Source organism: Patella vulgata, chromosome 7 (genome assembly GCF_932274485.2).
Source record: "Patella vulgata chromosome 7, xgPatVulg1.2, whole genome shotgun sequence".
Classification (NCBI taxonomy): Eukaryota; Metazoa; Mollusca; class Gastropoda; family Patellidae; genus Patella; species Patella vulgata.
Genome location: NC_065885.2, coordinates 47791422 through 47863510, shown reverse-complemented (window position 1 = coordinate 47863510; position 72089 = coordinate 47791422). Strand labels below are relative to the sequence as shown.

At 36.8% G+C, this 72089-nt stretch overlaps 2 protein-coding genes across 6 annotated transcripts; one reads left to right on the top strand and one right to left on the bottom strand.

The window, feature by feature from the left end:
* Positions 1 to 11135: 11135 nt before the first annotated feature.
* LOC126828347 (adaptin ear-binding coat-associated protein 1) lies at positions 11136 to 30122 on the bottom strand. 2 transcript variants are annotated; one of them, XM_050558056.1, is made up of 6 exons: positions 30014 to 30122; positions 28544 to 28644; positions 27418 to 27604; positions 23655 to 23766; positions 21910 to 22244; positions 11136 to 18150 (listed from the first exon to the last, which is right to left on the bottom strand). In XM_050558056.1, the coding sequence occupies exons 1-6, from the start codon at positions 30103 to 30105 to the stop codon at positions 18111 to 18113; spliced, it is 867 nt and encodes a 288-aa protein (XP_050414013.1). In that variant the 5' UTR covers positions 30106 to 30122; the 3' UTR covers positions 11136 to 18110. The 2 variants fall into 2 exon arrangements, with proteins under 2 accessions (XP_050414013.1, XP_050414014.1); XM_050558057.1 differs by having other exon boundaries at positions 22128 to 22244.
* Positions 30123 to 40741: 10619 nt separating this feature from the next.
* On the top strand, positions 40742 to 69634 carry LOC126828344 (alkaline phosphatase, tissue-nonspecific isozyme). 4 transcript variants are annotated; one of them, XM_050558049.2, is made up of 11 exons: positions 40742 to 40827; positions 45126 to 45207; positions 47267 to 47487; positions 51499 to 51673; positions 52004 to 52173; positions 52536 to 52616; positions 53899 to 54001; positions 54483 to 54629; positions 54981 to 55172; positions 61325 to 61477; positions 69250 to 69616. In XM_050558049.2, the coding sequence occupies exons 2-11, from the start codon at positions 45135 to 45137 to the stop codon at positions 69534 to 69536; spliced, it is 1602 nt and encodes a 533-aa protein (XP_050414006.1). In that variant the 5' UTR covers positions 40742 to 40827; positions 45126 to 45134; the 3' UTR covers positions 69537 to 69616. The 4 variants fall into 4 exon arrangements, with proteins under 4 accessions (XP_050414006.1, XP_050414004.1, XP_050414008.1 ...); XM_050558047.2 differs by lacking the exon at positions 40742 to 40827 and adding an exon at positions 44937 to 45028; XM_050558051.2 differs by lacking the exons at positions 40742 to 40827; positions 45126 to 45207 and adding an exon at positions 44950 to 45028 and having other exon boundaries at positions 69250 to 69634.
* The last annotated feature ends 2455 nt before the right edge of the window (positions 69635 to 72089 follow it).

The window sequence follows — 72089 nt, the reverse complement described above, 5'->3', positions numbered from 1 at the left end:
CAGAAGGAAATATAGTTGATTAATGACAACTGTTCTAAGGTAGAACATTCTGTCTACATGTTCATATATTTATCATGAGACAGTGTGTCCTCCCTCAGGCTCATAACTTGTCAAACACGTCATATTCCAGTTCTATGTCTATTATACCTGTCATGGTAAGTATGGTTTATATAACTATGTATCATATGTGTTCCCAGATCCGTAATCGAGATCAATGTTAATTCTTATAGTTAAATCAAAGGTCTGTCCGGAATTCTGTCCCCAGATTCTTGGGTAAAGGATGCTGGATATAATCTACGACAACCATATATTCTCTAGAGTGACCACAAGCTAAAAACGTGATTTCTCGTACAATCAGGGGCTATATTCCATGAAGTTATGGTCCAATATATGCCAATATATCGACAGGAACTGGGATCTTTGGGAGATAGACCTATATTTTAAGTTTCGTCAAAATCGAATAAAAATTGTGACCTGTAGCGTGTCCACAAACAGATTGTGGACGGACGGACATACGGACGGACGGACGGACGCCCGGACGGGCAGGGGTAACGGCAATATACGTCCACATGAAAAATACATCCAGCCGTTTTGGGTAACAATGGCCCGTGCCGCTTTTCTGGGTTTTATAAACGTGCAATGTCGTACTTGTACCATCTTCATGAAGCAACGAATGCGAGTTTCATAACATCTGGCCGTTGCTTGTTTACTTCACAATTCCAGAACTTATAGCTATTTTATCTACAGACACGTGAGCAGTAGCGTCCAATCAGAGATTGTGACATCGCGACCTCCACGGAAACCTTGACATTGAATGAACCTTGAACTTTGCAACTCGATTATCACAGGTAGACATTTTAGCTTGAAAGCGCGAGACTTGGTATTCGCGACGATCGAGGAATCTGATAGGCTCACAAGTTGGGCTTGTACCCAATCGAAATTAGTGCCGCAATATGCAGGGTATTACGTGAAGGCCTTGATAAGATGTACGTAGTTAAAGCGAGATCAAGCCTTCTATTGAAGATGTACTTGTACAGCCTCCGAATTTCCTTCTCGCAGGTGGTAGAATCAGGTAAAATGGACAACGGGGCTAATCTAGTAGGCTTTACCACAGAATAACTTATTACGACAGAAACCTCCACAAAACGGGTGGACCAGAAATCCACCAGTGCAAGAAAATTCAAGGATAAACCTTCTTTTCCCCAAGACTGGCACACTAATTTGAGGTAAGCATGCGAGAACACTATACGAAGTAGGGGTAGCTAGGTATTAATTAGGTATATTGGAGTTGAGCCAATTAAGATGGACACCATTGAAATAAGCTACTTTATCTTCTGTGTGTACTCTCGTACCTCCTATTGAACGTGACCATCATAAGAATGGTACCCTTGTCAGTTGGAATATGGGCAAATTATCGCTCACAACCAACTACATGGGCGTGTAGCCTTTTTCATTAGCCCGATTGGTGGAAAAAGGCGGATTTGTTACACCCCATTTCTTTCATTTCATTTACAAGACTAATGGGGACATGGGTGCTGAAGTTGAAGAGAATTCGCTATGGGTAAGTATGGTTTGTATTGGGTCAGAAGCAGAATACCCCGACCTGAAAAAAGAAACTGGATGCTCGTGTAGGAGGCTTAATTCGGTTTGTGGATATTCTTTGACCGTGGTGGGTGCATGCTGATATTAACATTGCCCAAGATATACTTCTTTCAGGATCTAGCCATTTATAACAGTGACTGACTGTAGCATGGAAGTTCCACTGGAACGTCACGTCTCCCCTCTTGTGCGAATTAGGAATTACTTCGGTTCTTTATGGACCAGGAACGCATATAAGCGTGCGATCTTCTGCACATATAGCTATTACTTTTGCACGATATTAATTACAAGACAGTTATCAATATTTTCGCACGCCTGAAAACTGGAAATAAACTTATTATGTAATATTACTCGTCCAAGTCCATCGTACCATATTTTGCGTGACATTTTTCTTTTGTCCATTTTGTTTCCAAGGAAATAGGTGGATTAATCTATCACAGAACACCTGTTTAATAAAAAACCCAAAAAACTAAACTTGTACATATTTCACATTTTGCATAAATGGACACCAAAATTGAACTCATCCAAGAAATTTTGATACTTAACACATATTTTAACTTTCACCCAAATCGCCTCCAGAGGGTCCACAACCTAGGTATTATATACTTTTACGCTATTTACGTAAGGGGAGCGGCCATTTTGACGGTACTTTTCGGTCCGATTTTCACAAAATTGGTAATTATGATGTACCGGTGGTACATTTGAACGGTTTTTAAATCAAATACAAATTGTGCCATCAAAAAATGCGATTTTTCGTACAATCAGGGGCCTTAATTCAGGAAGTTACTCTCCGATATGCGCCAATATCGAAAAGAACCGAGAAATTTGGGATGTAAACATACAGTTTAGGTTTTCGTACAATCGGGGGTCATAATCAAGGAAGTTATGGTCTTATACGCGCCAATATCGAAAGAAACTGACAGTTTTGGAATATAATCATACATTTTAAGTTTCATCAGGATGCAGGATCACATACAAATTGTTACCTCTAAAGGGTCCACAATCTACAAGCTAAAAACGCGCTTTTACGTACAATCAGGTGCAATAATCCAAGGAATTATTTTGCGTTCCGTGGCAAAATAATAATAATAATAACGGTTCTTAAAAAGCGCTAGACTCCAGACAGTATTGTTTGCTCAAAGCGCTGACAAAATTTACAGGAAAAAGTTATAAATATGAACACTGAAACCACTCATCCGCGAACTTGTGAATATACATATATATTTTAAGTTTTGTAAAAATCGGATAAAAATTGTGAACTCCACAAGCTAAAAACGCTTGGGGAATAATCCATGACGTTCGGGTTCGATACGTGCCAAAATCGAACTCTTCCGATATTTCGGATAAGATAGCCGCAGAAAGTGTGGAAATACGCCCGCACAGCAGCTCATCCGAAAGGACAGTCTCTTTTGAGTTCATAAGCTTTTCCGCGCGCATATATCTCTCGAAAAGAAAGCCCTAGACTGGTGAAAATCAACAGGGTTCATCTTTTCTGATTCCAATGCTTCACATCACATTTTAAAAGTAATGGGTTTAATCTTCTTACAGCCCTAATGGTTCGCACCTAATTTGAACAAATCTGTTAATTATAGTCTCTATCGCGTTAAAAAGGTTTATGGAATATCAATAGGGTTTTATCGTCGCATGGCCCGAGATCTTCAAACCACATTTTAAATAAATCTGTAAAATCTGTAGCCCCTTTCGCGTAAGCAAGGTTTTGGAGAAGGGGAGGGGGTAACTCTGGAACAGAAGGTCGCGGAAAACTGAATATTGATAAGATTCATTCTCTTATGACCCCTATGATTCATAGCAAGTCTGAAATAAATCATTTAAAATCTCTAGCCTCAGAATGACAGACGGAATATGCCTGGAACAAAATGTCCTAGAAGGGATCATCCTCTCAAGATTTTGTAATCATCCCACAAAATTTGAAAAAAAAATCACCAAAAACTCTCCTCTCTATCAGCAACCCAGAGTACTTTGGTCAAACGAACAAGGTACCAATATCCGAGTATCGGAACGTTTACCGATGTCTGCCAGGATCTAGTTGTTGCATGTGGCCCCTGAAGCCCCAGAGAGGATGTCCAAAAATGGGTTTGATCAAACATTGGGGATACCACATGGAACCAAATTAAAATAAATATGTACATCTGTACAAAACAGGCCCTGTCAGACACACACCCATCCAGACGCCCCACAACGGTCTAAAATTTTGGGCTAGATTAAACATTAAAGGTGCCACATGAGACAAAGTTAAAATGAACAATTAAAAACTCTACTGGGTATAAAATACCCAATTCCAGAGAAACTGTCTGCTTTAAAAGCCTTGCCAGATACCCCAAATGTTGGGCTCCTTGGACATTGTGTTGGAAATGAACTTGATCAAGCATTGAGGATACCACATGAATCCAACTTAAAATGAACAGGTAAATCTCATTGAGTACAAAACAGACTCTGCCAGACATTTTCCTCCGCATAAGGCCCCCAGACGCCCCACAAGAGTCCCAAATTTTGGGCTAGATTAACATTGGAGCTACCACATGAAACAAATTTAAAAGTGAACAATTAAACTGTACTAATATATATAATACCTCAAACCAGACAAATTATCTGCTGTAACCAAATTAAAATAAACAGGTACATTTTATTGAGAGCAAAACAGGCTCTGCCAGACAAATTTTCCTCTGCATAAGACCCCCTCCCCAAAAAGAGTCCCATATTTTGGGCTAGATTAAACATATGAAGTACCACATGAAACAAAGTTAAAATGAACAGTTAGACTCTACTAAGTATAAAATACCGAATACCAGACAAATTACTTGCTGTATAAGCCCCGCTAGACACCCCAAAAGTTGGAAACTACATGTATGTTGGAAACACAGTCATTTCCAGCCATTTGACACAGTTTTGCATGTCTGGATTGACATCTTTCGTGTCGCCCTTTAGACCATACAATGAACAGACAAACTCTTCTGTTTTATTCTGGCCTGCATGGTCTTCAAGGGTAAGTTCTGGAATCAAGCAAAGGGGACTCTTCGCCACTCCCCTATACAGGAAGTGCAAAATTAAGCCATTAGAAGATCCCAAAACGCAAATGGAACACTCATTCATTTCTTGACATCATGTTGGGATGCTGGAAGAGTGAGATCCTTGTCCTATGGAAACGAACCGAAAACACTTGTGGTTCTGGTGGCATGATCTATGTTAACATTGGACAGGTATGCGAATACCCACACACCTGGTAACCTAATGATGTGGTGATACTTATCACACTATCACATAAAATTGACAGTCCCAGCTGGAATAGTGCATCCACAAGACCACGCTTGCGGGATTGCACTTGAACCGTGAACCCTATGTATATCGGTAAACATCCTCGGTATCCTTAGTAGTCTCATTCCGTTCTACTCCACTAACCCCTGGGTTAATCTATGGGGGAACACGTTTTCAAGTTATCCGCACTTGATGATTGTGCTATTTTTATCGACCATTCCCATAAATCGTTAATAGCAAAGGAATTTGGCAAAAGGAAGTAACTCTCCTCGGAAGAGAGAGAGAGAAATGGGGTTTAACGTCCACTCGACACAAACTAGGTCATTTAGCAGTGGGAGGAAACCGGAGGACCCGGAGAAAACCCACGAGGTTGGACAGGCGACCCTACTCCTTGTCACGTACAACCGGGGATTCGAAACAACGCCAGTTGACTCAATGACAGGCCTTATGGTACAGCGCGCACGTGCTAACCATTCGGCCACCCAACCCTCCCCCCACCCCTTTCATCGGGTAAAGTAAGCATAACGCAAAGGCTCCCCTTAAAGAGGCAAGGTTAGGAATTAGCCAGAAGGTAGCCTAAATGAGAGAAGTGCAAATTATACTAAATTCATATTTATTGACAACAAATTACAATTATTTATAATATATTAATGACAACCGGACAGGTGTTTATATACATGTAGGTTAAGGAGTTTTAATGAGCATTCATTCGTTCGTTCGTTCGTTCCTAGACTTTTACGTCCACTTCCACCAAGGGTGATATCATAGACAAAAATTTATGAGAATTGCCAAGTTCAAAAATAATAAACATAACATGATTAAATATTTTAGACAAAGACCGAATAGCAATAATAATAACTAGATCTGCGAAGCAGATATGAAAGCTTTCATATTCACAGTCACTTCCTGTCACGCTATGGGTTATATAAAGAATCTCAGCAAGAAAAAATAATCATTAAAATCGATCAAAATCTCGCGAAGTTAATGCGATTTTTCACTCGTAAACAACTTTGTCGGCACGAAAAACGTCAAAGGCAAAATTCGAAATTGTTACATTTTCAAATACAAACTCGACCCTGATCCCGTCTATCCAGGAATGTATTCATTTTGGAAATATGGGACGTATTCTCCAAACTACAGCCTATTGTTTTCATTTTCATGTCCGTTATCGTGGATTTTTCACCTTTTCTCATATTCAGTTCAAAATGGTGACCATCAGTTGACCGATATCAAATTCTGATCCGATAGATTTTTAGGCATTCCTTCAAGGATTCAGAAAATGTAACCCCCATATCTGTAAGTAAAATATTGCAAAAGCCTTATGTATTTTTCACGTTTCAAGATGGTGGCACTTCCGGTTCAATCGGCAGACTTCGTATTTTGTGTACACATCAGTACTTTCTTAGCTAGTACAGAAAAAAAATCAAGGCAATCTGACCTATATTTCGTCGATTCTTTTGAAAATTTAGATCCTTAATTTCTCCAAGGGGAGATAATTTATAAAAATTCGAATGACATCTTTCAAGTCGCATTAGTAAGATCTACTTATATTCCAAAATCGTGCAAAGAAGTTGTAAAGTTGGTTTCAACTTCCGGGACGAAATCACGGCGACGAATTTTCGAAATTCGAAAATCTGAAATTGCAGTTGAAAATGATTTTCGTCAAAGTACTCAAAGAAAAAAGAATTAATAAAATAGGTAAAAAAAATCACAAAGTTACGATTATGCATTGTCATTTTTTTCGTTCGAAAAATTCGGTGATTTCGGATTCGTAAAACGTTTTGAAAATATATTTAAACAAAAGCTGCCACCCATTTTTTTTTTGTGGGGGGGGGGGGGGTTAAGTCAAAGTTTCAGAAAGATCCTGTGGTTAGATTCTGAGAAATCCGATTTGCAGAAAGGACACACACACAAAAAAAAAAATAATAGCAATCTTAACAGAAATATGAAAGCTTAGCAAACGTCAAACATATAATAATAATAATAATAATAATAAAATAATAATAATAAGAAGGATTCTTGTATTGCGCTAAAATCCACACCACAAAAGGGGTATGCTCAAAGCGCCGACCACACAACGAACACACACTATCACTCAACAACACAATTTCACTAATTATAACCTTTGAAGAGATAGGTCTCGTGGTTTGATTTAACGAACTTAATGTTTTGGCACTCTTTAGTTTTAATGGCAAATTATTCCAAAGTGTTGCAGAGGCGTAGGAAAATGACCAATCACCAAATGTCTTTAAATTGTAACATGGAGTCTCGAGTAGAAAGTGATCAGAAGAGCGCAAACATCGTGAAGGAACATATATGGGTGTACAAGTTCTTGTAGATAGGTTGGAGCCATTTCGGACACTGATTGGTAGGTTAGGCACACGATTTTGAATTCGATTCTTTCTGAAATCCTAAGCCAGTGGAAGGCATCAGTAACAGGAGATATGTGACATCTTTGTTTAGTTCTCGTTACGATTCTGGTGCATTTATTCTGGATTTGCTGAAGTCGTTGAATTTGTTGCTTGGAGGTTCCTATAAAAAGACTGTTGTCGTAGTCCAGTCTAGAAATCACCATACGCCGAACAAGTGTGGCAGATGCATACCTAGTGATAAGATGTCTAATAGATCCAATATTTCGAAGATGATAATGAGATATTTTACACAAGTAACTGACATGTGTTTCCATTGTTAACGAAGAGTCAATGTGAATTCCGAGATTCTTAACAGATGAAGCAAAAGGAATGATAGATTCATTCATATTTAGGGACTCTACTTTACATTTTTTAAGTCGAGATTGAGGACCAATAAGAATTGCTTCAGTTTTATCAGAATTTAGTTTAAACATGTTATCGTCCATCCATTTCTGGACATCATTTATACAATTTTCCAATTGGTTACACCCATTATACAACTGTCGATAGATTTCTAGCCTTGTCTTTCTCCACTTTCGCGTCTACGCTTTCGAGATTCAAGTATAGGAGTTATCCACGGTGCTTGTTTGTTGATTCGCACAGACTTGGTTTTGAGTGGCGCATGTTTGTCTAGTAGTTCTGAAAGCGTAGTATTATAAAAATCCACAATTTCATCCAAGTCATCAGGAGGATTACAGATGAGATTTGATTGAATAATATTATTTTGAAATTCATCAATGTTAATCTTTTTGATATTGCGGATCCGGATGATCCGTTTACTTGGTAGCGGTTTAGCAAAGTTAAGGTGAAATGATATTATAAAATGATCTGGCAATTGTTTGTCTTCAATTTCAATTTGCTGAATATTTGATTCGTCTCTAGTGACAACCCAGTCAATGATATGGCCTGATTTATGGGTGGGTAGTGACACAAGTTGTTTTAGGTCGTCCATCATAATTTCTTAGTAAAACCGTTGTCAGGAACATCAAAATGTGCATTAAAGTCTTCTAGAATAACTGGTCTGGTCGAGGATAACTGTTCTGCTGATTTGTTTTCTTGGAGGGCGGTGGTTTGTAAATACATAAAAACCTCAAGGACTTGCCACCAACACTTATTACAATTCCAAATAATTCGAATGATAAGAAAGTCTGAGCTGGCTTAAAAGGTTGTAGTGTAAGGCTGTCTTTAAATGTCATTGCTATGCCCCTCCCATTCCACTGGTCCTGGGGATGTGCTTAATGTGATAGCCTAAAGGAATCATACCCTAACTTTTGCATCATCTCCATCTGGTCTTAACCATGTTTCGGTAAGAAAGAGGGCATCATATTCATTTTCAAAAATAAGTTCATTAATATCTGTTGTTTTATTTTTGGCTGATTGCGTATTCTATAATCCGAACTTTAGAAGTGAAATCTGTTTAACAGGACTGTGGTCACAGTGAAGTGAGTTAGTTTTAAACTGATTAACAGACTGTTTGAAATCTGCGAAACATACTACAGATTTTGATAATACAATTAAATATAAATGAATTAGAAATAATTATATACATTATTTACATAAATCATTCAGTAAATGGACATGAATATGGTTATATACCCTTATAAAAACAAACGCGAAACGACCAATTTGTAAACTGCTTTTTGATTGGTTCGTAGACTTTAGCTACAATCAAGGCCAGGGTAGATAATTTGAAATCGTGGAAACCCTATGGATTAGCCCTGGGTATAGTGGAGTAGAACGGAATGAGTACACAGGGGATACCGAAGATGATCGCTAAAGGGGTTTATCTATCCTTGTTATACCGGGTACACGTCCCCGCAGTGCGGCATCGACTGTGGCTGTCATCTGAAATATGTGCCTCCCGACAAAGTTTGTTGCTTTGGTTTGCTACTTCATCATAGTAGTTTGTTTTTTCAATGCGATCTGGTGTCCCTGTAAAACGCTAACACATCTCAGCCCGCTTCTTTATAATCAGTCATACCCGCGAACTGACCTAGGGTGCGATTTTTCAGTTTTGTACTGTGGGTTCGGGAAGTTCGTGCATAGTTGCCCTAGACTAGTGGAGTACATTTCGATCAAATCTCTGGACTTTAAGTTTGCAGTTATGTTTTCATCTGCATGGAGATCTTCTATGGATGACACAAATTCTGCAAACGTTATACCATGGCATATCTTATCACTGCTCTCTGTGCGTTTTTGTCTTGCTACGTAGAATGTTTGTTATAGAAGGAAGCCTGGCAACGCGCATATTTTGCATCCCAGGGCAACCATATTTGAAGAACAGTAATTATTAGCCCTAAAAACATGGGTATAGAGGCCATATTTTTCACTGTGTCGTGTTTGGTTGCTAAAATTTGGTGGAAAATATATTTTTCGATAATGGCGCCACTGTCAACAGGGTTCTTTTACGAAGTGGTTCACACCTGGAAATCTTCATAAGAGCATAATTTACGTTTGTGGAAAATTTCATGCTTTATAATAAAAGGCACAATTCCTTGATACTTCCACGCACATTGCCTGGACGCTGGGCTATGGGGATATGCTAACCCTGCACATCCAGGGCTTGGGGTGGATCATTTGGATTACAGATGGACAGAAAAGAATGGGTATTATAATCCAAAATGGCTTTTGCGGCCTGTCATGCCCGATAATCTTTCCCAGGAAGTGGATCGAGAGGAAGACAGCACAGATGATGGCGAGATTGGCCATCCAGATGTTCGATGACGATTCTTATTCGGAAAATGCTTGGAGTGATGAATCTAAACCTGAAATAGAAATCTACCCCTATTTAGCTGACTGATTAAATGCATTAGTTATTAAATACGGTAGCTTATGCTGAGGAAAATTTGTCTGGCATGGACCATTTAAAAATCTTGTGTCCACAGCGCCCAACTTTCGGAGGTGTTTGGCGGTGCTTACACAGCAGCCAATTTGTCTGGTAGTTTTTATTTTATACTTTGTAGTCTAGTTAGTAGAGCCGATTTCCAACATACATGTAGTGTCCATGGTGCCCCACTTTACTGGTGTCCGGTGGGGCTTATACGGCAGACAATTTGTCTGGCATGGGGTATTTTATACTATGTAGAGTTTAATTGTTCACTTTGTTACATGTCGTAGCTCTAGCCCAAAATTTGGGACCCTTGTTTGACGTCGGGGGTTTGGGGGGCATTATACAGAGGAAAATTTGTCCGACAGAGCCTGTTTTGTACTCAAATGAGATGTACAGGCACATTTCAATTTGGTTTCATGTGGTATCCCCAATGTTTGATCCAGCCCACTTTCGGGCACCCCTTTCGGGGATCCATGGGCCACACACAGCAATTGGGCCGGGCAGACATCCATATATGAATATGTTAGATCAATCTGAATAAAATACAGATCTATATTTCGTTTCGTTTTTTTTATACTTTCGATGGCCTACACTACATAAAGATCTGACCAATTGTTTTGGGAGGTCGCGCCAGAGGTCTTACGAGTAGCTTTTGACCATATGACGTCAGAATTTGATTAACCAATCAGCATTGATCTTTCTAGTGGATTACCCACAGTTCCGTGCACCTCACGCCAAAGGATCGCCGTAACAGACCGTTTCATTGGCTAATCCCTTACACCATCCAGAACACGTCAATCTCTTCCAGATCCTAGTGTAGTAAAGACAAGTAAAACAAAATTTTGAACTATAAAAAACGAAACGAAATAGGATCTGTGTATTAATCAAATTGATGTTAGGTTATACAGTAAACGTTATGTTAGTCGGCTATTGGTACCTTTTTCGTTTGACCAAAATGCTCAGGGCTGCCGATGTAATCGCGTTAAAGAGAAGTAGTTGGTAGTATAATATAGATACATAGATATAAATGAAAGCTTTATATACAGAAACAAAATATAACAGTATTATTTTACAATAAATACAATAAGTAATTGAATGAGACAACTGTTGTATGATAATATTACTTGGCAATAATACATGACTATTCCAAGATCTAAACATTATTTCAGAGATATATTTTACTATCTAAAGAAGGTAGGAATGTCAATATAGATATTATTAGTCTACAATACGTCTTCCACTAACGTGGTTTACAAAGAAATGGGTTCTACTGATGTGCACACTATCAGGCCTGGAACGTACTATGAAAGAGAAAAGGTATTTTGATTTGAATCTAGATGTAAACTCAATAGCTTAAAAACTTGAACATGTTTTGTGTAAGATTTAGATCAAGAGCTGGTCGTTCTTGCTATAAATAGTTCAAAAATAGATAATGAATACAGTGAAAATTTCAGTCAAATTACTTTATTTTGAACGAAGTTATGAGTGTTTGAAATTTTGACATCAACAGCCGATTGTCAAGTACCATTGTAATGATAATAAAGTCTCCTTTGTCAGTTGTTTTATTATATTATGTTCATTTAACCGTAGATGATTATATGGTGATAGTCTAGAGAGTTTATTACAGGCTTGTCATACGAATAAATGTATATAATTTATATAACATTGGAAGCCAGAAAAAAAACCTGCAATAAGCAGATTTAATTCTTAAACAAGCCATCAGTGAGGCTGATGTCCCCCGCGAAATCCCAAAATAAATAAATAAATGACACATTTTAATTTATCGCACATTTATATTTTTCAAAAGTATCAAGCAATTAAACTGATTATCAACTATACACTAAGTTTCATCACTCTCTATCACTATCAGATAGAATCAAAGTTATCTTGTCCTAAAGCATTGACCAATGAAATTGCTTAGCTCTAGCTCGAAATGTTAATCATTGAACTCGGTCAAGACATTCACCTAATAAACATCTACATCAAGTTTAAATATTCTACCTCAATTAAAAGCAGAGTTGTTATGTTCCAAAGTCTTGGCCAATCAAATTGCTTATCTCTCCTCAGCCTGAGCAGAAAATTGTCATCATCGAACTTAGTCAAGGTAATGATATAATGAATATATGCTCGGAGTTTCACCACTCTCACTTCCATTAAGGCATTCACCTACGCCAAATGAGAACATTCTAGCTCAATTAGAATGAGAATTATTGTGTTCCAAAGTCTCGGCCAATCAAAATGCTCATCGCTCTGAGCAGAAAATGCTCATTATTGAACTTAGTCAAGGTATGGATGTAATAAAACTATACACCCAAATTCCATCACTCTCACTTAATTAGAACTAAATATAAGAAATCGTGTCCCAAGGCATCAACCAATCAAATTGCTTATCTCTGCTTACCATAAGCAGAAAAAGCTCATCTTCGAACACCATCAAGGCATTGACCTAATAAACATCTACACCAAGTTCTAGCTCAATTAGAAGGAGAGTTATTGTGTTCCAAAGTAGAGAGAGAGAAATGGGGTTTAACGTCCACTCGACACAAACTAGGTCATTTCGGGACTAACATATGGTTTAATTTTATTTCAATGATTTGCTTGCGCGTAGGGGTCTTTAGCAGTGGGAGGAAACCGGAGGAGCCGGAGAAAATCCACGAGGTTGGAGTGTTCCAAAGTCTCGACCAATCAAATTGCTTATCGATCCGCTTACCCTGAGCAGAAAATGCTCATTATCGAACTTAGACAAGGTATTGATGTAATGAAACTATACATCAAGTTTCATCACTCTCACTTAATTAGAACTAAAGTTGTCATGTCCCAAAGCAGCAACCAATCAAATTGCTTATCTCTGCTTACCCTAAGCAGAAAATGCTCAACTTCTAATCCCGTCAAGGCATTGACCTAATAAACACCTACACCAAGTTTGAACATTCTAGCTCAATTAGGAGAGTTATTGTGTCAAAAAAGTGTGACAGACAGACAGACGGGCGGACGGACTGACGAACAGACGGACAAACGCATTTTAATAGTCCCCTGCTTTCTTCGAAAGGCGGGGTACAATAACCATCTTTAAAATTAACTTATTAGTTCTAATTGACAATAATAATCATATCATATTGCAAAAATTTCTAAATGCTGCCAATTAAAACATTTGAATAATATTGTATTTAAGTAAATGATATAACCATATTTATTGTTGGAGATTAATCCCTTGTTTTATAGGTGTCGAATTAATTGTGACTTTCTAAATACTACTCAAGTGTCAACTCAATCTTTCACATAAAATTAAAAACTTTCATACTTCAACATATACTACTGGTTTATCTTTCCCTTGCATTATCCTTCATGTGGAAGTGTGCGCGGTAACTGGTGAGACCGTGAAGTAGCCATTCTCGATCCCAGAGACAACTTTACCCCTTGTTTATCTCTGGCAAAACTCGCTGGCCATTAAACAGCGTGAACCGGTCCCAAAGTTCCGCCTCCGGTGACTACTGATTGGCAGGATTTGTTAGAATGAAATGCTACCGATTTCTCGATTCGTTACATCAGTTACATATTAATGATCCTTGGAACATTTTCCACATCTTGACATCAAAAGTTCATTCGAAATCAGCCGATTTGATGATTTACCGGGAACCCTTTTTAGCGCACAATGTGAGTTATTCGGTTAAATACGTGAAATTTCTGAAGAAACGCGAGTTTGAGCCGCCATCTTGGACCTTTGTGAAGCGATCGACGGAAGAATACATCGCGTGACATTCAAAATGGCCGGCGAGTATTACCAGAGATAAACGAAAAAGGGGAAACTTAGCTATGAGATCGAGATTGTGAAGTAGCATGTGATCAGCAGTAATTAAATATAAAGAATATATTATCCATGTTTAAAGTACTGGAGTAAAATGACTCACACTGGAGATATGTTATATATACTGTTCTACTATACAACTAGGCAATTATAGTACACATTGTCATAAACAGAACATTATATTAAAGATACATTGTCCCGAAAGTATTTATCGGGTTGATATTTCCAATAAGTATGGTGAATGTAGTATAAATGGAAAGTATAGACACCCAATCTTGCTAGAAAAATACTGGATTAAACGAAAAAAAAAACCACTGGGCAAAAATGTCAGGGTATTACTAACTGGCAACCCGACTGTTGTTTGCCAGCGTATTGTGTGCTAGCTTGACTGAAGGGGCGGTTGTTATTTTTTGATCAAATGGTTAGGCGGTTTGGGGAACATTTAGGGGTGTCAATTAAACAGCAGAATAAGAAGATAACAGAAAATAATTAGGAATTTACTTAGGCCTCAATATGCATGGTAAATGGACAGTAAGTAATGAGAGGGAGAGGGAGAAATGGGGTTTAACGTCCACTCGACACAAACTAGGTCATTTCGGGACTAACATATGGTTTAATTTTTTATTTACATAATTCGCTTGCGCGTAGGGGTCTTTAGCAGTGGGCGGAAACCAGAGGACCTGGAGAAAACCCACGAGGTTGGACAGGCAACCCTACTCCTTGCCACGTACAACCGGGGATTCGAAACCACGCCAGTCGACTCAATGACAGACTTTATGATACAGCGCGCGCACGCTAACCATTCAGCCATCCAACCCCCCAGTAAGTAATGAATAATATATTCTGAAAAATGGACCCTGCCCCAATGAAGTGTGGTGACAGACATGGCTTCTAACAACAGTTTATTTATAGCTTGGGGCATCTCCCTTCAAATACAAAGTTTTAAAAGGGATTTGAAGCAAATTTTTGATAGATTAATTAGTTTGAATATATTTCTAGTCCAAATATATCACCAAATCACACAGTTTGTACGCGGGAAAGTATCTTTAATATAGCTAAACAATAGTCTAGTTAAACAGTCTACTGCATGTATTTAGATATTGTATACAAAACATCTAACACAACAATATACTTGTACATTTAACAACCACTTAAATATTTTACATTACATCTAAAATAAAAGTAAAATTATCATTGATTTAGTGAAGCTCGGGCTATTTTGGGGATTAAATGAACAGTGTGATCAATAATTGTGATCATTGGGAAGTTATCACCAATTAACAAAGAGGGACAAGATTTTATAGTAATTCAAACACTTATTCTATTGTTGGCCTTGGTTGTACACGTAATCAAGTTGTGTGCTTGGCATTTATAATAATATATCAGACTGAAATATTACTGGTTTTCTTAGATAAATGATAAGTGGTGAATATTATTCTAGAACAAGCAAACATAATGGATCATTTTTCTTCTAAAGTAACATGATAGTAATAAATAATATCTTTACAACCTTAATAACTGTCCTCGCTGTAACAAAACAGACTCTGTGGCACTTTAAATTTGTGAAACATAGACTTGTGAGGAGGACTATATTACCTGTACTAGTCAGGTCGCTTAAGACAAAAACCGTTCAGATTTGGACAAAAGCATAAAAAATGGCATTAGGTAGTTTTTGATGTTCTCTTACGAATAAGTGCGGGACACACGAGATCTGACCCCATTTTCGGCCACCGTTCAATTTTATTTCCTCCGTTTATTCAAATTTTAGAAGCTCATCAAGTTTACTAGTAATCGTTTATTATCGTTAACATTATAATGAGTTTAATCCAAAAACCGCGTGAATGTCGATTTCAGGCGTTTTCTAGTGAAGCGCGGCAGTTCTCGGAAGCTCGGAGCATAAAGTCAAAGATGTGTGTTTTCGGTAACTAAACATGACAATATGATAATATGGTGAATTCAGTTGGTGCTAAAACATAGATTTCGACACTTAGATCAAGTTTCTATCGTATCGTGAAGCCAAAATCTCATATTTCGGAAGCGGCCAATTTGAATCCAAAATGGCGGCCCATAATTGGTTCAGATCGTGTGTGTCCCGCTTTTATTCCAAAGACAACATAAAAAAACTACTATATGCCAATGTTCATGCTTTTGTCAAAAAGTGAACGATTCTATGAAAATATCGACCACAGGGATTGAACTATATGTAAGTATTAGTATTAACTACATGGTGGGCATCTCACCATCCGATCAATCCTTTTAATACTACAACATAGTCAACATTTAAATACTAGTTTGAATAAATAAATAATAATGGCAAAATTTACACACACACACCCTTTACTGTATTTTACAGGGTATATGTCGATGTGGAGTACAAGTCGAATTAAAATATTTTACCGTTTTTCAGACCTTCATCCATAGCCACGTTGCAGCGTGTATAAGACATGTTTTTCTATTCCATAGCAATCTTTTATTGAAATACGGGAATGTTATCCTAGTCTAATACTGTACCGATCTATGTCAAAACAATGGCCCATCATATCAATTAACATAAAATAATTAATTGCTATATGTACGACTAACTTGGGTACTATTCCATGTTTATGTTCTGGGTTCATTAAAACCGGTTTTATTTCAATACTAAACAATATACACATTGTTTATCATCGCACATGTTGATAATATTAAGTAGAATTCTAACAAGACGCGAGAAATCTCGAAAGGTGAAAATTTTCACACGATCAATGCAGAAAATAAGATACTAATCTTATGACATTTTCTGGCCTTTTGAATGTGGGTTATGTTTTTCAATAAACAAGCTACATATATTTGGACTGAAGTAGTATTTGATAGCACATGTCTGAAGAGTATACTTTGACTTCTCTGTAAGAGTGCTATTATTTAGCAGAGGATGTACTAAGAATTTATTTTATTGGGACGCCTTTTTTTTTTTTACCTTGATTCATGTATAAGCGAATGCTAGTATACCACGAAGACACGACTTTAGTCTTCTGCATTAAAAAGTATCGACTTATACCCTGAAAAGTATGGTAATTATTTATTTTGTGTGAAATAAGTGCACAAATTAATGGAACCATAAAAAAACATTACTGACAAGAATACAAATTCTCATTAAAGTATTAATTTAAACATTGGAGACCAGAAATATATGAATAAATAGATAAGGTGACATGTCAGCCAATCATAGACTATACACTAATACAGTATTACAACACAAATAATAACTCCCAATTATACCTTTTATTTACAAGAAAATTATATGTTGTATTTTAATAGAACATTACTATTACTTCTCTATAACATCTTTTTTTACAATTTCTCATAGCAATAATTAAAGTTACATTATCTTTTAGATAACAACTATACCACATGTAGTTAGAGCTGGTCGATATCTCTGGAATCAAACATCACAATATTTTCTGAAAATATCGAGATATAGTCACTATATCGCGATATTTTATAAAATGTCAATAATTTCAGTTTATCACCTTTTAAATGTAAATAGACATGCATAAAATATTGGAAATACCCAGAAAATCAATGATTCCTTTGAAAAATCAAAGTATCGGTATAAATAATAAGTTAGGATACATAGAAATTGAGCAGGAGCAGTGATAATTCTAACAGTATCAGTCGGGTGGAAAAGTCAGCGAGGAGTCATGTGATGTAAACAGAGATACATGACGACATTAGCAAACTTTGTGGAATGAGCTCGGGAGTTTATGACAGTATTCATTCATCATTGAAAAAAAAAAATATAGTAAATAACATAAAAAGGAAGACATTTTTTTAATATTTATGTTAAAAAATCCAGAAAAGTAAAAATTGCAATATATCGCGGTATGTTCGTTTTTTTCTGAAGACAATATTTTTTTTACCTTTTTTATTTCTGCAATGGTTTGATATCGAAAAACTGAAATATCGCCCAGCTTTGTCAGTAGTTTTAACAGATAAATACAGTATCTGAACTATTATCATGTCTAAAAGATAATGTACTTTCAAAGAATAATATGTTTTTCATAAATATAGCCAACAAGGCTTGAGTCTAGACATATAACACAGAATAGTTTCATGTGGAATACTGTAATTGCACATATCTTTATTGTTGTAAATATGAGAATATCATCACAGTTCTAGCTAACAACACTACACAACCGCATGTAGACCAACATCAAAACTGTATCCATGGTTCACCACTACTATTTGAACTTCTGAAAAAATATTTTAAATATTCAATTTGAGAACTGTGTAGTAACTTTATACATGAACATATATACTAAACCATCCTAAAAAATCAAATATTATTGAGTGGAAATGAAATGTATAAAAAGGGCAAGAACTCTTATTTACCAGTTCTCCTTACGTGTCGAAAATTGGACACACACAATTTAGTGACAATTTTCACTGGTAAAGTAAATATGTGTTTATCCATTTTTATGATGTTTAAACATACATTATGCAAGAGCTAAATCTGCCTATTGCAGGTCTTTCTTTAGGCCTGAAATGTTATCAAAATTATTAATAAGACATTAATTAACTTATCCAGACTATAATCAACTCGCGATGCCATTGCTAGCCTGCGATATTTACTGGATTTGAATACATTTTGTGATGGATGATTTAAAGTCAAAATGGACAATCGAGACTTTATGATCGAGGATAGGCCTAAAATTAAATCACTAATATCTTCGTTCAGAGTTGAGCAATTTGACTGAAATTTTCAGCATATTCTCTTTACATTATCTATTTTTTAGCGAGAACTGTCAGCTCTTTATCTAATCTCCCATAATGTATCTTTAACAAATCAATTCACATGTTATTTATAAAGCATTAATATTTGCAAAATGTGCATTCAATTCAAGGGAGATAACAGGGAAAAGGGTTTCAGATCACCCAAATTATCAAATGATCTGCTCGAAACAGTAACTTGGAAAGATTTTAAAGGAATTTTTTTCAGGAAAGATTGTGTTTTTTAATATATACTTACCCATTATTCTATTGTATAATGATTTATATTTAAAGATACATTATGGGAGATAAGATAAAGAGATGGCAGTTCTCGCTATAATAGTTAAAAACTAGATAGTGTAAAGGTAATTTGCTGAAAATTTCAGTCACATTGATCCACTACGAGCCGAGAAAGAAGCGGGTGAAATTTTGGCATAGTCTCGGTCATCATTACTAAAATCATTAATATAAACAGCTTAGTCTTGATTATCCACTTTTTTTAATTTAATTATCAACGGCCGTTAGCGGCATATAGGAATCTAATCCAGCCAACATCGAAGGCTAGCCTTGACATCGAGAGTTTATTATGGTCTGGATAAGTTAATTAATGTCTAATTGATAATTTAGATAACATTTCAGGCCTAAAGAAAGACTTGTAATAAGCAGATTTTTCTGTTGCATAATGCATGTTTAACTCTTTCCCTGCCCAGGCCTTTTCAGAAAATTAGACGTAAATTACCCAGGTTTTTTGAGTTTTTGACCTTCTATAATGAGATTTACATTCACTCTCATTATCCGAAAAATAAATAGTTTTCCCCGCTATCAGAATCTGCTAATAAATCGGCGACTTGTTTCATAGGGAAATAATCCTGTTTGCGTTTCGCAGCCATCATCACTGAACAATAGAATACACAGTGACGTTGACATTATAAACAAGCCACGTGGGAATGACATCAACGCTACACAATGCCTTAATCACTAGCAGACTAATACCAGCAGACGGCCCAAGTTGTCTGTAGAATGAACTACGACACTGGTAGAGCAGCTATACCATCTACACTGCTCTTGGGGAATTAGGTTGTACATGTATGATCTTGGCAATTTACGACTAATAATTTAGACTGTACATGTACGATCTTGGCAGTGAAAGAGTTAAGTATATATCTAAAAAAAAAACTCCTTTGCTATGTTAACTCCCTTGAATGAATGAGAGAGGGGGGTGGATTACTGAAAAACAATTACAATACAGGTTATAGAAGCTATGCATAGTCATGAGCTTGCTCTTACAGGGAGTGATTTTATGATAATTTAAGTATTGGAAGTAATATCCTTTCATATGGCCAAAGAATGTAAACATTATAACATGTTAAATAATTTTGAATTTTCCATGTTTTTGAATGGTACTCCCACAGTCTGATATTGATGCATAATTGTTACGTACACACAAAGTGTTCTTAGACAGTTTTGTTTCATGATGATAAGGCAATCAATCCATTCAAATCGGCAAAAAATCAAAAATAGTCATAATTTACTGTTCAAATTTAATGAAAACAAGCTAACAGTGAGGCTGATGTCCCCCACCGATATAAAAAACAAAAAAAAACAAACAGATGACACATATTAATTAATTGCTCATTTATCTTTTTTCAAAAGTATCGAGTTAAGGTATTGATGTTATAAAATTATTCACAAAGTTTCACCACTATCACCCAATTAAAACCAAAGTTGGCAAGCTCCAAAGTCTCGACCAATCAAATTGCTTATCGCTTTGCTTACACTGAGTCGAAAATGCTCTCGTAATCAAACTTAGTCAAGGCATTGATGTGATAAAACTATACACCAAGTTTCACCACTCTCACTTAATTAGAACCAAAGTTATCGTGTCCCAAAGCATCAACCAATCAAATTGTTTATCTCTGCTTACCTTAATCAGAAAATATTCATCTTTGAACTCCATCAAGGCATTCACCCAATCAATGCCTACACCAAGTTTGAACATTCTACCTCAATTCAAACCAGAGTTATTGTGTTCCAAAGTCTCGACCAAACAAATTATTTATCGCTCTGCTTACCATGAGCAGAAAATGCTCATTATCAAACTTAGTCAAGGTACTGAGGTCATGAAACTATACACCAAGTTTGATCATTCTCACTTAATTAGAACTAAAGTTATGTCCCAAAGCATCAACCAATCAAATTGAATATCTCTGCTTACCCTAAGCAGAAAATGCTCATCTTCGAACTCCATCAAGGCATTGATCTAATAAACACCTACATGAAGTTTGAACATTCCAGCTCAATTAGAAGGAAAGTTATTGTGTCCCAAAAAGTGTGACGGACAGACGAACCCATTTTAATAAAAAATGAAGGAGTAAAATATCAAAGATGGCCTTTCATCATTAATAGACATGTGTACATGCAGCATTTTCCCAAAGTTTCATATTTTTTTCTGGAAGGCACCTATACATGGTTAAAGTGTGAAAAAGAGTGATCTTAGCTATTTTCTTGTTTGAGTCGATTTTCAAGGCTAATTCTATAAGAAACCGACAATGATACGCCTTATAATAATGTTTGTTGAAATAATACTTATTGATACATTATACATGTGGTAAGTAACAACTTCTAACATAGTGGTAGTCAAATTTCTACACTTTATTGAAATATAGTTTGGGGGGGGGTTTTTTCACAAGTATCGACATACACAGTTGACGGTACTTGTTCTGCAAATTTCATAGTAAATTCTCAATCTATATAATATCCTCTTACAAGAATATTATCTAACTAGAAGACATAAAAACAGTACACCAAAATCCAGTCATAGAATAGTAGTTTCAAAACTTCTGAAAGGGTACCCCTATTCAAAAGGCCATATTTCAGTCAATATTAATGCTAGAGTCGTATAACTCTGCAGGTTTACATAAATTTGAATGTACTATAACATATATTTTTTCATAATATTCTGAGGGGGTCACTTGACAAGCACTGGTCCACTTGACTTGGAATGACCCATCACTCTAATTAGAATTTAAGTTATCATGTTCTAAAGCATTGACCAATCATATTATTTAGGCATTGACCCAATAAGCACTTACACCAAGCCAAGTTATTGTGTCTCAAAAGGTGTGACAGACAGACAGACGAACGGACAGATGGACAAACCCATTTTAATAGTCTTTCTCAAATGCTGGAGACAATTAATTTAATATAGGAATAAAATAAACATGAATGGGGTAGGTACATACATGTTGTTAGCAGATGTAACTGTGCTGGTATTGGAACCGGTAAAATCACCCCATGGATCTGAAGTTGATTGTGTTGATTGAAGTGGATTATTTACAGGTTGGAATGTAGATGGATTATTTGTAGGTTCTAAATCAAATAATAGATCTACATTGTTGGTGCTATTTGGATTAGGATTAGCAGGTTGTGAGATGAGTTTAGGTTTATGGGAAGGGCTTACAGAACAAGCCGGTGGAGCTATTTTGATTGCACCCGCTGATGGTGGTGGTGGTAATAAACCTGGTATTCCTCCACCTTGTGCCCGTGGCCTTGGCTTTGATGAATCAGACTTTTTGTTCTACAATATATATAGAATATATGTGTAATTTATATAAATATATCATGTAAAATGTTTTTTCATTTGAATCTAAATATTTGTTCTGTAAAGTACTATAGTTGATTTTCAACAGCATACAGATGTTCTGCTACAAAATCTTATTACAGCAACAGTTTGTCAAACATTGTATAAGACAGGTTGCCAGGCAAAGAAACATACGCCCACATGAGCTAAATCGTATGAGTGGTCAACAAGGGTAGTTGCATATTTATTCTTTTGTAGGTAATGGGGGGCATTTACAAGACAATTTCATACAGATCAGATTATAATTTTCGTTGTTTGAGGGTTCACAAGGTTCTACAAACTGAAACAAGGGCCTTAATTCTAGAAGTAATTAACGAAAAATGCTGAAATTCAATAGGTTTCTTTGTTTCACTAAATGATACATATAATTTACATAGAGATCGGATGGTAACAAAATTCAACAAAGTGAAACAAAGGCCAGAATTCTCGATAACTTTTGTCGTTAGAGCGTTCACAAGGTGCAACAGAGTGAAAGAAGGGACATAACTCCAGAAGAAAGTGAAACAAAGGCCATAACTCTCGATAACTTTTGTCGTTAGAGCGATCACAAGGTGCAACAGAGTGAAAGAAGGGCCATAACTCCAGAAGAAATTGACAGAAATTATGGAAATTAAAAGGGCTTCATCTCACTAAAGTAAACAACATATATATTAATTTTAAAATAATCAGATGATAAATGTAGTCTGTAGAGTGTTCACAAGAAATTGTGGACAATTTGTGGACAACCAAGGGACGGATGGGGGCGATGGCAATCTACAACCACATTTCCATGTGGGCGTATAAAAATATTAAAATCTTATTAGTTTGTCAAACATTGTATAAAATATTAAAATCTTATTACCGTTTGTCAAAAATTGTGTAAAAAATTAAAATATAAATATACATTTAAAGTGACATCTTTCAAAAACATATCCTTTTTACATCACATTTCTGGATAACCTGTTTTCCAGTCAATTAGGATTTGGGAGTAGCTTTTATTTTTGGGAATTTAAGGATAGGTACAACTCAAGGACCTGTAAACTGCATATCCAGTAAAGTAGAAACAGAATCTTAGTCTGAGATTAAGAAATATGTTTATCTCCCAATACTGGCCAGCTAGAGTTCTACTAGTATCAGCATATCATACTTCAACCATAAAAACCCAGCTCGGTATACCAATCTTGTGATCTAGACATGGACTACAAATAAAGATAGTTTGCTGGGCAATCAAACATGCATAAAACAGCAAAGTCGTCTGTGAAGTCTACAGAAGTTGTAGGACTCACCCACGCGCGCACACTCTCCCACCAATGCCCGCACGTGCACACACACACTTCAATGTAGGCGTAAAAAAGTAAAGAGACTTACACCACCTATATTTATTGTAATTGTTTGTCCTTCTTTAAACCCCAGATCCAGTTTTGGTCCCTTGTCTAACTCCTTTAAACTATCTTGAGCCAGTTCATCTTGTTTTAATCCCCTAGAAATATAATTTACTACAAGTTTTAACCTCACTTTAAATGGCTAATAGCTATATGATGGGAAAACACAGCACCTACCAAACCTCTACTCTTCACCAATTGTTTAATACCCATACACTATAATACTGTTGTTGGGGACGTCTACTTTATATAATCAAAGCCATTAAAAACGCAATGCCAAATTCAGTTTATTTACTGCAACAATTTTTAACAAATGTACATAATTGACAAAATCGAGATAACAAGCATCTGTAGATAATTTCATGAAAGAATTCACTACAAATGCACAAAACCAAAACGTCAGAGAACCATGAAACAAAGCAGGGGTCAGCTAAAGTCAATATCGGGTATGTCCACCCTGAGCTCTTACACATGTCTGAAGTCGCCTTGGCATGGACTGGCACAGATGTCTCACTACACGCTGTGGGATTGTTTGCAAATGATTTTGGAGTGCCTGTGCCAACTCCGCAACAGTTCGTGGTAGCATCGCTTGAGTTCGAATCCATCGTCCAAGTTCATCCCAAAGGTGTTTGATCGGGTTACGAGCAAAGCGTTCATGTCAACGTCAGTAGATACGGTGAAGTCCATCAGGAAAACTGAGGTTGAATCGGGATTCATCCGAGAAGATGACATTTCGCCATGGTGTGTTGTGCAGATACCCCTGATTTGCGACCCATTGCTGTCTGGCAAGTCGAAGATGATGCAAAAAGATTTGCCCTTAACCCATTTTTGACAATAGCGAAACAACTCGCACCAAGTGACTCACGGTAGCGAATAAACTCGCGGACCCATCATTCTTTGCAACGGCATTAGCGAACAAAAGCGCCAGATCAATCAACAGATTTCTATTGTGTTTATTTCATAAATTAATGGTGATTGAGTAATAAAAATAAAGCACTCAATGGCAAGGGATGTTATATTCGCCAATTATCGAATAAAAAACATACGTTTCAACAAAGAATCTTCCAGTATTTACGTAATAGGTCAGAGGTGAAAATTCACACCGTGTCGATGACTTTGGCAGTATTCCAATATTTTCACGTTGTCACAAACGGCTAATAATTTTATGATATGAAGAGTGAAATGGAATCAGATTTTTTCAGATTTACGTAGAAAATGATAATGTCGAAGAAATCAACTATTTGTTATTTTTTTTTTTGACGTTACAATGCGAAGAATACGGATACTCGAGCCGAGATCAAGCGTGTCGCCGCCATCTTGGATACGGTGCGCTTTCAAACAGACGATAACACAAAACTTACGGCTAATAATTCTAGACTTTGGAAAACTAAATTGAATCAAAACTTGTGGGATTTAATACAAGCTACATAGAGGAATATTACATTGTCGAAGATTTCAACTATATATTTTTATTTTCGACGCAATAAAGCAAAGAAGACGACCATATATCCAAAGAAAGGCAGAAATGTTAAAATGCCGATAGCGATTAAGTGATCGTCACTTGGGGTGATATTTCTTTTTAAAAGTTATATTTACATTTACTTTGAACACTGCTGCCAACGTGAGGGACTATATTTGTGTTCTATTTTTAAAAAAAAAATATTAGGGGATACTTGTTCACGTTATTTTATCATTATGACAGAGAAAAATCATAATTTTAGTGGAACTGACTTTTCAATGTTATTTATAGTAATATAATTTCTACTTTGTAAAATTGAATTTTATATCATTGGAAAGAACACGACAATCTGTACATTTATGTGACAGAGTATTTCTATGTATAGAAAATATTTTTTTAGTTATTTGCAATTTTGTAGAGGGTATTAGGATTAACAATAATCCACTAATTGGCTTGGGAAATGGGCCCTGCTGATTTAATTAGCTTAGGGGTAGGGTAGCTACTCTTTTAATTGGCTCAGGGTTAAATGGGCCGGTTGACGTCATAACGTCAAGTGGTCAGGCTAAATAAAGGCTGATGTGAAATATTTTGTATGCCTATTTCAATCGACTACTGCCGAATAATTATAAGTGATAGACTCTTGACACCAATAAAAAAGTTGAAGGGGTTACGTTGACCTATAATTTGCAAATCATTCTAAATCCTTTTCATCAGCAATATCGTTTCAGAATCGGTGTCATCGATATAATCCGAGTCGGAATAATTCATAAGTATTTCAACCACTACGAGCGTCTTTAACCTTCCCGACATCGTTAAATTTATTCTCAATGCACTTGACAAGACAAGTTCCTGTCTGACAGGCATGCGTCGCCATATCAATTAAATACGAAACTAAATACTCAAATGCGGCTTATAAAAAAGGTTCTTGCTGTGGTCGACTTCGACCATGACCACTTAGCTGTATAACGTTGTGGTGATTATAATCGACAATGACCGGTTAAGGGTTAATAAGGTCGCCTGCAGCGTAACCCAATAGCAGCCAGACGCCTTCAAACTGTTTGAGGGCTGATCTGACGTTGCCATGTTCCAACAGTTCCCCTGGCAGTAGCATAGCTGACTGGAACCTTTTGCGCAGATGCTGTTGTCGGATGTGGCGATCTTGAGCAGCGGTTGTTACATGTACAGGTGGCACTCCAGGTCCGGGGTCAATCAGCAACTCTTCCAGTGGCATGGAAGCGTTGTCTGAGGTGAGCAATGGTCGATGGGTGGACATTAAAGTGTCTGGCGACGGCTACCTTTGTAAAGCCCCCTAATCCATCATGCCAATAGCTCTGTTCCAGTTTTCTTGTGTAAGTCGTGGGATTTTTCTGACGCGATAAATGTTGAAATTTTGATCTGTATTTAAAGCATCAGAGTGCAGGGAATGCACATGCAAATCATTTGACATGGGACTGCTCAAAATCGTGAAAAAAGACAAGTGTTGTGTTTGTACAAACAAAGTTCATTACCGAGAACTGATATTGGGTTCAAACGCAGAACTCCACAAAAAGAGACCCATCACAAGTTTCACCTATGTGCCATAAGATAGGAAAGCCCAAGAAAACGTTTACCAGAAATTTTTATCACGAATTAGGCATTGCGTTTTTAATGGCTTTGAGTATAGTTACTTGACGAACTTACTTCACTATAATGCTATTGTGAGCCATGTTGACACCAATCCTATATTGATATCTGCCTTATAGCTAATGAATACTCATCATCGAACTCAGTCAAGACATTCATCTAATAATTACTTCAAGTTGGAAATTTCTTCAATTAAAAGAAGGGCTCTGGGGTTTCAAAATGTTCACCAATTAAATTGCTTAACCAAAGTAGAAACTCGGTAAAGACAATGCAACAAATAGAGACAGACAAAACCATTTCAATAATCCCCTGCTTTCTCCGACAACAATTATGTGATACAGTATCTCATGGTTGAAAATTTAATTGATATATTTAGACCTATTCCTTTGACAATAACTATGCTACAATCCATTTATCCTTTAATTCTAGAAATAATTCTTAACCTTAACAGTTGGTACGCTGGTCACGCTGGCGTGCAGGTAAAAGAATCCTTGACAGTTGGAATTCGAAATAAGAATAAGCTGTAGCGCTACTGTCTGGGCAAAATGTCCCTCATAGCATTGTGTATGGCGAACAAGTCAATGCAAAAAAAGTAGGGTGTCAAACACATCATTTGGTACACAATCTAATCAACAATCTATATTATTATTTTTTATTGTCTACTTACTTGAAATGATCAGAAAGCGTTACATTGAGATCAAATGAATCAGCTCTATCAGCAAAACCAATACCTATAAACGCACTTCTCCCACCTTCATCTTTAATTCTAATAACAAAATACCGACTAGAATCTAGAACTGATTCAACAGCTATACCAGGATATTCATCAACAGGACACTGAGCAAATAAATCCCCTGTAAAAATAATTTAATACATGTATAAACAAAATATCAGTTATTTTTTAACATGTCTAGTTTCCTACATAATCCACAGTAAATTTTCTGTGGAATAAAATTTGACTGTATACCTTCATATAAAAGGAACTTTCTTGTGATTTAATTCTGTTAATAAATGCTGTGGAGTCAACTGGCCACTTCAAAGGGTGATCAATCATATATCCATATACCTGTGCACAATAATATCTTACATTGTCTCCAGTTGGGATGATAAAAACACAATTATGTTATGTTTGTTAAAACCATGGCTTCTAGGCCAGGAGCTAGCAAAGATTTAATTAACATCTCAAGAACAAAAGGTTTGAAGACCAGAATTAGTAGATATGTGATCAGGATCCTCAAAAATGCAACTCTGAAGTAATGCTTTTTGGGACACCACCAGGAGGCAATGTTCACATTACCGTACATCTTGAGTACCTCCATGAGACCTTTGTCAAAATGTTCCTTTGGATTCTCTATTACCAAAACATCCTGCGGAGTTGTCAAATTTGGGGATTAATCCCCTTCTGAGCAGGTCAAAGGTCAATATTAGTCGGCCACACCCAGTCTTATCTTTAATGCAAACAAGTAAAAAATTGGAGTCAACAAACTGTTCCTGTGGCAATTTGTAGATTGTAATAACAATAATGTTTGTGGTCTCTACAGTAAGCTTTCACTTTAAATTTCAAAGGGGCTACTCAACCTTTAACACAGATATTGTTTGGACTCTGCACATTATTAACTTAGGGGTTTCAAGTTTTTAAGGAGGAATAAAATAGTGCAGTATTATCAAGTCAACAGTGAGGTTAACGCCCCCCTACACCTTACTCCCCCCAAAAATTGATGACATCCCCTTTTAATTATTCACTATGAACATCTAAAATAGCAAGATGTGAAAATTTTTATAATATATCATGCCTTTTTCTTTGTCTTCTAATTTCATAACTAATTCTTTTCCTTTTGCAATAACCCGTAATCTGCCAGTCCAATCTGGTGCATCTAATTTCCAATCAGCAGCTCTGTTATGATAAAATAATCTTGATATAAATCCAGGTGCATAAATCAGCCAGGGAACAGTGTTTTTGTGAAGAAATGTTACAATCAATTTATATGGATGTTAGTCCACAAACCATAGAAATTTTATCTCTGATGATTGCACTAATGAGATTCTCAATTCAAATTTTATTCCTTCTTGGTCCATTGATTATGTTTCATATAAAATAAATCAGCTGGGGAACGATGACTAGCCAGGTTCAGTGCAAATAATTTGAAAATAAGTGAAAGTAACCAATATGATATAGCCCTGAAAAATTGCTGGGGGGGGGGGCAGTTAAATGCAGAGGCAGGTAACGGTAATGCATCAATTAACTTGTAGATTTCCTTTATCCCGTGGGGCACCCTAAAAGAACTGCAATATGGTAGATTCAATGTGGTCGTGGTCTCTGCTACAATTGATCATCCATTGATGCTTTGTACAAACTAAAAGTAGCCTCACACAAATAATTTTCAACACATGGGCCTATCATCATAATTTGTATTTATCAAATAAATGTTTTTATCACAAACAATGAATTATGAACCATTAAATTTTAATAATCACCAAACAATTTCTCTTTTCTCTTTGTGGTAATGTGTCTTGCATGATTGAAGCGACATATTTTATGTAGGACAAGTAGCCATGACAATTACATGCAAAATTATGCCATACAGTTAAGGTTTCAATTTTTGTTTTCAATGTGCATTAGTTACACAGGCATTATGCAAGAGCTAAATCTGCCTATAGTAGACCTTCCATTAGGCCTTAAATGTTATATAAACTATTAATTAAAAATTAGACATTTATTAACATGACAAGATCATAATCAACTCACAATGCCATCTGATAGGGCTGATTTTCAACAATTTTGAATCCGTTCTCCGGTTCAATGAAGGTTGATGATTAACCGTAAAAATGGATAATCGAGATATTGTTTTTTAACAACGGTAACATGGACAAGTGAGGCTACAGTGTTATTGAAATAAGGATTTCTCGACATGAGTCTAATTTGAGTTGACTAAAATTTTCAGCTTTCAGCATATATCCCATTACCACCGTACCACCGGATTAATTGGAAATTAAGGGAGTTACAGGCATATCTCGGAGGCAATCATACCCCATTATACTAGAAAGGACCAATAGTACTGTAACAGTGTAATACCAATGGGAAGACGACACAAACAAGCATCGGCAATGAATATGAAGATCAGTGGCTCTGTACCATGGATGGGGACGTGGTGACTGAAATTACTTTGATTACACTATAGATTAGCTAATTACATTAGATTAGACAGGCTATGGTATTACACACCCCTTTCGATATAATTATTAGATTAAAATAAACAGTAAACCTGTAACCCCTATTTGATTGTCTGGGTGGAATTCGGTACACAAACACTTCATTTTTCACACACAACACTCTTTCGTATGCAAAGTCGGCCATTTCGGATATTTCGAAAGCGAGGCAGAAGTGGGCGGGGCAGTATGGTTGTGTCAAGTATTTTACTTTGGACTTTTCAAAGCAAATGCGCAATTATCTACCACGGGACTACATGTATTTACATATTTCAGGGTGGAGGAGGGGGAATTTGACCACTTTGACGTAGAATAAATTTTTACAGCACTATAAAATCACAAACAAAACTCCCCCGAAGATTGTAAAATAGTATTAAAAACGAAGAGACAAAAAAAGTCTGATAAAAAAAAAATCAGTTCGGTTTACAATCATATATTTGTATATAATGTCATTTAAAATGCCCAGTGTCTTTGTATTTACTTACTTGTCACAAGCAGAGGAATTAAGATCGCGTCATCTATACCTCCATCATTTTGTCGCATCATTTTAGAATTTGAGCAATTCTTGGATACTGGCAAGTATATGGCCACTTGTTCCAAATAACTCAATTGTATAATTGTATAATTGTATAAATATATCTTGCACCAATTTCACAAATGAATTGACAAGTCTTGCCAAAAGACACATTCCAAACAAATTAGTAACCATTAGACCGAGGGACCAACCATGGACAGGGGCGGATTGGGGCCGGAAACCGGCCCGGGCTCCCGTGTCGGAGCCAGGCCCGTAGCCAAGGGGGGGGGGGGGGGCCTGGGGGGGGCCAAGCCCCCCCCCCCCTGGAAATAATCTTGCCCCCCCTGACAAAAAGTTGTCGACCATATTTATATATTACCTATGTATGATTTGAATATATTTCTTGGAAAAACACTCAGAATAGTTCGTTCTTAGAACATATAATTGTCGATTTCTATGCTTAGAAACTCGTTTACAGCTACTCAATTTTCAAAATTTTCCGGGGGGGGGGACCCCCGTACCCCCCGCAAAAGAGACCCCCGGACCCCCCTACCGCCGGGGCTGCCCCCCCCCCCCCTGCCAAATATGCGATTTGGTGGCATATCTGATTATAATCTCTGTCAAACAGTATATCTCATAATTCGATTAATTTAGGCCAAAACCCCGACCTGCAAGTAACTTACAACCATCAACCTGTGAAATCATCATATCGTCATATTATGCAGGATTCCGAATTCCGGCCCACACCCAGCACACCCGGCCCAGAAAGTCTATTATACCAGCCCATTCCAGACTCCAGTGATGGCGTGGCGATCCGTTAAAGCCACCGGCCACATACAACATGATCATCTTCGCTCCATGGCCAGTCAAATACCCCCCCCCCCCTACACCTTTATAATGTTCAGCAGAAAAAGGTTTTTTAGACGAATTGGACAAAATTATTTTTTTCAGTTTTTTGTCCGATCGCCCGATGGCCCAATCCGCCCCTGACCATGGATGAATAACAGTATAAGAAAATTGAGTAAAAAGAAAAATAAACTACACAAAAAAGCAGTAAAGGAAACCTCAGACATTGCATGGCAGAATTTCAGAAATATTAGAAACAACTATATCAATTTTATAAGAAAATGCAAGCGCGAATATTATGAAAAACTTGACGATAAGATAAACGATAAGGAGAGAGAGAGAGAGAAATGGGGTTTAACGTCCACTCGACACAAACTAGGTCATTTCGGGACTAACATAAATGGTTTAATTGTATTTCAATAATTCGCTTGCGCGTAGGGGTCTTTAGCAGTGGGAGGAACCCGGAGGATCCGGAGAAAACCCACGAGGTTGGACAGGCGACACTACTCCTTGTCACGTACAACCGGGGATTCGAAACGACGCCAGTTGACTCAATGACAGGTCGTATGATACAACCCCCCTAACGATAAGGAAAATTTTGGGAACAAAAACTGGTGGCAACGTGTTAATTCATTTCTAAAAAAACCCACGACAGACATGTAGTGAATTACCTCCCCTTACTCTTGACGACAAAACATTCTTTTCACTAACCGATAAAGCCGACTCTTTAAACGACCATTTCATAACCCAATCATCACTTGACAGCACAGATGCATTTCTTCCCACATTAAGCCGCAATGACAATTCACTGTGTACCATTGAACTAAATCCACAGGAAGTTAAGGACATGCCCCTAACAATTGATTCATCGAAATCTAATGGCCCAGACGAAATAAGCGGAAAACTTTTGAAATCATTATCTGAAGAAATATCTAAACCTTTATGTACTATATTTAATTTATCCCTAAAAAGAAAAATCGTACCTGATATTTGGAAATTCGCAAACATTACTGCCATCCTCAAAAAAGGCGACCCAACTGATTGTGGAAACTATAGACCCGTATCTCTCTTAAAGTAGCTAAGTCTCTAACTCAATATCATCCAAAATCTTCGATATTGAAAACACGATTTATTTGTCGTTTTAAATCAACATGTTGTGATCTTACCGGGAAAAGATGGCCTTCTGATATCCAATATTTAAGACAAAATAAACATTTTGCAATTGGTACACGAATCGTGTACAATAATGCGTTTCAGCGCTATTTGTAATAAGGGATTCGAAAAACGAGGCTAGGCATATTCCACAAGTCATGTCAAACGGTGATGCTATATTCTTATCTGGAGAGCATGCCCAATAAATACTATCGGCGTAGACTGGAATAACCAGACGATAGAGATTGAAATTCGATTGAGAATACTGGCATATTTCGTCGAACCTAACTGATTAGAAATTACAGTAAAAACAGAAACGATTGAATGTAAATCAATTTATATACATTCATATTACATTATTGTATGCGTTGCGACCCGTTTGTGTCAATTTATAGGTCCCAAATACTAGCGACTTAGCTCCTTTAAGTATTCTTGCTAAAACTTTCGAAAAATGCATATACAAACATGTCTTTAACTTCTTCCATGATAATTCTATTATTACTAAACTTCAGAGCGGCTTTCTTCACGGTGAATCGTCCGTCTATCAACTTACTGACCTAACTCACGCGTTTTGTCAAGCCATCGATCAAGGCAAATGTACGAGAGCAGTGTTCTGCGACATAAGTAAAGCTTTTGACAGAGTCTGGCACGCTGGACTCTGTCATAAGCTTGAGGCGGCTGGGGTCAGAGGGGACGCCCTTCACTGGTTCAAAAACTATTTAACTAACCGCAAACAAAGAGTTGTTGTGAATGGCGCCTCCTCCGCCCCCAGAACAGTTCCATCTGGTGTTCCGCAGGGCTCTGTTCTCGGTCCCCTACTATTTCTAATCTACATTAATGATATAATAGAAAATATAAATTCAAACATCCGTTTATTTGCTGACGACACAGCTCTGTATCTAACAATCGATGATCCAGCTGCAAATGCCGATACAATCAATAACGACTTAGAAAAACTAAATAGATGGACTAAAACATGGCTGGTATCCTTTAACCCCCTCAAAACCGAAACACTGGCACTAACTATCAAGAAAAATCCTCCACTACCAGCACTTAGATTTAATCAAATTCCTATAAAAGAAGTCAACGAACATAAACATCTCGGTTTAATCCTCCAGTCAAACTGCAAATGGCACGCTCACGTAGACTCGATTATTAATAAAACAAGCAAATTAACACTGGCACTAACTATCAAGAAAAATCCTCCACTACCAGCACTTAGATTTAATCAAATTCCTATAAAAGAAGTCAACGAACATAAACATCTCGGTTTAATCCTCCAGTCAAACTGCAAATGGCACGCTCACGTAGACTCGATTATCAATAAAACAAGCAAATTAATTAACTCCTTAAATTAGCTAAGTCTCTAACTCAATATCATCCAAAATCTTCAACATTGAAAACACGATTTATTTGTCAAATTAAATCAACATTCATGTTGTGATCTTACCGGAAAAGATGGGCTTTTAATATCCAATATTTAAGACAAAATAAACATTTTACCATTGGTACACGAATCGTGTACCATAATGCGCTTCAGTCCCAGTTGTATCAAGAGACTCGAGGGACGAGGCTAGACACATTGCACCAAATCAAACGGCGTATGTAGACTGGAATAACCAGACGCTAGAAATTTGCACTCGCTTGAGACTGCTGGCTTATTTCGCCGAACATAACTGATTTGAAATTGGAGTAAAAACGGAAACCATTGAATGTAAATCAGTTTATATACATTCATACTACAGTATTATATGTATTGCGACCTACTCTTGTCAATTTCTAGGTCCCAAATGTTAGCGATTTAGCTCCTTTAAGGTCACTCAAATACAGGCTTAATTGAAAATCCCTGCATACTCTGTACACTTCCTTTATTTTACCCCATTTCGATTACTGCGATGTAATCTGTAATGGGTGCACTGATGAGCATACTAACAAACTAGAAAACTCACAATTAGATGCACTTCGAACTATATCTAGGGCTGTAAGGGGTACTAGCCATAAACTCTTATATAACGAAACCGGGTTTATTACGCTACAAGAAAGACGCAAACGACACAAACTGACACCTGCGTACCTAAAAGACTTAATACTTCACCGACCCAATAATTACCATCTTCGTAACGATGACAATTTTTCAGAATACCAATGTAGAACAAAATTTTTTTCGAACTCTTTCGGACCCTCATCAACAAAAGAATTGAACAAACTTGATATCAATATAAGAATTTCTCCGTCTTTCACTACTTTCAAACAAAATCTAAAACTAAACGATCTCATTATTCCAAATTCATTTCTACAGGGAAAAAGAAAGAACCAGATCATACACAGTAGATTGTGGCTTTCTTGTAGCGACCTAAACGGGCATAAATTTCTACGACATATCTGCGAGGATCCATCATGCAGCTGTGGTCATCGCTTTGAAGATTCTGAACATTTTCTCCGCTGGTGCCCACTGTATTCAGATGCACGAAAATATACAATACATCTTTTACCATCCCACCAGCAATCAATTAAACCACTTCTTTTTGGCATAGAAAATCAGACTACATCTAATATAACATCTTTAAAATAGTTCATGAATATTTCGATGTTACCAGACGCTTCAATATCTGATTCTATTTATAGAACCCTTTTTATCATGTTATAAAGCAGCACTTCCTCTTTTTTTCATTTGTTTTAAATAGTATGTATATGAAGTATTTAATTTATATGATTTTCACCATTATGTTATAATATGTACATAGAAGATCTGTATATGTTTTATATTCCTTGTATGAGGAGAGGGGTAATATAGGCTTTGCCTGTTCCCTGATCACTTTTCATAAATTTCTGAACTAAAATATTGTTTACACAAAAAAAAGAACGGTATGCGCTCTTTAAATCTAGCTTTGCGAGATAACAGTTTCTAGTAATATAAGATAAATCAGATTTTACTTTTCAGATCCATGTAGGACCAGCTTTTGTCGGACGTGCATGAATTGAAAGAGTTTTCAACTAGTGCACTTGCGTCGTGGATCAAGTGTATGTCAAAGTTTGTTTGAGGATGGTTCCCAAAGAACTGATAATTGTCGGTCTATATGTAGTAGGCGCATATAGCTACCCGCTGCGATCTCAAATTTTATTTGGTGTTCAACCTTGTCCAAAAACAGAAATGCAGAGGTGTAATTGTCACGTTTTCCACTGGCAGATATAAACCATATTTTGTTGTCAGCCGGCAGATTAATCAGCTCACATTCAACAATGGCCGCCGGGACATTCAGTTATTAGATCTTATTCCGGAACTATTGATGGCAGCGATATTCGACTTCTTCAATCTGTCGTTGGAGTAAAACCTTCTGGCGCTCTATTCGAATCCGGTGGAGCTCTGATTGGAGTGCCGCAAGTTCAGGATCGGATTGAGCAGTTCCTCCGGGACAACGGTACCGAGATTGGCGGGAGAAGTTAGGGGCGGGTCACTGGATGATTACCGATTTAGTCTGTTGTTATGTGTCATAAATCATCATCCCCCGAATCATCACATACCCGCATGACACACGAAGGCCACACGACGACTCTGTAGAGTTGCTCAGGACTGACCCAGAAGATGCTTTAGCGGGCGTCACGATGGTCACACGAATGTTCAAATTCGGCTCTGGTCGTAAAAACATCGGGCCATTCGTGGGAACATCTTAAGCCATCGTATGGCCGCCTGTGGAGTTTCTCAGACTCCGGCAGCAACTTCGTGAGTACTAGTAAAATCTTTGGCATGCCAAAAATATTGCCGAAAGACCTTGCGAGGGTTCATTTTCGTGTTGAATTCGTGTGACCATTTTGCCCTTCATAAGTCCATCCTGTCAAATCGTACCATCTTCGTCTGATGATCGGTGCCATTGGGCAATTTTCTCCTCTTTAAATTTATACACAGTGTCTACGTTCGTGAGACGAAGAAGTCTTTGATTTTCAACAATTTGCAATAATTACTGCCGGAGTTATGGCCTTTGATCACTTTGAAAAATCTTGTGGACGCCCTAGAGGCTACAGTTAATATCCGATTGACTTTAGGTTTATACACAGTGTTTAAGTTGATGAGACGAAGAAACCCATTAATTTACAATGACTTCAGATCATTACTGCGAGAGTTATGGCCCTTGATCACTTTGGCAAATCATGTGGACGCTCTAGTGGCTAAAGTAAATATCCGATTGACTTTAAATTTATACACAGTGTTTACGGTCATGAGACGAAGAAGCCTATTGGTTTGTAACGATTTCAGATAATTACTTCCAGGGTTATGGCCCTTGATCACTTTTAAAAAATCTTGTGGACGCTCTAGAAGCTAAAGTTACTACCCGATAGACTTTAACACAATGTTTACGGTCATGAGACGAAGAATCCTATTGATTTTCAATTTTCAACAACTGTAGGAGTTATGGCCCTTGATCAAATAGAAAAATCTTGTGGACATTCTCGAGTTAATATCCGATTTAAATTTAGACATAGTGTTTAAGATTATGAGACGATGAAGTCTATTGTTTTTAATAAGTTATGAAATCTTGTGGTCGCACTAGAGGCTAAGTTAATATAAATTTATACAGTGTTTAAGGTCATGAGATAAACAATCGAAACAAATTCTAATGATTTATGATAATTACTTAATTGGTTGTTATTCGTAATCCGATTTTAGGGTGTTGTAAGGGTTTTCATCATTGAAAAAATATGCGACAACACTTGTTGACTTGACTGCACGGACGCCTTGGCTGCTGTGGACGTATGTTTCCTTTCCTGGCAGCCTATCTTTTATGTGTACACAGTTAAAAATAATAAGGTAGTTTACACCAATTCGGGTGGAAACTAGTTGCCACCTAAATAGGGGTAACTCCTAGCCTTTAGTGGTGTAAACTCATAACACCCAACTAGTGTAGAACATTACACCAATACAGGTGGAAACTAGTTGCTACTTTCAGTAGTATACCCTGCTTGATGCACTCAGACATTGTAATGTTAGACTGACATAGATTCCACCCGTGGATGTAGATTAAGCATTCTCAAGGATGTTTTGTAAATTACACCTCCATTTCAATTGTTACGCCAACGCGGGTGTAATTTATTTTGTTGGATATTTATATCAAGCCAACGACTTCTAAGTTCAGAAAATTTAAAATTGGTAATCGGTCTGTATGATAATTAGTATAGGGCGTTTAGCCCGACCCAGATTACATATAGACCGTCGGCTACTTCGCTTCAATCTGTATCAATTTACAATGAATATAAATCATGAGGGAAAATCAATACACATAGCCTTACAACTTAGCTGAATAATGTGGTTTATTCATTTATGCACCTCAACTGAATTAAGAATTATTAATTAAGATATTGTACTTGGTAATATTTTGGAACATTTACACGTCTTTAAGTGTATACAAGCTAAAATAATCTATACTTTTACAAAAAAAACCCACTAAAATTGGAGTGTACAAATACTTTTGTAGCGCAAGATACGGTGTAAAATTGACATCTTATTTGGAGGAATGTTTCCCTAAAAAATATTACACCTGTTGGTGTAAACGCAATAAAACCCCTGTAGAGGGGTAGTTCATCCGAAACACCCTCTAGCGGCTACAATTACACCTATCCTGGTGTTCAGTAATCATGAATATCGATTGCACTTTTGCAAACCCAATAAACGCTGTAAAATTAACGTTGTTCTCTGATTTATTCCCCAATAATAGTTACACCCTGGGGTGTAAATCCAGTATAACACTGGTAGTGGTGTAGTTTATCAAAAACACCCCACAATTACACCTATTCAGGTGTACAGTAGTCATGAATATCGGTTACACTTGTTAGTCGTAGTTCTGTTAGTTGGTTACCCTTGGAAATGTATTAGGCCTACATTCAAAAAAACACTATCTGTGGTGTAACGTTTACACTTAATTAAAACTGTTTATAGTTTTTAATTACACTCATTTTTAACAGTGTACGTTACCAAGACACATGGGGAAACGCTTGCGCTGCTCAAATTCTACTTTCTTCGCCGACACCATGGCCCCATCTCGATGTCATTGTACTATAATACAATGGCTACACGACGGCATTGCGAGGGCAAATTCTTGTTTACTTCGTAAGGAGAAAAATGTCCAATGGCACCGATCATCAGACGAAGTAAAGACGAAGATCAGAGTCGAATTTGAACATTTACTTTATCGTGTCTCCATATGGTGTCAATTTCGGGACGGCGTGACGCCCGCATAAGGAATAACAACTTCTGGGTCATTTCAATGTTTGCTTGATAAAGACAATTACGTCATTGTCGTGATATCGATATTATTCATAGAAAGGGCCCCGTAAAGACATTTAACAGACTGATTCTGACTACCGAAATGGGAATTTCATTGTATGCAATCACTATAAACTAACAAATCAGATATCTACCCAATTCAATATTTTATTTGATCTGTCAAGGAGGTTCGGGTTTTACCCACGCTTGACATATTGATTTTGATTCGTTCCCAAGAATATCATTTCTCATTCTCTGTACTGTTTGCAAAGATTGGCTATAATATCAACATATCATATAGACCCCATATATAAACAAAATTATAAAAGGTATAATGATCATCTTGGTTTAGAGCTTAATCTATAGTACAAACAACCGAATTGTTAAAGAAAGGTACTGGAAACGTCCATCATTATAAACTTAGACAAGATCAATTTTCAGTCATGCATGCTGAAAAATAAAATAGATCCTAATGGCATTCTGTTATCAGCCCTTGATCATCTTCATAGAATATAATACTCATGGTAATACCCTTTAGTATACTTGTTCGTTTTTTCACTTTAATTTGTAATTTTTATGAATAAGAGTCTTAAATTTAACAATTTAATTAAAATACAATTCCATTATTATTCTAACGATGAAACGTAATGGTTAATTTAATGTATTTTCGAGTTTATTTTCTAGAGGAAAATTGGAGTAATAACTGAACAGTATAACGGGCAATTCAATTTCTAGTTCAGCAGATGACATAATTATATAACATTATAATTACATAAATTAAGTTGGCGGGCTTTAAATAGATTAAATGTATGGATAAATTAGTAACACAATCATATAAAAGGGAAGAATGAACATTAACACACAAACGTGGTATTATATATAAATGACAATGTTATTTACACTTCATTCATTTATTCATCTGAATTGAGAATAATAAATTACTAAAGTAGTTCCCGCTAGAGACGAGATATTTAGAGTTCCGTAGTTCAGTGGTTGATGTAGTAATAAATATTTTATTTTGAACGTTTTACTGTATAAACCATTATATTTTATGGATCGAAGATCTCGAGTTTCTCCAAAACCAAGCGATAACCAATTCTAAAAACCGTTACCAATAAACTTCATAGATTCGATTAATAACCCAGTGAACTCGTCAACTGTTTCATCAGTTCGAAATCTATTATGTTTATGTCTGAATAGATCACAAAATAGAAATATGTGAGATTGGTATTCTCAAGCCACAGAATGACCTTACATATTATGACTTTTTGCAGTTAATAACGATTCTCTAATTTTGAAGGCCGCTATCAACTCTTTCAGAAACTCATAGATTTGTAAATATATCATGGCGATGGAATGCATTCTTGTGTCCCGACTGATGACGACTATAAAATATAGCGAACAGTTTCATATTCTGTCTTTAGAATAGGAATTTAAACATCACGTAATAATTATGGTCTTGTAGTCGTTTTTTGGTTTTTTTTTTAAAATTGTTAAGTCATGTCAAACGGTGACGCCAAATTCTTATCTGGAGAGCATGCGCAATAAATACCATCGATGTAGACTGTTATAACCAGACGCTAGAGCTTGCCATTCGATTGAGACTTCTGGCGTATTTCGCCGAATGTAAAACAGTTTATATACATTCATATTAAATTATTATATGCGTTGATACCCATTTGTGTCAATTTCTAGGTCCCAAATATTAGCGATTTAGCTCGTTTAAACTGACACAAATGACCGGATAAGAATCTATAGGCATATAATAATTATTAGAACATTACTGTACAGTGGACAAGAAGTTTCTAGACGAATTTTAACGTTTTACAAACATGTTACATAAAACGTTGTGTTCCACACACACACGCTCAATATTTTTTATTTCTTTGGCTTTGCGTAGTAAACGTAATTAAAAAGTTTATGACCAGTAACACGGAATTTATGCCGAGAGAAAGATGAAAGGCCAATTACATACGGACTTGGAAATATTTACTTGGCTTATTAGCTGAGTTAGAATGTGTGACTACTCTATATACACTGTTACATACTACCATATCAGTTAAAAATTAGAACAGATTGTTGGGCTTTCAATAAGCTCGCAGGTATGTTGTTTTATCATATTAAATATTTGAATTTTTTTCTTGTATCCAGCTGGTTTCTCTCCATCTCTGATACATTTGTATAAAATATCAGGAATGTTGTACGGTTGGTGGGAAATACTATATAGATGATTAGATGATATATGTGAACCGGTAGCTAAGATAAGTTTTGTTTCTACAAAAGTGGTTTGTCGCAATTAAATATTCATTAAAAATCACATATAATTCGTACTTGCTTATTAATTATAGTCATATGGGAGCAGGGCTGGATTAAGAGCTATTTGGACTTGGTTTCATCCATTTTCCGCCTCTATTGTTGAACTTGTTAGAATCACATTAAATGGTTCTACTTAAACTGGCTCGGTGTTTCATCGAGGCAGTTCAGGAAAATTGAATACCTTTAAGGGGGTGTAGGTTTTAATGTCATTTCTTGTGGGCAATAATTCATCTGCACCATGGTAAATCTGGCACTGAAAAAAATACGTGATGTTTATTTTGTTTTAATTGTTAATCCAGGGCTGTTAAGGATACATTATGTACGATTTAGATAAAGAGCTTGTCATTCTTGCTATACTAGTACAAAAATAGATAATGCGAAATGGGTATATTGAACTTAGCCTCGCTTTGCCAATTTGTTTTTTAAAAAATCATTAAATGGCAACCGTGTTTTAGCCTGTTTAAATCTCCGCGTTCCTCTGGTATAGAGAGTTGATTGAGAGTGGTGAAACTTGGAATATAGTTTCCGTACACAAAACTCGCAGTATAGTTTCAGTACATTAATACCTTGACTAAGTTCAATGATGACCAATTTGAGTGGTCGAGACTTTGGAGCTCGATAACTTTGATTCTAATTGAGCGAGAATGGTCCGTTCGTTTGACACTTTACCTCATCGATCAGTGCCTGAAATACTGCCAGGCTGCATTTCCGGCAACCCGTTTTTCAAAAATTTCTGGGGGAGGCCCCCTACCCCTAGTTGAAGCTCGTGCCTTTGCCCCCTTAACCTTGGACTTTGCCCCAGCTTTGCCCCTCCAAAACCGACGGTTGGCGCCGCCTGTGTTTGGAGCTCGACAACTTTGATTCTAAGTTCGATAAGTGCATTTCTAATAGTTTCACTACATCAATACCTTGACTAAGTTCAATGTTTTGGTACATAATAAAAGATATAAAAAGATAAATATGCAATTAAAAAATGTGTGTCATCTAATAAATTTTATAAATTGGCACGGGACACCAGCCTCACTGTTGGTTTTTTTTTTTTAGGGCTATTTTTTTATTATGGATTTTGAAATACATGTAGGCCTATATTTTAAAAATCGGGAAAATTGTTCTCGACACAAAAATTGCATGGAATTTATTTTCCGTATTTGAAAATGGAATTTCTGTAAATTACAGGTTAATTTTGTTTCCGGAACCTTTTACGTTTTTTCACGGATTGTTTTGTTACAGTGTTAAGTCCGCTTGGGGTATATATTATAACCGAATTTTGTTATTATTGGTGACAAATGTATATATCTACCGAACATCAAGATATCCACCACTCTATAATAATCATAATACTTATCCTTGGTTGGTACAATCTTTCATTTCATAAAACAAATCTGTCGGAAATGAATTGTCAGGGCTACATTTGTAAATTGGTGTGAGATATTCCACTTCCTGTAATCAAGTACATGTACTCAAACAGTTTAATATATGACATTTAGTACGCTCGTGCCTGGTTTTGTTGCTAGGGATACGGCTTTTTACGAATTTTCAAACTTGTCATAATAAACTTATTTTAAGATATTATTGGCACACTGTCTCAAGTAAAAATGCAAATAGGTTGTGGATATGCCGCATTAACCGTAATTTCTGAGTAATATGATACAAGATAGTAAATATTATACCTAACCTCTATTTCAAAAATTAGGCCTAACAATGAAAATTGGCACGTTGCACATTAGACAAGTTGTTCATTAAGAGTGATAAAGTAGAACTTCTGTATACGAGCATTAATCTAGTAACAAAACTTATTTCAAAAGAATGAAAAAAGCGGATGAAAAAGATTAAGATTGAATTCCCTCTCAAGTTTGAATATACATTTGGGGAATAGATGCACTATCTCATTTAATAGAGAGATCTTATTGTACACACCTCCACTACTTGCATCCGTTATAGAAAAACAAATATTGTAAACCCTCTGTTGATGATAACGCATTCAGGTATTTATAAAACGATGATTCGGGGTTACCAGTGAAAAGGTTTTCTTTTTATTAAGAAAATTTCATTTAGTGTGAATAATTAATATACTGGTATGTTTGGGTTTTCACCTCTTGAGTATTACAGGTATTGAAAATGAATCTTATACAGTTGAAGTGGCGTTCTTTTTTGTATTAAATACTTAGCTGAATTATAAACAGCATAGTCATATCACTCAATATCATCATGCATTATCACATGGATGACGCCATAATGATCAGTCTGTCAAAATCTATATTCTGGGCACATCCCACGATTATTTAACATAACTGGCCCACTGATAACAGTAGCCCCATTAACCTCTAAAATATAGTTCTTGTAATTATTTTGCCAGTGTGTCAACACTAAACAAACTAAAACTGAATGGAAACTTTTGGGCGTTGTTGAATCATCATGCCAGTCCTGACACCGATAACGCATTGTTTTTTTTTCTTTTTAAAAAAAACAACTATGGACACATAAAACAGTGGATTTCTAGTTAAAGAAATTCATAATCCATTCAATTTCATAATGGTGGTACGTGGTAAAATTATGAAAGATTCGAAACGACTATATTATATGATACTCATATACTTACGGCGTACTACATGAACCGTGACCTCATCGCAGTCATGAAAAGCTGATGCCAGTTGTCTCAAGAAGTTTCGTATCGACTTGGCCGGGCCTTGGGGAGGTGGGGGGGGGGTAATAAGAAGATTACCAATTGTGTGAAACTAGTTACTGGCTCAAAAATACAATATGGCCAAGTTTGTATTGGCCTATTAGGTCATCAAATTATTTGTAATATATAGGGTTTAGTTTTTGGGCATTGAAATCAATCTGTACTAAACATCGGAAAAGCTTCGTATTTTTTTCTTCAGATTTGTAATACGCGGTTTAGTATAATGCTACCTATACATTCTACGTAAATCTGACATACTTCAGACAAAAATTGTAACCCCAGATATCACTTCTAAGGAGGGGGAATAATTTGGAAAATATTTTATTGCATATTCTTGGTCGTTCTGGTGTGCTCTATCAACATTATAAAACTAAAACCACAAGAGCAGAAATGTTGTCAATTTCACTGACATTTGTTACATCATCGTCGATATGTTTGAAATCAAGTAAATCTCCATGTTGATTAACCTTTTTTCATGTTCGTAAAAGAAATATTTTACCAGAAGTTTGGTATCGTTTATTTCTTTCTGTTCTCGTGGTATGGCACCATATCAATGTACAAATCCAGTGATTCTCATTCTTAATTGGAATGTTACGCCCATGCTGAAAGCCGTTAGCAAACTGTTCAGTTGTTTCTAAGATAAAAAGCAGTAAACAGAGCGATTACCTTTTTAATATTGCGCAGATTTTCCTTAGCACATTGGGTACTAAAAGCGGTCTCAACGGGTGTGTTTTTACAGATGTCTTATATTACACAAACTACGTAGTCTTTTCAGTTACAAGGCAAATATTATATTTTGGCCCCTATTTATCTATAATTTAAATATTGATTATTGTTTTATTACTTTGGAGTTGTCGTATAGTTTAGGTTATTTGTACAACTATACGCCATAACAAATATAATATCTATATACAATGAAATATACCTCTGCTCTTATTTATTCAGAGGAAAACCAAACAGAAATCATGTTGAATTTCATAGTATTTAGAAATTTAATATAAAAGATAAATATCTATTTTAGTATCATATTGTATAGCACAACAATATACCGCTGGAGTTTTACCTACTGGGATCACTTTCAAATGTACAAATAGAGATAAAAACCAACTTGGTTCATTGTAAATCTTGGTTGGTGGTCGAAGGAAGGTTATGATTTATATACATGTCATTTACTAACACGTATTTACAACTTATATATAAACGGGTGTTATTTTTATATATCTAATTAGAAGAACAATAAGATATGCATATTATAGGGGAAAAAATTGCGTCTGTTTAAATATTTGAATTATTAATCCGAACTGGTAAGTTCATAATTTATTGTTAAGCAATATATTAATTATTTTTTCATCAAATGTAAACAACATGTATTTATGTAGTATGCCTTCTTATTTATTACAGAATACAAAAATGATATTTGAAAAAATGACGATGTGTTATTTGTTACTGTTAATACATGTAATTCACTCCATACAAGCAGATGGTAATTTTATAATTATATAATTTATATATGTATATTACCTTACACGTCTTTTAGTTCAAGCCATTGAAAGCCCCTAAACTGTTAAAAATAAATGTAAAATTACAGTGAAAAATATGTACTTTCTTTAACATAACGCTGTAAAAATACCACTGCATGTTTTTATACTATAAATGTATCGATTAGTGAGGTAATATGGGGTTACTGTAAAAAAAAAATTGGTAAATTGCCAATAAAAGTGTAGTTTCACACGTTAGAACTGTATTTTTATTACATTTTATCTGTACTGATACAACTATGTTGGTTAAAAGTACTTTAACTGTTTTTATGGGTAATTCTACTATTCAAACATGTTTAAATACGGGATTTGTGTACAATTACAGGAAACGTGTAATTGTATATCTCTTTCGAACTTTAACATTGATAGACCTTTTAAGGCTGCATTACTTTTCTTCTATACTATAGTCCACTTATGAGGGGGTCACGGTGGCTAAGTGGATAAGACGCTGACTCGCCTGGAGGTCGGGTGTTAGATCCCTGCATTGGTCGAGAAAGTTAATCAAGATTTCCCGGCGTGGTTCCCCCTGTCAGTGATGCACAACGGAGGGCCGGACAAGGATAGCTGTCTAGTCGTTCGGATGGGACGAAATACTGAAGTCCCGTGTACACGATGGTGTGCACGTAAAAGATCCCTATTAAACTTTTAAAATTATATGCATATTTACAGTTATAAGTATACTTAAAATACAGTGTCCGATTTGTAATATCACATAGTTTGTTAATTTACATTTAAAACGATGTAAATGCATATGAATACAAAGTTTATGTAAGATTACATTAAACTTAATGTAGAAATACAACCATACGTCAGTTTACATTATGTGAGCAGTATATTAACAGAAATGCCATTTGAAATAGTATTTTTACAACAAATTGTAAATTTACTGTCAAATAGTGTTCAAATCGGTTATTCCCTTCGACCACATGTCGAATTTTGTGCAAAATATTTACTGTTATATCAGTCTGATTAGTCTATTTTAGAGAAATAGGTTATTCAAAATCTGAATGAACCTAACTGGCGTATGGAGACAGTGATATGCCATACATAGGGTTGTGTGGGACATTTTGATTGGTGTCAGCAAAACTTTATGTGTTCGCCAGGATCTAACCTGAGACTACTTAGCCGAGTAGGGACAAACACATTCAAAGTTTATTTCAAGTAAATATACACTTCAAATTGTATTTTTACCGTAAAATGGCTGGCAGAAAGGTGCCAGTAAAATCACTGTATTTTGACACTGACTTGTAAATTTACAGTGAACGTAAATTTACCCCACTTTCTATTTACAAGAACAGGTTATTTTACACTCACTGTAAATTTACATGCTCTTTGTAAATCTAAATCTACCACTTAGGTTTGAATTTACAAGTCAGTGTTAAAATACAGTCAATTTACTGGCAACTTTCTTCCAGCCAATTTACGGTAAAAAATACACAAATATTATTTACAGTGTAAAATAACCAAATTGCCTTTTTGTATCCAGCAAATCAAACTCTATTTACTAAAATTGTGTCACTGAGACGCCCGACCCCCACCCTATTTATTATAGATAGAATTCCTGAACCCTTAAAAGCCAAAATATCACAATTGGCTTTAGGGGTTAAGGGTTACCCTATCCATCGAGCACACTGTCCCCCTAGTAATCTTGAGCAACGTGTGAGTATAGTGCCAAAATATCAGGAGATTTGCCTTTACTATCCTATAGTTACTCCGGCACCTACAAAGCACCACCTATGGTATATCTGATGCAACTTCCCACTTGGGAATTCATGTATAAAATTAGCAAATACTCGTTGTATTTTGTATTTTTAATCAATTTAACCCTTACACAAGATAACCAAACCAGCCATGTTTTAGTGTCACTAAATTAATACAAAATATACCCCATGGCTTAGAAGAATACAGATTAATCGTCTATTTCATATCTCTTTTACCATTTTTTTCTATTACGAGATAGAAGTGGAGATAATAACTGCATTAAGATTTTCTTCTTTGTTATAGATGGATCTAAATGGAATACAGAGGCTCAAAAAGAGTTAGTCGCATCTATCTCTTTAAAACACAATACTAATGTAGCTAGAAATGTTATTTTGTTTCTTGGTGATGGTATGGGAATATCAACAGTATCAGCTGCCAGGCTTTATAAAGCCCAGTTAACCAATGCTGTAGAAGGGACGTCAACTTTATCATTTGAAAATTTCCCTTATGTTGCTCTATCAAAGGTACAATCATTGAATTTTTAAAATAAATGGTGAATACGACTTCTCAATTTAGGAGTTCACAGAACTATTACCCTGTGGTGCTAGCACCATCTAATCGTCATTCTTGTTCTGTTCTCCCTTTTTTTTTCAATTCTCTTCTTGTGGTCAGTTCGTTTATGACCGGAAGCAACCGTCCATCTCCGCAACTTGACGAGACTCGCTTTATACCACATTCGAACGTGTTGGTTTTACGTTTACTGCCAAACGACATGTAACACACTTCACACAGTGAGATGTATGACTGATTCATCTTGGCTACGGAATGATGTGTCGGCCCTGATTATTTTGTCAGTTTAGCTATGTAAATACGATAAGTAAGATATTAATTTCGGATTTAATTCACATGTGTTGAGTAGATAAGAAAAATGAAACTTAGTCCATCAAATTTTGTAGTTTTGTATATAGAATATTCAATTTATGATTTTACCCTTAAATAATGGGGGTGGGGGCGAATGGTTAACGCGTGCGCCTTGGATCATAAGGTCTGTCATTGAGTAAATATTGTTAGTCCCAAAATGACCTAGTTTGTGTCGAGTGGACGCTACCCCCATCTCTCTCTCTCTCTCTCTCTCTCTCCCGGTTTAAGATCCTTTAAATGTATTATGTGTAGGATAAAACACGAGATTGAGGTTATGCTAGAGAAAGAAAGACTGGAGAAAATAACCGGAGAAAAAGAAAAACTGAGGCGGGCAGCCCGAGGTTATTCTGTCGCGGGTTTTTTTCTGAAGTCTTTCTTCCCCAGCATAACCGAAGTCGAGGACTTTATCTTGCTTATAAATCGTCTATGGAAGAATAACCTGTTACAGTTTTAAAGAAACACTTTCAGAAGAATATCCCCAAATTCCCCCGTGTATATCCAAAGCCGCCCCCGACTTTCAGACCCCAAGTTATTCCGGGCATAGAATATACCCCAAAGATCAAAGAGATTTACCGTTAAAAGTTTAAAAGAACATATAAATTAATGTTTTTGGGGTCATTCTTTCATTTGAAGATATGCCCAGTGGTGTTAACTGGTCACTTAAAGTGGTGAAAGTTGGTAAAATCCAAGATGGTCGACATTTACCTTATGAATGGACAAGAAAATCCTAAGCGGTTGCTTATATGAACATATAAATTAATGCTTTTGTGGCCGTTTTTTCATATGAAGATATACCCAATGGTGTTAACTTAGCCCTTATACTATTTTTAGGGGTACCCCTACGCACCACAACCTGCGAGCGACAACCCAAATATACGAATAGACTTAATTATAATGCACTCTTTCTTCATAATATAACAGCTTTCTAGTGTTATGGGGTCAATATTTCATTTGGAGATATGCCCAGAGTGGTTCTATAAACCAATTTCAGGGTAGCCCCTACCCTAAAACATATCTCAAACCCAAATTTACGAATATGCTGCACTACTTCATCACATAATGGCATATTTGGAATGTACATGTTTTTAGGGGGATACCCCCAACCCCATAACCCACTGCCGTGGAACATGAGTGACGCAAGACAAACAAATAGATGTGAAAGAAATTATTTACCAATGCTCTACAAAGAATGAAGTGTACTGCCATCAATGATTTCAAAAACACACGGAATGCTTTTCAATAACTGCGCAACTTTTACTAAATTAATGCTTTTGTGGCCGTTCTTTCATATGAAGATATACCCAATGGTGTTAACTTAGCCCTTATACTATTTTTAGGGGTACCCCTACGCACCACAACCTGCGAGCGACAACCCAAATATACGAATAGACTTAATTATAATGCACTCTTTCTTCATAATATAACAGCTTTCTAGTGTTATGGGGTCAATATTTCATTTGGAGATATGCCCAGAGTGGTTCTATAAACCAATTTCAGGGTAGCCCCTACCCTAAAAACATATCTCAAACCCAAATTTACGAATATGCTGCACTACTTCATCACATAATGGCATATTTGGAATGTACATGTTTTTAGGGGGATACCCCCAACCCCATAACCCACTGCCGTGGAACATGAGTGACGCAAGACAAACAAATAGATGTGAAAGAAATTATTTACCAATGCTCTACAAAGAATGAAGTGTACTGCCATCAATGATTTCAAAAACACACGGAATGCTTTTCAATAACTGCGCAACTTTTACTAAAATACGCGCCAATCTCAGTTTGTTGGGCTATACAACATCATAGTTTGCATCAGATTTACTATCATAAATTCTGCGAAAGTTCAATACAAGTGGCTGTTTTATGCTGCACATGCTATCTGACATAAGGGCGTGGTTTTTTTTTCCATTTCAATGGAAACCCCATTGTGTAATAAATCTTGGAAGTTTACATGAGAAAGCGATTCATTGACACATGGGAACTTACATGGGAACTTACATGTCAAAATCAATATTATTTACCAATACTTTTTGGATGATTTTAGGTACCGTACCAAGAATAAATGCAACTGATTGTACAATATGATACACAAAAAAATGGTAGTTTATATTAGTAGAACAGTACTATCTCATATTTTAAACGGTTGACTTTACTATAAATTATACCATGTAAACTTTCAAGAAGTAGTACACGATGGCCTTTCCATGCAGTATAACAGAAATGAAACAGACACATTCTTATTGCAGCATGAAATGAAATGAAAGGGAGTTTAACGTCCTAACTGTTCTGCTCCGACTGGGCTACACCATAATTGTGCTATGAGGGAAATTTTGTCAAAGCCCTCTGTCCCGCACCACTGACAAGGGTGAACCACGCCGGAAAATTCCGATGAATTTTCTCGGCCAACACCGGTATCGAACACGTGAGAGGGGTTTTACATAGGCTAAGCCAACGTCTTACTCACTAGTTGAGGTTCCATGAAATGTACAGTAAATCTGATACAAACTACAACTTTGCAACTTTGCATAGCCCAGCAAACTGAGATTGGTCCTTAATTTAGCAAAAGTTGCTAATTTAATGTAAAGCAACTCCGCGTGTGTTAGAAATCATAGATGGCAGCGCGCGTCATTCTATTTAGAGCAAATTGGAAAATAATTTCTTGTCCATATTTCTGCTTGTCTTGCTTTACTCATCTTTTACGGCAGCAAGTTATGGATGAAAGGGTACCCCCCCCCCCCACACCAAAATAAAAAAACATGTACATGTCAGTATGTGATGAAGTAGTGCAGAGTTACAAATATTCGTATACTTGGGTTCGCGGCCACATGTTTTGTGGTAGGGAATACCCCGAAAATGGCACAAGGGACCGCTTAACATCTCTAAGCATCAAATGAAATAATTGTGTTGAAGAAGTGTGGAGTTGTGCCTATTCGTAAATGTAGGTTCTCTGTGAGGGTAGGGGTACTCCCAAAATGGTATAAGGGACCAGGTAACACCATTGAGTATATATATCTTCAAATGAAAGATTGACCCCAATAACATTAATTTAGAGACCAAAACAGCTATTTTATTATAAAACAGTGCAGAGTCATCCCCCTTTATGAATTTGTGTTCTGGGCCTCAAGTTTTCGGTGTTCATAAATTGACTTGTCTAATACAATAAAACCATTGTCCTTGATCATCACATTTCTAACATTGACATCCCGAAAGAAATGAATTGTCATAAATTGCCAAGAATTTGAATGGCAATCAAATTAAAGAAGTACGACCAGGAAAAACTCCAGTCTAATTATTGTTCCGTTATTTTCTCCATTTGGTTAAAAGACGTGTTCATCAATAAGCAGGTTGGGAATGGTCCACTGACTCAACTTACCAATTCAAATGTGTGACGTAGACAACTCTCCAAAATCTTTTTCAAAGTCAAAGCTGCATGGTGTCTTAAACTTGTCTTTAGGTATAAATTAAACTAAGATAACGACTAGTTTTAATTAGATTGAAAAAAAAACAGATATCATATTATCGATGACAGCATGCCAAATATCTGTGAACTATATGATGCATGTTGGATTTTCTTAGTATCCACCCGATATATCTATATTGTGTTTTCAGACATATAATGTAGATAGACAGACGCCCGATTCTGCCGGGACAGCGACAGCTTTTCTCTGTGGTATTAAAGCTAATGCTGGTACAGTAGGTGTTAATAGTAACGTACCAAGAACAGACTGTTTAAAAGAAAAGGGAAATAAAGTAGATTCTATATTAGACTGGTCGAAATCAGAAGGTAACTCGTTTTTATTTTCGTACCCATCTGTAGAATCAAGTCATAGCAACGTTAATCTTACAGCCCACTGGATAAAAATGTGATAAACACTGCAAAAAGTGAATTGTGAACTAATAGTTTATCGGAGATAATAGTGTGGTTGTGGTTGTGGTTAATGGTATTGGACTGATGGATCTGGTCTCAAGAAATAGATTACTCATTATTCGTAACTAATGTAGTTTCTTGTCCTGTACACTGTGCTTTTTTATAAGAAATCCAGTTTTATTCTTACAGCAATCAAAATTTTAAACATTTTCTCTGGGATATATAAATATATATGAATTTCTGTAGGTAAATCCGTTGGTGTGGTTACAACATCGCGAGTAACTCACGCCACACCAGCGGCTTCCTATGCCCATACTGCTGAGAGAAACTGGGAAAATGATGGTAATATGGATGGTGTGCAAGGTGGTTGTTCTGATATAGCTAAACAGTTGCTCATAGACAATTCATTTATACAGGTTAGATTTTTAAGATTTCGGTAAATGTATCCTCTCTTAAAGACGATTATTGTTGTGTTGTTAAGACACAGTATTCATACCTATAGATGAAATTCTCAAACTTTTGTTATTTTTCAAGCCTGGTTCCTACAATGACCTTGAATCCATATTTTATTCTAGAGAAAGTTTACGAGACGCTAAACTCAATGCATTTCCTTTCTCTCGTATATGTCTATTGGTGTCTGACATGGGTCCCTTTCCTGTCAATTAACAGATTTCACTCAATAATATTATCTAATAATATCAGTCTGATTAAATTGGAAATATTAAGAGATAAAGTATTCATAAATGTATGATGTTATTAATAGATTAAATCTATACAGGTTGTAATGGGAGGTGGCAGATCCAATTTCATCCCAACATCAGATGGTGGATATAGAAAAGATAACCAAAATCTTATTCAGGTGAATCGAATTTAGACTAAAATTTTCATTTTGAATACAACAGTATAAAGAAAACTATTAGCCGGTGGTAACCACACTCTGTCCCTACACAACACGGGTCATTTACTGGATTATGATGTCATAAGCCACTTTACTTTGTTTCGTTATGGAAAATATCTAAATAGGCCTATACCGAGCACCACGTCATATAATATTAAATAATGCCCTGAGAATTACTTCCTATATCAATTAATAAGATGTTGTGACCTTATCTATTTCGTACCTGGTTCATATTTTCTTTTAGCCTCCACCCACAGGTTACTCGATCAAAACCGCCCACCACAACAGTTACAGATACACTCCCACGAAAGTATTTATCGGGTCGTTATTTCCAATACCCCAATCTACTAGAAAAATACTGGATTCCCTGAAAAACACCCACGGGGCGTGCACAAGACAAAAATGTATGGGTATCCCTAAACGACAGGTTGTCAGTTTAGCTGTCTGCTTTAGTGACGTGAGGGGTGCTTCTTATGTGTGGATCTGCGATTAAACAGCGGAAAAAGAAATTCAATGAGGACAGTACAGAAATTTACTTAGGCTTCGATCTTTGGAAAATGACTAACGAAAAATCCAAGATGATAATAGATTCTCCCTCAAGTCACGTGATAAACACGGATGATTAAAATAGATTAGAGTAGTTTTAAAATCTTTCAATGACATCTAGAAGCACGGTTAACTATTCATAACAAAACACAACACAAGGTATTTATGGATGTAACTACTTCTCTATTATTTAATAACGACGTTTCGTAACACATACAGGTCACGTTTTCAAGTTAATGATAAATATTCATATAAATAGGCTGACTAGATGAATATCTATCATTAACTTGAAAACGTGACCTGTATGTGTTACGAAACGTCGTTATTTAATAATAGAGAAGTAGTTACATCCATATATACCTTGTGTTGTGTTTTGTTATGAATATTGTAGTTATCTTCAGATTAAAATGTTTTGAGAGGGATTCGTAGCAAAACTTTGATAGATAAATTAGTTTGAATTTGTTTTTAGTCCAAATATATCATCAAATCACACAGTTTGTGCGTGGGAAGACATCTTTAATACCCATATGTCTTAGTCTAATTATGATTATGCCCAAGAATTTAGTTTTTGTCTTCAAGGAAGAGTGATCACGGCCAAGTTTCAGAATTAAACGTCTTGAGATTGAACAAAATTTGTCAGAAATGCCAAGACCTTGGCCGTGGGTGACAATCTCATATAATATTGTGATTGTTACAGGCGTGGAAAACAGCTCAGATGAAAAATGGTCGTAATGGAACTTACGTGACAAGCAAGACACTATTAGATACAGTGGATACAATCAAAACAGATAATTTGCTAGGTATTATATTTATTTATTTTATTTTAAGAGGTTTATTGGTCTCGGTTTATCTTTCCAGTGAATTCTTCTGATACTATGGAACTACAAATTACGTCCCCTCGACACATATGGTTGAACTTTATTTCAATAATTGGCTGTGGAAGGAAAGGGGATGCCATGAGAAAACCCACGAGGTTAAACAGGCGACCCTACTCTTTGTCACGTACATTGACAGCCCCCCCCCCTCCCCCGTCCCTCGCACAGTAAATTAGAAGTTGTTTCTCTATGCAGATCAGCAATTCAACGTTCCACTAAGTATATATTTTTATTTTACTACAATTTCTCTTTAAAAAATCAATCCAATAATACATTTTAAACAAAATTTATTCTGTGGGTCAAATTGAATATGATGTTAAATTGAATACTGATGAATTTTTTTTTTTATATAAATCTTCTTTAAATCTTGAGATTGTTCAGATTTTCACAAATTTTAATGTATTAGGTTTATTTGCTGATTCCCACATGGATTATTCGATTGATCGCCAAATCAGCAACAATTCGAATGACCAACCAAGTCTAGCAGAAATGACTAAAGTCGCTATCGAAATACTGAAGAAAAGTTCCAAGGGCTTCTTCCTTTTAGTGGAGGGTATGTATCCAACAGTTGTCAGTTGTGTATTTGTGGTATTTAAGGTGTACTAGGAATTTTAGACACAATGTCAAATGTTGTTACTGTTTTTGTAATCAAATTATAAGATTATTTGGCGTCATTCTGATATTCATTTATAAATAAAGGTTCTCAATGCAGGGCTATCTTCACGCCCGTTCAATCAATGCGCCCCCTCACAGCGCAATTAATTTCACTTCTCTGCTCCCCTAACAATGGACCGACTGGATTCGCGAAATAAAACATTGAATATGATATGGGAAATAAACACAATATTAGTATAATTATAAAACATAGGGAAATAAATGATATAGCTCTGTTTCATTGTTTCAGGAGCACGTATTGATCATGGTCATCATACAAACCAAGCTAGGCGAGCTTTACATGATACAGTAGCTTTTGACGAGGCTATAAGAACAGCTATAGATAATGTAAATAATGAGGAAACATTAATAGTTGTTACAGCTGATCATTCACATGTATTTGCTATGGCAGGTTATCCTCAAACTGGTAATGATATATTAGGTACGTAACCAAGAATGAATAAGTTCATTAGGTGTTTCCGACCTTCGGTCGAAACACGTATTGTTTTCGTAAGAGTTTTTATTAAGTGTTTCGGTAATTTGTGGAGGGGGGGGGGGATTTAGTCAGAGTTTGCAGCCAAAACTGTACATTGTGCAAAACATTCTGCTAACGTAGATATTGTTTACCTAGGTGGAACTATTTATTTAATATAAATTGGGTCAATTTTGACAAAAATGAATAGTTTTACGGATAGGACAAAATATAGCCATATCTCTGATATTTCTAAACGGATCTTCATCGGATTCGGATTTTCATTTTTAGAATCTTTACACGAATCCCATAGGAGCTCTCACTGAAAGTTTTTCGAAATCCGGAAGTTTGCTCGATTAGTTTTACAATCAACGATTTGCGAAAGTTTTCTACGGCATTTTTTTAATATTCAAGATGGCGTATCTCCGTCACTATTTGAAAGTTGAAACTTATTAGGAATAAGGAACATGTCGATGCCTTCAAAATTGTGACGGCTTTCGGAAATTAACGAGGCCGGCTGATTTTTTCCGAACATGAATAGTTCTCTCCATTTTAAAAATAGACTAAAAATGACATATGTAGGTGTTAGCCCCAGATGCTATCTTTCATTTTCATACACCTTGTTCGATAACATTTTCGGTTTTGACCTACTATCTGGTGATCTAGCCGATCAATGACCCTTGACCTTTGCATATATGATGTCGCTGACGTCTACTAACAACTTATATCATAAAGATCTGTCTTGAAGTATAACTTCCGGTTTTATTAAGAGTTCAAAATAAGAGGTTTTTCCACTTTAATAAGTATTGGATGTTACTATAATGAATAGTTCATGGCGTAACTTGATTGTTGACGTGGCCTCAAAACTGTGCATGGTGCAAACATTCTGCCAGCGTAGATATTTTTGGCCTCCGTGAAACTATTTATAAAATATAAATTGGGTCATTTTCGACAACAGGAAGTGTTTTACGGATGGGACAAAAAATAATCTCAGATTGACCATATGTCGATTATGTTCGTCGGGTTTTCATTTTTGGATTCTTTAGACGAATCCCATAGGTTATTTGACTGACGGATTTTGGAAATTCGGAAGTTCGGTCGATTAGTTTTGGCATCAACGATTTGCGAAAGTTTTCGTCAGCATTTTTCGACATTCAAGAAGGCGTATCTCCGTTAGTATTTGAGGTATCAAGTTGAAACTTAATAAGTATAAGGAACACATAGCTGCCTTCAAAATGGCATATTAAACAATTTTGTGACGGCTTCCTGAAATTACCGAGGGCTTTCGATTTTTCCCGAACATCTATAGTTGTCTCCATTTTAAAAAAAAACAGCGGCTGCCAGGCAGGATACGCCCACATTTTGCAAGAGATGGATAGAGAACAAGCTAAAAACAAAAACGAGTTTTTGTACAATCGGGGGTCATAATCCAGAAAGTTATGGTCTGAAATGCGCAAATATCAAAAGGAACCGAGATTTTTGGAATATAAAGATATGTTTTAAGTTCCATCAAAATTGGATAAAAATTGTGACCTCCAGAGGGTCCATAACCTTTGAATTACATACTTATTATACAATTTGCATACAAAGAGCGGCCATTTTGTCGGCAGTTTCATTTCGATTTACCCAAAATTCCAATTCAACCTTCATTATGGTGGAATAGTGATTTAAAAGGTTTTTAAAATCGAAAAAAAAATTGTGACCTCTAGAGAATCCACAAGCTAAAAATGTGATTTTTCGACAAATTAGGGACCATAATCCAGGAAGTTACGACCCGATATGCGCGAATATCGAAAGGAACCAAGATCTTTGGGTTATAAACATGCATTTCAAGTTTGTTCAAAATGGGATCAAAATTGCAACCTCTAGAGTGTCCACAAGCTAAAAATGCGATTTTTCGTACAATCAGGAGCCATAATTCGTGAAGTTTCGATCCAATATGAGCGAATATCAAAAACAACCAAGATCTTTGGTTATAACCATGCATTTCAAGTTTCATCAAAATCGGCACAAAATTCTGACCTCCAGAGGGTCCACAACCTTGATATACCAGATATTTACACTATTTGCGTACGAGGGGCGGTCATTTTGTCGGTCAGTTTTGGTCCGATTTTTACGAAATTCGAACTCAACCTTCTTTACTGTGTAACGGCGATACAATCAAACGTATTTGAAATCGGATAATAATTGTGACCTTCAGAGGGACCACAAGCTAAAAAAAAGGTCATTTTTCGTACAATCAGGGGCCATAATTCAGGAAGTTACGATTCGATATGCGCAAATATCGAAAGGAACCAAGATCTTTGGGTTATAAACATGCATTTCAAGTTTCGTCAAAATCGGACTAAAATTGTGACCTCTACAGGGTCCACAACCTTGATATACCATATTTTTTACACTAATCGCGTACAAGCGGCGGTCATTTTGTCCGTCAGTTTTGGTCCGATTTTCACGAAATTCGAACTCAACCTTTATTACGGTGTAACGGTGATATACTAAAACGGTTTTCTAAATTCGATAAAAATTGTGACCTCTGGAGGGACCACAAGCCAAAAACGCGATTTTTCGTACAATCAGGGACCATAATTCAGGAAGTTACGATCCGATATGCGCGAATATCGAAAAGAACCCAGATCTTTGGGTTATAAACATGCATTGCAAGTTTCATCAAAATCGAATCAAAATTGTGACCTCTAAAATATCCACAAGCTAAAAACGCGATTTTTTGTACAATCAGGGGCCATAATCCATGAAGGAACCAAGATCTTAGGGAGATAAAGCTATAATTTCAAGTTTCGTTAAAATCGGATAAAAATTGTGACCTCTAGAGCGTCGTCCGAACGGACGTATAAAAAAGACTAAAAATGACATCCCCAGATATTGTCTTTCATTTTCATAGGCCTTGTTCGATAGCATTTTGAAGCGTTTTGCCTCCATATTTGAACCTACTCCAAATGGCAACAATTCTTAGGGAGCCGATTTTTTTTAAATTTCGATTTTATTTACTTCCGTTTTCACTTTAAAATTTTGTCGGCTTTTGACCAACTAACTGGTGACCTATCCGTTCAATGACCCTTGACCATTGCATATGATGACCCCGACGTCTACTGACAACTAATGTCCAAAAGGCCGGTCACGAAGTATAACTTCCGGCTTTATTAAAAGTTCAAAATGAAACTTTAATAGGTATTGGATGTTACTATACCCAATAGTTAATGGTGTAACACGTCGGTACTGCCTTTACACATTTCTAGTTTTAATTAAAGTAGCTAAGTCTCTAACTCTTCGATATTGAAAACACGAATTATTTGTCTATTTAAATCAATATTGACGTTGTGATGTTACCTGGAAAAGATGGGCTTCTGATATCCAACATTTAAGATTTTACCATTGGTACACGAATCGTGTACCATAATGCGCTTCAGCACCATTTGTAAAAACATACTCGAAGAACGAGGCTACGCATTTTTCACAAGTCATGTTAAACACTGACACCATATTCTTACCTGGAGAGCATGCGCAATAAACACTATCGATGTGGACTGGAATAAATTGACGCTAGAGATTGCCATTGGATTGAGACTTCTGGCTTATTTCGCCGAACATAAATGATTTGAAATTAGAGTAAAAACAGAAACGATTGAATGTAAATCAGTTTATATACATTCATATTACATTATTATATGCGTTGCGACCCATTTATGTCAATTTCTAGGTCCCAAATATTAGAGATTTAGCTCCTTTAAAATTTGTTTGGACTGGGGAATTCACAAAGCTAGCATTGCATCGATATGATGATAGTGCAACAGCAAATATCACCGGTGAATCTGGATTAGCATGTGGTTAATAACCACCAGACAACCACTGGGGTGGATCCAGTTACATTATATTTTTTTTTTAAGTCAACACTTTTTATGAAAAAATGTTTCTCGGCCGTGTGCTTTATCCTTTATCGTCCGATGTGGGACAGGATGGGCACTTAAAGCACGAGATAATGATATAGACATTATGTGATATCACAATTAATGCTTTGACTTCAGGAAATTGAATCACAATGTCAGTGTATTAATCCATAATAAAAACTGACGTCAAACGAGGTGTTGAATTTCTCTGTTTAAAAAGCTCAATGTGTATGTATAAACGCCAAAATGACGATAGAGACCATGGGGGGGGGGAAGATACATTGTCTCAGCTGGCAAACCTCCTCCTGCAAAAATCCCTGGATCCGCCCCTGAAGCAGTTCGATATTTGGATAGTTGCTCTCCGGCGAATCTGTACTAGTATATAACTGGTTATTCTCCTGCATATGACTTGTTTCTCGCCGGCAAATTTGTACTAGCATATGGCTGGTTTCTCTCTTGTGAATCTATACTAGCTTATAGCTGGTTACTCGCCTGCATATACCTGTCGCTTGTTTCTCGCCAGTGAATCTGTACTATAATGGCTGGTTTCTCTCCGATGAATTTGTCCAAACATTTAGTTGTCATTATACTAGTGAATATTTTATTGGTTTCCCACCGTTAAATCTGTTTAAGCATTAGGTGAAATGAAATGAAATAGGGTTTAACGTCCTACTGTTTTGCTCCAAACTGGACTAATGAAGACGGGCATATGCCATACAGTGTGCTATGAGGGAAATTTTGCCCGGACAGCGACACTACGGCCTACTCTTATATCCAATTCCAACTGTCAAGGGATCTTTTACGTGCACGCCAATGTGCACACGGGTCCTCGCTTTTTCGTTTCATCCGACGACTAGACAGATGTCCTTGTCAGGCCCTCCGTCCTGCATCACTGACAAGGGAGAACCATGCCGGAAAATCTGGATGAACTTTCTCGGCCAATGCAGGAATCGAACACCCACTTAGCCACCATGATCCCCAAGCATTAGGTGAATCCGGTAAATCGTTTATACGGTTAGGCTGGAATGCCATACCTGGTGTTTTAAATAGTTTCACGAAATGTTTAGCAATTGTTTGGCTTCCAATTTGATTTTAGTATTTGCCATGTGTTCTAGTTCGTGCAGCGATTAGAGTTTTCTCTGATTCTCGTTTGGGTGTAGTTGTTAGCATTTGCTTACACATTCCCTTTCGATTATCGCTAAAATAATAATATCGCTAGATTATATAATTTGACAAATTATTATATTTTAGACCCTGTAAAACCGATATTAACTAGAACTCCGAAGGAGTACTGACGTGTTTCGGTACGGCAGGTCGCGCCTTGTCACGTCAACAATCAAGTTACGCCATGAATTATTGAGTATAGTAACATCCAATACCTATTAAAGTGGAAAAACCTGTCATTTTGAACCCTTAATAAACATCAGGGTCATCATATATACAAAGATTGAGGGTCATTGAAAGGTTAAGTCACCAGATAGAAGGTGAAAAGCCGAGCACAATTCAAAGTGAAACCTGAAGTAAACGAAATCGAAATTCAAATATCGGCTCCCTAAGAACTGATGCCATGTGGGGCAGATTCAAAACAAAAAAAAGGGTTTTCGAAAATCGGAATCAAAATAGCGGCTGAATATCGATTGGAAGGTTCTTTGTAAAATCCAATATGGTGGCCAAACGGTTGAAAATGAAAGATAATATCTGGGGCTAACACCACTATAAGTCATTTTTAGTCTATTTTTTAAATGGAGAGAGCTATTCATGTTCGGGAAAAATTGGAAGGCCTCGGTAATTAATATGCCATTTTGAAGGCATCGATGTGTTCCTTAAGCCTACCAAGTTTCAAATTGATACCTAAAATACTAATGGAGATACACCATCTCGAATGCCGACAAAATGCTAAAACTAATTAAGCGAATTTCCGAATTTCGAAAAACCGTCAGCCAGAACCCCTATGGGATTAGTCCAAAGAATCCAGAAATGAAATCTGGCAAAGATCCGTTGAGAAATAACTGAGATATGGCCAATTTATAGTTTTATAAATAGTTCCACGGAGGTCAACCACATCTACGTAGGCAGAATGTACAGTTTTGGCGGCAAATTCTGACTAAAATCGGCTAAAAAAATGAAAATATAATAAAAACTTTTACGAAAATAATACGTTCCATCAATGGTGAAATCATAAGTTGTACAAAGTGTGCGTGCTATATTTCTATATTGTAGGCTTTGTGCATCCAGTAGCTAAAGATTACGGACCTACTGATGGTCTACCCTATACAGCTCTGATATATGGAAATGGGCCTGGTGGAGACTCAGAAAGTGAAATAAGCAGACTGTCTGGTTTGCCCCGCAAAAATCTCACCTCTGTTGACACACGTAAGTTACAATGAATTAGAAAACAATTCGTTCAAAAACGTTGTGTACTAAATCAAATTGGCATTAGAAAATCGGAGCCAACGCCGGAAGGCAAGGTTAACTTTCTATTTCTTGAACATCTGATACCACTACTCATTTACCGAGTTCGTATAAGTAACAACTTTCGCATATGACTCCATATCCAAATCTCCACTTCCTTTAACTATAAGCAATGATGGGTGTCGTGCACGGTGGCTAAGTTGGTATGGTGCCGGCTCACTAACCAAAAGGCCACGGGTTGGAACACGGTGTAGGCCGAGAAAATTCATGTGGATTTTCCAGGTTGGTTTCCTATTGTCAGTGGTTCAAAACGGGGGAAATTGGCAATGCAAATCGTTGAAAACCCGAAGGTCTATCCGTGTAAAGGGGTAAACTATCCCGCCAAAACTCCCCCCATAGCAGACAGCATGGCCTATACCCGCCTGTATTAGTCCGATTGCGCATTAAACCCCATTGTATTTTCTCTTTAGTGGAACAATATTGTTTACCATTTTAAGTCAATTGTGAAATATATGCATATACTATAATCTATTTGCACTTTGAAGTTTGAATTGTTTGGGTGGAGAACGAGGATAATTATTTTAATTTTTCTCCGTACGGACCACTGTCTTGTAGCAAACAACCTTTTGTTGGCTAACACTAACGGATAAAAACATCAACCTGCCTGATAATACGGCCGTCCAAGGGAGCATTAGACGCCCCACATTTTCGAAAAGAATTTGACTTTTGCATCAGCTGGATGATTTGTATACGTCCACATGTTGCCGTCGCCCCTGTCTGTGTGTATGGGTATGTGTGTGTGTGTCTGGTTCGCCTACAGGTCGCAATTCTTAACTGATCGCCTTGAAACTTTACATACTTATTCCTTGTACCCTAAGGATGATCCATACTGTTTTTTGTGCCTGCCCGACCCCCAGGGAGAGAGCCACGCCCATTTCTTGTATTTGTTTGTTTGTCGTCTACAGGCCGCATTGCTTAACGTATCATCTTCAAACTTTGCATACTTATTCCTTATACCCCAAGGAACACCCCTATTGTTTGTGGTACATGCCCAACCCCCAGGGGCCGAACCACGCCCATTTTCTTTTTGTGTGTCTATGTGTCGCCTACAGCCCGCAATTTTTTTGTCTTGAAAACGTCTCATACTTATTCCTTATGCCCTACCCCAGGGGCAGAGCCACGCCTATTTCCTGTATTTGTTTGTTTGTATTCTGTATACCCAATTTTTGTGTTTATCGTATACAGGCCGCAATTCTAAATGGATCAGCTTGGAACTTGGCATATGTAATCCTTATAACCTAAGGGCGCAAACTATTGAATTTGGTGCATGTCCCGACGCCCAATTTACATGTTTAGCACCCGAAGGGCACAATTCTGAATGGATTATCTTGGAACTTGGTATACTTATTCATTATACCCTAAGGACGACAACTATTAATTTTGGTGCATGATTCCCCCCCCCCCCCCTCACCCTTTGTGCTACACCCACTTTTTGTTTAAAACTTTGTCTGTAAATGATATATAAATTGCAATTATTAACAGATTTGGATCCAATTCGGAATGATCTATCATAGGGTTGTACCTATATATATTGACCCATGTCCAACCCCCAGGGGCTGAGCCACGCCCAATTTTTGTGGGTTTTTTTTTGTCTACAGACTGGAATTCTGAATGGATCATCTTGGAACGTGGCTTATTTATTCCTGTAAGGATAGCAACTATTTATTTTGGTACATGTTCTGACCCCCAGGGGTGTGGTACGACACCCACTTTTTTGTTAATTATTTGTCTGTAAATACTCTACAGGTTGCTTTAATTAACAGATTGTGTTCAAATTTAGCATATCAATCATTTCAATGACAGGGTAGTATCTATTTATATTGTTACAAATCCAACCCCGAGATGCAGAGCCACGTCCAATTTTTGTATTTATCATCTAGAGACTGCAATTCTGAATGGATCATCTTGGAATCTTGCATATTTATTCATTATACCGTAAAGACAGCAACTATATATTTTGGTGTATGCGTCGACCCCCTCCCCCCACCCCCAAGGCTGTGCCACCCCCACTTTTGTTTAATATTTAGTCTCTAAATTTGGCAAAACAAACCCAACGCCTAGCCTTTATTGCCTCCTGTCATATTACAGTAATTTCATATTTCATTCTCTTCATTTTAAAAAGTACCATATCAATGAAAGCAGGAATGTGGGCGTATATTGCAGCGTTAGCGATGCTCTTGTTATATGAGACATGGTGAGAAATTAATTGTGTAAAACTTTCATTGAAATAGAGTGATGTCTACTGGGTCAATATCGACTTCAAATATTAGCAACAAATTGTGAATGTCGTGTTTTCAGTGACATTGTTTCAGAGCAAAGTCACTATAGGAGAAGTCCATCGTAGTAATAACTTTCAACCAGATCTCTGCAATGAACGCCCTTTATGACGCCCTTCTTCCCTCAAGGAACATGTCATCCCTCTTGATACCCCACAGTGTTGGTCCTAATACCTCTGCCTATTGGTTCCTTGCACTGGGATGGTAAGATAAATAATGAACCAGTATGTGAGTGAAGATCATTAATTTTTATCCATACGTGTAGGTGACTTGACTTGTGTCGAGGCACAGATATTCATTCATGACTGGAGAGTGGACACTCTAAGAACTACTGCCATCACTATAAAGTACCAGCGGGGGGGGGGGGACTATGCAGAATTTTTCAATTTGGTAAATTTATACCTGGGAAAGGGAGAAGGTGATTTTACGTTCTGGTTTAATGGATGAGCAAAGCTCTATACGCTACAAAGCTGGTGGATATGCTGGAGACAGAAAATGACAATCTACCGTGTGGTATCCCTGCAGCGCAACAACCTCCATAGATTAGGCAATTCGTGTAATTTGTGGTACTTGTTTATTTCAACTGGTGGGTCATGGGCTCTTGTGTCTCTTGACGCACATATAACCGACCTGAACTTCCTCAAATCTATAATGAATTACGCTAAAATAAGCAGCACTGTTTCCAAGGCTGCAGAATTTGTACCATTGGCATTATTTAATGACAAAGTCGTTAGTGAGGAACTGAGTCAGAAAATGCTGGCACGGTGAAACCAAGCGACAAAGTACTACAAACTCTGCCTGCAGACAGCTACGGAACCTAATTCTCCAGATTTAAGGTCTCAGGAATACTGGTTTATATTCAGAATCTTGAATGTGCAGTGTGACTCTCTATTGGAAGAAGTACAGCACTAGAGAGATTTGGATTCATGCGAAACTTTGTCACTTAAAATAAGTAAATTAAACATAAATAAATCTTTTCCTTGCGAAATTGGCAATTTTAGGGATATAGAGGCCGATCTTTTCAGACCAGCATAATATTGGCCTTCTTTTGATCCTTTCGCGTCGGAGCGTTGACCATTAAGAGGTACCACGAGGAAACACTCTTATATAATATTTGATATTGTTCCTTCATGTGTCCGTGCGTCCGTCCGTTCACATTTGTTTGTGGACACTCTACAGGTCACAATTTTTATCCGATTTTGATGAACTTGAAATGCATGTTTATAACCCAAAGATCTTGGTTCCTTTCGGTATTCGTGTATATTGGATCGTAATTTCCTGAATTTCTTGACTAGTCGAAAAATCGCGTTTTTAGCTAGTGGTCCCTCTAGAGGTCACAATTATTATCCGATTTTAAAAAAAAACCTTCGAATATATCGCCATTATGCCGTAATGATGGTTGAGTTCGAATTTCGTGAAAATTAGAAAAAAAAATGCAGAACAAAATGGCCGCAAATAGTGTTAACATATGGTATATCAAGGTTGTGGACACTCTAGAGGTCACAATTTTTATCCGATTTTGATGAAACTTTAAATTGATGTTTATATTACAAAGATAATCGCACATATCCGAACGTAACTTCCTGGATTATGGCCCCTGATTGTTCGAAAAATCGCATGTGGACTCGCTAGAAGTCACAATTTGTATCCAATTTTTAAAACCGTTAAATTATATCACCGTTACACATCAATGAAGGTTCAGTTCAAATTTCGTAAAAATCTGACCGAAACTGTCAGACAAAATGGCCGATCCTTGTACGCAAATAGTGTAAAAATATGTAATACCAAGGTTGTGGACACTCTAGGAAGTCTCAATTTGTATCCGATTTTAATGAAACTTGAAAAATGTATATTTATAATCTAAAGATCGTGGTTCCTTTTGATATTTGCGCATATCAGACCGTAACTTCCTGGATTTTGGTCCCTCTAGTGGACACAATTTTTTTCCAATTTTAAAAACCGTTTAGATATATCACCATTCCACCCAATCGGATTAAAATACAGATCTATATTTCGTTTCGTTTTTTATACGTCCACATTCATAATGTGAACGTATTATGCCGTCGCCCCTGTCTGTGTGTGTGTGTGTGTGTATGTATGTATGTGTGTGTGTGTGTGTGTGTGTGTGTGTGTCTGTGGTTCGCCTACAGGGCGCAATTCTTCATGGATTTTCTTCAAACTTGGTATACTTATTCCTTATACCCCAAGGAAGATCCCTATTGTTTTTGGTGCATGCCCGACCCCCCGCGGCAGAGCCACGCCCATTTCTAGTATTTGTTTGTTTGTCGTCTACAGGCCACATTTCTTAACTAATAATCTTGAAACTTTGCATACACATTCTTTGTACCCTAAGGAACATCCCTATCGTTTGGGGTGCATGCCCAACCCCCAGGGGCAGAGCCACGCCCATTTTCTTTTCGTGTGTCTTTGTGTCGCCTACAGGGCGCAATTCTTACTGGATTTTCTTCAAACTTGGTATACTTATTCCTTATACCCCAAGGAAGATCCCTATTGTTTTTGGTGCATGCCCGACCCCCAGGGGCAGAGCCACGCCCATTTCTAGTATTTGTTTGTTTGTCGTCTACAGGCCACATTTCTTAACTTATAATCTTGCATACACATTCTTTGTACCCTAAGGAACATCCCTATCGTTTGGGGTACATGCCCAACCCCCAGGGGCAGAGCCACGCCCATTTCCCATTTTCTTTTCGTGTGTCTTTGTGTCGCCTACAGGGCGCAATTCTTACTGGATTTTCTTCAAACTTGGTATACTTATTCCTTATACCCCAAGGAAGATCCCTATTGTTTTTGGTGCATGCCCGACCCCCAGGGGCAGAGCCACGCCCATTTCTAGTATTTGTTTGTTTGTCGTCTACAGGCCACATTTCTTAACTTATAATCTTGCATACACATTCTTTGTACCCTAAGGAACATCCCTATCGTTTGGGGTACATGCCCAACCCCCAGGGGCAGAGCCACACTTTATATACTTATTCTTTGTACCCTAAGGAACATTTATTAATAAGTTATACTCTAAGGACAGGAACTATTGATGTTGATGCACGACCCTCAACGCTAAACAAACCAAAAGCCTAGCCTTCTTGACAAAGTACCTTGTCAATCAAAGCAGAATTGGAATGTGGACGTATATTGTAGCGTTAGCGTTATGTTTTATACTTTCGATGGCCTACACTACATGCAGATCTGACCGGTTGTAGCGATAGGTCGCGTCAGAGGTCATACGACCGGCTTTTGACCCTATGACTGCAGACAGTTGATTAACCAATCAGCATTGACGTTACTAGTGGATTACCAACAATTCCGTGCAAAATACGCCTAAAGCTCGCCGTAACAGACCATTTCATTGGCTAATAGCTCACATCATTCAGAACACGTCAATGTTAACAACTCTTCCTAGTGTAGTAAAGACAAGTAAAATGAAATTTTGAACTATAAAAAACAAAACAAAATAGGATTTGTGTTTTAACCAGATTGCATTCAACCATAATGAAGGTTGAATTTGAATTTCGTGAAAATCGAAATGAAACTGCCCGACAAAATGGCCGCTCTTTGTACGCAAATTGTGTATAAGTATGTAATACAAAGGCTATAGACCCTCTAGAGGTCACAATTAAAACATATCTTTATATTCCAAAAATCTCAGCCCCTTTTGATATTTGCGCATTTCAGAGCATAACTTTCTGGATTATGGCCACTGATTGTACAAAAAATCGTTTTTGTTTTTAGGTTGTTCTCTATCCATCTCTTGCAAAATGTGGGCGTGTCCTGCCTGGCAGCCGCTGGTTTATACTTTGGATGGCCTACACTACATGAAGATCTGACAAGTTATAGTGGTAGTTCACGTCAGGGGTCAAACGCATAAAAAGGCCAAGAACTCGCCGTAACAGACCGTTTTATTGGCTAATTCCCCACATCAAGTAGAACGCCTGTTATATAACTACTCTTTCAGATCCTAGTGTAGTAAAGACAAGTAAAACGAGATTTTAAACTATAAAAACGAAACGAAATACAGATTGCTTTCAGAAATACCCTGAGGATGATTTTTTGTTTAAAATGGTTCTCCATTTGTTATGTTCCCGGTTTAACCGGAAGTTTTTGAACATGTTTGGCTTCCATAATTTGCAATGTCGATAATTTGCTAATTTTCCAGGTTTTGTACTGGAGAAAATATTTACTTGATTAGGTCATGACAGCAGTTGCGTGATTTATGTGCTGCCGCCTTAGTATGGCGGTGAACAGGTTTGGATTTGCCGCCCCAAACCTTGTTCCTTGGCAACTGCACACAGAAAAGATTTGAATAAAATTGAATTCCCGTTCTTCCAGGAACTAATTATTGGCTGCATTTGCCATATCTGTACGGTTATGCAAAATTTATAAATTGTTGAATAATATATCTGTGACCATAAAATGCCAATACTATTCGTATTTTAAAAAGTATTTAAAAAACTTCAAATACCATGTCTTGTGTAAAATCTGTCTTGCGATAACGAACGATTCAGCGGAACGCGCGGTCAAGGTTCTCCCTTGTCAGTGATGCAGGACGGAGGGGCTGACAAGGAAAGCTGTCTAGTCGTTCGGATGGGACGAAAAACCGAGGTCCCGTGTACACATTGGCGTGCACGTAAAAGATCCCTTGGCAGTTGGAATTCGATATAAGAGTAGGCCGTAGTGCCGCTGTCCGGGCAAAATTTCCCTCATAGCACACTGTATGGCGTATGCCCGTCTTCATTAGCCCAGGTTAGGAGCAGAACAGTAGGACGTTAAACTCCATTTCATTTCATTTCATTTCATTTCTATATTACCTTAGCGCCACAAAAACTGAGGACCACTATCAAAATGTGATCGGACACTAAATCCTAACCTACGAAAAAAAAAGAAAACAGTGCGGACTAGTAAACTTACCAGTTACTCAGCAAGTAAAACTCTTATGCCATAATGGTATTTATTTATTTTCCTTTCTATATTGTTAAATACGGTACTGTTAATTTTCAGTACAGACAGTAATAAGCCTGGACATATAGAAGTTTTCATATTTTATGTTGGCTGACTATTTAGGAATAGTTTTATAAAATCCACACTTATGCATTTAAAATGCATTTAAATATAATTTTTTTGTCAATTTCCTTTGGTTATTGATGATATGTGACATATAGTTGGTCAAAATCTGAAAATTTCATGTGGAAACACCGAAAATTTTAAAAGTCAATGTTGACCCAGAAGATATCCAATTCCAATGACATTTTTACATAATTATTTTTTCAGCATGTCTCATAATAAAATCTCCCAACCAATGCGAACTTTTGATATTGGGGCGACTGATGCGGCCTACAAGATCTCTTTTTTCAGCAAATTTAACATTTTTAAATTGTTTTTCAGGAAATGTCGATTTCAAGTTTCCCGCAGCAGTGAAAATGCCTTCGGAAACCCACGCAGCAGAAGATGTCGGAATTTTTGCCACTGGTCCAATGTCTCATTTATTTCACGGTGTCCATAATCAAAATTATATTGCTCATGTCATGGCATATGCTTCTTGTGTTGGTAGTAATAAAAAACATTGTGATAAATCAAGAAATACTGGCATCGATATAAATATAGATAATTCCTTGATAGGGTATCTAATATTACATTACTTACATCAATTCCTGATTAACATAAATCCCTAATATATACATACAATTTATTAAACTATAAATACACACTACAGAGTAATGTAAACAGAATATTTTTGTTTCTTTGTATAATCCAAATACAGATTCACGTAGATAAAGTTATCCATGGTTATTTATTTTTATACGCCCACATTTCAGTGTGGGTGGACTATGTCGTTACCCTGTCTGTCCATCCGTCAACAATTGGATTGTGAACGCGATAGGGGCTAGAGGCTTTGACGGATTCATTTCAAATTTTAAGGTGAATGCGAAAAATCGTGGTCATCAGAGGACCAGCCCTATCGATTTTTAGCGTTCCGCAAAACCCCCTTTTCCGAAAACGTTTTGAACGCGATAGAGCATTAGTTTCCGACGGATTCTTTTCAAATTTGTTGTGAAACATTTTGGTCATGAGAGGACGAACCCTATTGATATTCAGCGTTCTATGACTTTCCGTTCCAGAGTTATCCCCCCATCGCCAAAAAGCTTGTGAACGCGATAGTGGCTACATTTTTTTAACGAATATTCTTTTCGGTTTTAGTTCCAGAGTTATCCCCCCCATCGCCAAAAAGCTTGTGAACGCGATAGTGGCTACATTTTTTTAACGAATATTCTTTTCGGTTTTAGTTGTAGGTATTGAGAGTTGCTCTCAAACAACCATCCTTGAATTTTTGATTAAGTTCAAGGATCCACATCTTCAATAGATGGCTTGATCTCTCTGTAACTCCGTACATCTTATCAAGCCCTTCCCGTAATACCCTGCATATTTCGGCACTAATTTCGATTGGCTACTGACCCAGCTGGGGAATCTGCCAGATTCCTCGATCATCTCGAATACCAAGTCTTGCGCTTTACAACTAAAATGTCTGTGATAATCGAGTGGGAAAGATCAGGGTTCGTCCAATGTCTAAGTTTCCGTGGAGGTCGCCATGTTTGATTTGGGTATGTTTGAGTACCTCTGATTGGACGCCATCGTCAACGTATCTGCGTTTAAGGGAGATAACATAGCTATAAGTTCGGGAATTGCGGACGAGGCTAGCAACGTCTAGACTCTAGATTTTGTAAAACTCGCGGTCATTGCTTCAGGAACATGACAGATCCATAGCCTCGATAGTTCCTACACAGCTTCGCGTTTATTGGCATTGCTCTACAAATTTCAGTCATTTCCTTCACTATGACTGTTTCTGATAATATGGACATAATACCGGGTTTGTGATTTTTTAAAAATACAACGTAATTATAACACTTAATTAAGCATATCTTTTTATATGGGAATTGACATCTCGTTTCGTGTAAACTTTACTAATAGACCAGGAGGTAATGGCAAAATAATATGGTCATCAGTTACAAAAGGTTTGCCCCCCCCCCCCCCCAAAAAAAAAATAATAAAATAAAATAAATAAAATGTAGTGGGTGTCCATACACGTATAATTAATTGGTGAGACTGGGCACTGCTGGGACATACAGTCACAGCAGCACCTTAAAGTACACCTCACGTGGGCCAAATGTTTGGTCATAAAGTACATTATGGCTGAAACGTTTTAATTAGAAGCAAAGGTATCCATAGCTGGAGTAAATATTTCACAACTCTAACCTAAATTTCCGGGACTTTCCCCATGTCAGACCACGCCCAATATCTCCTCACGGGACTAATAATATGGTCATCAGTTATATGGTTGAAACTTAACAGAAACAAAGATCCATACATGTACTTGTAAATATATTTTTCAAACATCTATCCAAAAAGTCAGATAGCTCTAAGTCTGTTTGATTACGCCCTAATAATGGGACTTTTATATGATGTCATCAGTTACATGGGTCATGGGTGAAACATACCAAAACACAGGTCCATACTTGTAAAATATAATTTTCAAAAATCTAACCAAAATCTTGGGGCTTTCCCCAAGTCTATCCGACCACGCTCTAAAAATGGGGCTTTTAGTGAGGTTATCAATTACATGGCTGAAACCTAATATAAATACGGATCAGTGCATGGACAGTGTGTTTTTCGAAAATCTAACCATAAATGTTGGGGTCTTTCCTCAAGTCAGAGTGACCTTTATAACTTAGCCCACCCCACCCCCTCTATATAAAGCTTATAATTATGTAATATCAATAATATCTTTTTTGAACCGCAGCAGGATTTAAAATATTAACACAAAAGTAGAACAAATACTTGAATTACTCATGGAACGCTGAATATCGATATGATCCGTCCTCCCATGACCTCAATGCTTCAAGCTATGGAATCCATTGTCTCCACAAGGTTTTCGGCAAAGGGGATAATTCCTGAACGGACAGTCGCAGAATACTAAAAATCAATATGGTTTGTCCAATTTGAAAAACATCCGTTAAAATCTACAAGGTTTTGTGAAAAGGAGGATACCCCCGGAACGGAAGGTTTGTACTGAGGTGATCACATTGCTTCCCACCAAATTTGAAAAACAGCTGTTAAGACCTATAGCCTCTATTGCATTCGCAAGTTATCGGATAGGGGGGGGGGGTTACTTCTGGAACGGAAAGTTTGTACTCACGTGATTACAATGCTTCCCACCAAATTTGAAATAC

Excerpts from the sequence above, each read along its gene's own strand:
- LOC126828344 (XM_050558049.2), top strand. The coding sequence starts at position 45,135 with ATGATATTTGAAAAAATGACGATGTGTTATTTGTTACTGTTAATACAT. Across the intron at positions 52,174-52,535 it reads TAGACAATTCATTTATACAG|GTTGTAATGGGAGGTGGCAG; the intron begins GTTAGATTTTTA and ends AAATCTATACAG. Across the intron at positions 54,002-54,482 it reads CAAAACAGATAATTTGCTAG|GTTTATTTGCTGATTCCCAC; the intron begins GTATTATATTTA and ends TTAATGTATTAG.
- LOC126828347 (XM_050558056.1), bottom strand. The coding sequence starts at position 30,105 with ATGGCCGACTTTGCATACGAAAGAGTGTTGTGTGTGAAAAATGAAGTG. Across the intron at positions 28,645-30,013 it reads CAATCAAATAGGGGTTACAG|AGCTGCTGATTGGAAATTAG; the intron begins GTTTACTGTTTA and ends TTATCATAACAG. Across the intron at positions 23,767-27,417 it reads ACGCTTTCTGATCATTTCAA|GGGATTAAAACAAGATGAAC; the intron begins GTAAGTAGACAA and ends TTATATTTCTAG.